The sequence below is a fragment of the Stenella coeruleoalba genome, assembly GCF_951394435.1.
Source record: "Stenella coeruleoalba genome assembly, chromosome: 12".
In the NCBI taxonomy this organism is placed as follows: domain Eukaryota; kingdom Metazoa; phylum Chordata; class Mammalia; order Artiodactyla; family Delphinidae; genus Stenella; species Stenella coeruleoalba.
The window spans coordinates 17,839,109-17,911,197 of NC_137158.1; positions in this window are offsets into that span (position 1 = coordinate 17,839,109).

Sequence of the window (72,089 nt, forward strand, 5' to 3'; positions counted from 1 at the left end):
AGCTAGCCAATATCTTTCCCCAAATAACTCTCTTCATCAAAATACCAACATTATAATTGCCAGTTTGGGGACTGGAAATGTCCAGAATAAAAAAGGAGAGGGTGCAGACACCGTAGCCAAGCTTCAGCTTCGGTGAGTGGTCAGGGTGTTCATGTGATCAATGTCTCTGAGCTTCATTTTCCTCAACTGTAATATAAAAATAGTAATATATGTAGAGTTTTGTTTGTTTTGGTTTGGTTTTGGTTTGGGGGCTGCTTTTTAGGATTGAAGTAAACAACACACAGAAAGAGATAAAGAGTTTAGTGTCCTATCTGGCTCAGAGTGAGATCACAACATGCAATGCTCATTCCTAGGTGCTGTTATGCTCATCATCTGTCATCTTGACTCCTAAAGAAAGTTTGTCCTCCTGGAAACTATGATTAGGTTGTAACTGTGCCTTGCCTCTGCTACAATTTCCAGGACTAGAAGCTCCCTGAGGTCAGGTATTCCCACTGCATTACGTTTATCAAGAATGCTGAATATAGGGCTCAGTAAATATTTATTGAATTTATTGCATCAAATGTCTTGCTTAATAACGCAGACCCATACGATGAGTCGTTGTCTTGAGGACAGAGGTGGGGCTACATTTGGGGATGGCACAAATCCCAGCCCTCTCGCAGTGGGGAGACAGCCGCCTTGGCGCGCTATTTGTCTAGGAAATTGCCCCTCCATCTGAGTTGCTGGAGTTGCCACCTACGATGTTAGTGATTATTCACAAATACTAAGCACACATCTGTATCAAGAGAATGATGGGTGTGTCTTCTGGACAATGAGATACCAAGTACCTTATCTGCAAGCTTCAGTTGAATGGAGAATTCGAAACACGTGTGAGTTGAACTCTCTGCTCCTGTTTTCACCTGGCGGCTGCACATTGCGCCCATGCAGCCACACACACAAAGTGCCGGAAAGTACTTGTTGAGCGCTACAGGAGAGCAACCCGTGCAGTGACTGACAAAAGACTATATTATAAAATGAGAAATTCTGTCACTCACTACAGAAAACCTCATGGAAACAATGAGCATTGACATTTGAGAATTTGGAAACCTGGCTCTAAGAGCATAATGTATTTTGTCTGCACTTCATGCTTTGATCAACGTTCAGCAGAGAATGGGAGCTCTAAAACAACCTATAGAAACACAAGAACCTGCAAAACAACCACAACCAGGAGGGAAAAAAAAGAAGAGAAAACTTCTCAGAATATTGGATGCGGTAAAATAAACCACACAGAAAAATTCATCAATAGCTTCCGATGAACTAGTACCAAAGAGAATTCATGATTCTTTTTCCCAGCCACATGGTTCAGATAAAGAGACCCCTAGGAGTAAGGTCACATGAATATCATGACAGTCAAGTGGGAAAGAGACACTTTGTCCTTTTTGATGTGATGCCTGACTTGTTCAAGTTTGCCCTCCGGATGCTATAATCATTGAGGGATCTCAAATGATCCCAGCAAGGGAAAACCAGAGGCCTTCATCCTACGCAGGAAAGATACGCCATTTGGCTGGACACTGGCCCCTCAGGCCACACGAGCACTTTCGGGCCGTGACCACCAACGACAGGGCTGTCGGCTCCATGGGATCTTCGTGTTTTGCCTCAATGTGCAAATGCACTAGTCTCCTTCCTACCTGATCACACACAGGTTCCAATGAAAGCAGCTGAAATGAAGACTTTGGATTTAATGGAAATGTTTTTATCAGCCAAAATAAATACATTCATACAGTAATTTTTGAGAGTACATTATTTTTGGTCTAGTTTGCATTTTCCTTATTTTGTCAGGCACAAGAAAAATTCTTTCTGGCCAAAAAAAGAAGTATTCAAAAAGAAAACGTGCAGGGAAAAGCAACAGTTACAAGAATATTTTGTTCAGACCTCTTCCTGAAACTCTATTTGGAAACTCATTTTAGAAAACATAGCCCATAATCTACTAAAAATTTTTAAAGTGACTGGGAATTTTTATTCTCAGTCCCAATGTTCTGACCAAAACTTTCTCTTCTGGCTCTAATGGCCAAGTTCTGCATTGACAAATGCTTTTCTATCCACAGCCTCTCTGGATTTCATGGCAGATAAAGTTATTCCAAGATTTTAGAAATTGGATGACTTTTTGGTTCATTATGATTCTGTGACTAATGATATTCTGTGAAGAGAGCAGTGAACTATCTAATTTCTCCAGTGACTTTTTTTTTTCTGGCCCAAACAATTAATTAAATTTTGTTGGCATAGACATGTGGGTTGCTTACTTGTACCGCTTAGTGTGTCAGAATGAACAAAGAAGAAAAAAAGCTGGACTTTGAAATTACACTGGGGATTGAGTTCTGAGTCAATGTCTCACCAGTTGCATGAAAGCTACATAACAACCCTGAAATCTAGTTTTCTTTCCTTTCCTTCCCTCCCCTCCCCTCCCCTACATTTTCCTCCTCTTTCCTTTCCTTCTTCCTTGTTTCCTTCCTTCCTTTCTTCTTTTCCCTTCTTTCCTTCCCTCCCTCTCTCTCTTTTTCTCCCTCCCTCTCTCTCTTCCTTCCTTTCTTCCTCTTTCTCTTTCCTTCCCTGTCTGTCTAGCTATTTATCTATTATCTAGCATCTATTTATCAAGAACTATCTAAATCAAAGGATCATAAGCATAAGAGAAGCACTTTGAACAGTGCCTGGGACACAGTAGGTCCTCCATAAACATTAATTTCTGTTCATTTCACCATTTTGCCCTCTGAGCAAACCCAGTGTGTTGACGTGCAGAGCATTCAAGTAGCCTGCTCACACTTTGGTATGTATCAGAATCACCTGGAAGTCTTGGTAAACCCGGATCCCTAGGTCCCACCCCTAGAAATTCTGATCCAGCAGGTCTCGGGGTAGCCCTGAGAATTTGTACTTCTAACAAATGCCCAGATGATATTGATGCTGCTGGTCTATGGACGTATTGTGAGTGTCATGGACAGTTCTAACAAATGGCAAACATGTTTCATCTTGAAACCGTGGGTTAAATCCATTTCACCTGCCTTGACTAATGAAGGTGGTTCTTAAAATTGCATGGGGACTTCCCTGGTGGAGCAGTGGTTAAGAATCCTCCTGCCAATGCAGGGGACACAGGTTCGAGTCCTGGTCTGGGAAGATCCCACATGCCGCGGAGCAACTAAGCCCATATGCCACAACTACTGAGCCTGCACTCTAGAGCCCATGAGCCACAACTACTGAGTCTGCGTGCCACAATTACTGAAGCCCGTGCTCCACAACAAGAGAAGCCACCACAGTGAAAAACCCACGCACTGCAACAAAGAGTAGCCCCTGCTTGCCACAACTAGAGAAAGCCCGCGTGCAGCAACGCAGACCCAACGCAGCCAAAACAAAACAAAACAAAAAAGACTTGCATGTCCTCCAAGAGGCGTGTAGCCTAAACAAGAAGATGGTTGCCCGAGTTGTTTTCTAGGAACTTGGAGTCAGCTGTGTCCAGTTTGAGCTGAGCTGGTTAAGATTGGATAGGACCACTGACCCCCGAACTGGGCATGCACCGAGTGTTCGGTGACCTTTTGACATCAAAGGGCCACAAACTCCACCCTCAGAGCAACGTGCAGAGGGCCAGTAGCCCTGCAAACCTCAGCATCTCAGCATTTTGGCTTGCTGTGCGTCGGGCAGAAGGAACCTGGCTGGTAAAAATCTCTTGGGCCGACTCCAATTGATCGGTGTGCTCCGTTAGAAGATTCCGAGGCCATGTCAAGCCTAGGTGAGATTGTGGTTTATTTATTTATTCGTTCATTTATTTAAGTATAGCTGATTTACAACATCATGTTAAGTGAGATTGTGTTTTTGGAGTGCAGAGTGTGTAACGTCCCCAGCTTTTAAATTGAATGCATATCCAATGCTTTGCTAGGCTTCAGTATTAGGTGTCCTTACTTTTTACTTGTAAGGTGGCAGGGTCATTTATTATTAAAGCTTTCTTGCTTCTTCATATTCATTATCAAATTAATTTATGTATATCCATGCAAGATCTACTCTTTAATTTTAAGAAACAGGCGTATTTTCAAGTGGGTCTGTTCATTGGTCAATTACACGTATGTGGGGAATCATTTAATATGGCTGCTTAATAAAGGAAGGACTGCTATGAAAATCATCCTCTGCAAGCTGTAGAGCAGAGGTCCCCAACTTTTTTGGCACCAGGGACCGGTTTCGTGGAAGATAATTTTTCCACAGACAGGGTGGGCATGGTTCAGGCGGTGATGGGAGCGCTGGGGAGCGACAGATGAAGCTTCACTCGCTCACCTGCCTCTCACCACCAGCTGTGCGGCCCGGTTCCTAACAGGCTGTGGACTGGTACCAGTCCACGGCCCAGGGGATTGGGGACCCCTGCTCTAGAGAATTTAGTTGATGGTAAAAGCAGGAGTTTCCCCCCCCCCCCACACCCAGGGTGTTGTTGTGTTTATGAAAATGGATAATCAAAGCCGTTTTGAAGTGTCATTCATTCTACTCCTTTTATGTGTGCGAAGTTTCCTCTTTGAAATAACATATTTGTTTGTGTTGATAGAAATTAATTTGGCACTTGCAAATGTTGCTTCAAGGATAGTACTATCAGTTGTTTTTAAGCTTTCTTATGCTCTTGGACCACTCGTATGGTCATGAGCACCACGGAGGGAAATCGCCTGGTATTTGTTTTGCTCTGCATCTTACAGTGCTGTCTTTGAGATCAAAGAGATTCCTGTGTGAGAAGGAGGTCCACGGAGTACAGGGTGAACAGGGAGCTGATGCCAAACAGGCAGGGGAGTCTGACTGCAGAGACCAGCTTCCAAGTCACCAAAAACATCATCAGCTGACTTACGGAAACAAGAATCACAGGATTATAGCGTTTTGAAGCCCAGTGGTACCTTAGAGGAAAGTCTAAGCTGACATTTTTATTTCACATCTAATTATACTGAGGGAGAGAGAGCGTACCAAGGCCACAAAGCCAATTGCAAAAAAAAAAAAAAAAAAGTTTATTAAAATAATCACAAGTAATGCTACCAGAAACCCTTAGAGTCCTGGTCCAAGCTAGAGTTTTCCAGAATAAAAATCACGTGCACCATTAAGCAGCCAGATATAAGTGGGGAAGGTTTGAGATGCTTCGTGAAGGAAAAAAACAAGAGTCAAGAGTCCTATGCAAAAAAAAAAAATGGAAACGAGATTTATCACCATACTCCTTTTATTTATGTCTACATGCATGTTAAGAATGAATTGGAGAAATAGTCACCGGAAAAGTCCTTTCTACTGGGACATCTTTTGTTCCTTTTAGGAACACCTTTCACCAAAGCGTGTCTGCTTTCTGTGGTGACTTCCAGGGCATTAGATTCAACAAAAGACCTCTGAGAAGATGACTCTGACCACCAGGATTAAAAAAGCATTAAGATAGGATCCTTTATAAAAAGACTGGGGAGAACATGAAGGAAAACTTTTGCTAACTTTAAACACTAGTGTATAGTGTGGTGTTCAGCACTAACTGTGGTCCATACCTGGCTTCACCACAAGACTTACGAAGTTGAGGTCACAGTTCTAAAATAGACCTTATCCAAGCAGATCTGTAGAATTTGGATCTACAAATTAGAATAAATACAGTAAAACTGTGTAAAGCTACAAGTTAATAGGCACACACTGGCAAATAAGGCCCCCAGAATTAAACCCTACAGAAGGAAACTCAAATTTCCATTTTTACCATACGGTGAGTAAACATTTGCCCCCATTGCCAGTTGCTGATGTAGGTACTTGAACAATGTAGGTACCTGTTTACTTATAAGGTTGACATTGATTCCCTGGTTGCTGTGAGAGGTGGTTAAAATTGATTTCACACTCTAACCAAAAGGCTCATATCTCTACTCTGGGAGGAGTAGGTGGCTTATATGACTGAAAGCCAGGGTGCTCTCTGTGTGATCAGGCCCTGCCAGTTGTTTGTTTGAATCATTCCTAACAAAGTTAGTGTTACTCTAGATAACCAGGAATTGTTTTTTTGGATAGCATACTGTTGCACTGACATATGTAACAGTATTCAAGAGGAGGAAACGATAATATAAAATTAACAAGTAGGTGCTTTGGCATATATCCTAGGTGAACTATTCGCTATTTCCTAAACAACCATGCTCTTTCACACCCATGTTAATTACTCCATCCTAGCTGCTTAGAAATACCCATTCTTTTCCCAACAATACACTCTTATTTGCCCCTGAATCCTGAGGTTCCTTTCGCTTTCCTTAAGTATTAGAGAATACTATATTTATAGCATTACAAGTTGCTTTTTTCATTTAACAAAATATTTAGGAGATCATTCCTATTCCATCACTCTATATCAGCATATAGTATTTTTAATCCACTATAGGTTTTCCAGCAGATAATCTATTTATCTTCTTATTGAAAGATATTACTTGTGTCCACTGTTTGTACAATTACACAAAAGGCTGGAAAGCTTGAGTTTGTGGGTATGTGTCTCTGAACACATGTGAAAGTACAGCTAGAAACTGCTGGGTTAAAGAACATATTTATGTTAAATTTTGGTAACAATTTCCAAATTGCTCTATCAAGTGCTCGCCTCAGTAGTAATAAGGATTTAAGTGTGCTCGTTTGCCCCGCACCAGAACCGACCACCCTCTATCAAACCGTTTATCTTTGTTCATCTGACCAAACTCTGTTTATCTTTGCGCACATGACAAGTGACAAATAGTATCTTTTTCTTACTTTAGTTTGCGTTTTTTGACTATGACTGAAGTTTAATTTCATTTTAAAGAATTTATAAAGCATTTTTATTCTTTTATTTTGAGTTGCTCCAAACCCATTTTTTTAAAGTTCATGTAGAGGTGGCGAGTATGAATATTTTTGAATAATAATCTTAAATACAATCAGAACTTTATTTTATTCGGTTCTATTTCCCTCCCTCTCCTTCTCCATGCCCCCACTACCCCCAGCTGCATCTTTTATATTTATCCCTGTTGATATTCATCTTGTTTGCTTCAACCATTTGTCCAGCCTTTTTCTTGATGCCAACATTCACTGCAGCCTCAGGCTTACCTCCTTCCGTAAGCACAGCAGCTGTCTTCTTCATTCAAGTTTCTGGTCACCATGTGCAAGGACCAGAGTCTGTCCACTCTAGACTCTGTGGCCCTGCCCATTCTGACAGAATGTCCCACGTGGCCTCTAAGACCTGGGCTTCCTACCTGTGAGCTCTGAAACGTACTTGGGAGAACTCTCCTGCACAGGAGCTATAAATGGGGATATTTCTGCCGTATTTAAATGAGTGCTATTCACCCCCATCTCTCACCACTCATCCTGCTTCTCATGGTTGTTTTTGTCAGCTGTATAATCAGCCCTGGTGAGTCATCTTTTAACTACGGAGGGAAAAGAGATGAAGGAAAAGCTGAGGGAAACAGGTTCCTGATTTAGTTTATAAAACCCACTGACTGAATGCACAGAAATTCCGGGTTTGTTTTTCCACCAACTGGTGTCTGAATGTTTTGGAGTCATCTGATTGATCAAATACATTCACAAAAAGTTTCTTTTTTGTGGTAACTTTATTTACTGAAAAAATAAAATGGACCAATTGAATGAACTGATCTCAATCCCCTTTGACCTTCTCTTCATTCCTTCTTATGGTCACATCTGATTTGCATCTGCAGATGGTTCAAATTTATTCCTTATGCAAATTTAATTCCTTAATATATCCTTTCAAACCTTTTCCCCAAATCTTTTTAATTGGGATGTGCTGCCTAGATATACCCACAGAGCTATGTCCCAGGGCACAAGAGATGTCCAAACCTCCCTCCAAAAGAAAAAAGGGTGGGGTAGTCAGGAAGGAATAGACTTCTTTAAAATCACAGCATGTCTAGACTTTATGCCCAAGTACATTGGTTCATGAGGAAGTAGTAAGTAGGACTTTTATGAAAAAATATATGGTAGAGAAAACAACACAGAAGCTTACATCCTTTGAAAATTGGACATGGCATAGGGTTCAGGAATTGTCTGGCCATGGGTTGTTTACATGTGGTCTGAGCATTTTCTTAATGTGATCCTGCACTTAAGTGTATATAGGTTCAGCCAGAAAAGAGAAAGATGAACATCAAAGTTGTTGCAATGCCAGAAGAAAATTATAGGGTGTTTCCATGTTTGAAAGATCACTAGCTTTCACTATTGGTTTGGGGCAATGAATTATCCATAAATAAAAACCTTAGAGTCCTCTGACCAAAAACATATACTGTGTTTACAAAAAGTACAAGTTCAGTAAGTAGCCGCTCCTTTCACAACAGATCTGTGTACTCAATTAGGGAAAAGAGTTTGAGGAACTAAAGGCATGAAGTAGCTTTGGAAACATTCTGCCAACACATTACAAAGTTTCCTTTCTAAAATGGATTTATTTCTGTTACAAAAACAAAAAACAAAAAAAACAGGAAAAAGCCTTTAAGGACTAATTTTATTTAGAAAGGCCTATAAATAATAATCACTTTCATTTATTGCTGAGCCCTACACTAAGAAGTTTACATGCATCATCTCATATGAAGCTCATAATCCTGTTTATTAGTCAGCACAGGCTCTGCAGCTGTGACAAATAGACCTGGACAACTCAGCACAATTAACAACACAAAATTTATTCTGATCCATCTTAGGTCAGGTAAATTTCCAGGGTGGTCATTCTCAGCTTCTAGGTCACTCTGACAGGACTACTAATGATGGCACAAATTCTCTGGACTGGAAGTGACACACATCACTTTTATTCTGGCCCACTGGCCAGAATTAGTCATGTGTCTCGGCATAACTGCAAAGGAGCTTGAAAATGTGAAGAAGTACATGAATAGTTAGAGAGCCTTAAATGTCTTTCCCACAATCTGTAGAGTAGACGTTACCTCCTATCTTAGTTTATATATAGCTTATCTATAGCTTCTAAGCTAAGGAGAAGTAAATCTGGAATTTAAACCCTAAATTCCAAATCTGGGAGCCATCTTTGTTTTGTGAATGGTGGTAATGGTGCCCTATTCATCTTTGTATCTTATATAATAAATTCTGCATAGTCAAATGAGTTGAATGTAGATATAATATGACTTTTTTCATGAATTAATTCATGTGATTATTTCTGAATTCCTCAATTAGATTTTAACTGACAGAGCCCCAAACTTATTCCTACAATCCCAAACACTGAGCATAGTAAATGCTCAATGAAAATGTGTTAGTTGATTGACTGAAATACTGATTTGTACTTTTACCTTCTGATAGCAGATGGAGAGAGAAAATATCTTAAATAAAGGCCTTTCTAGAAAAAGAAGACTTTTTATTTTTCTAGGCTGGTATGATGATTTTCAATTTGGGTCAAGAAAACAGCCTTTTAAAGATATTGAAGGCTGACACATACCAGCAGAAAAGGAAACATTGCCACCAGTCAATCATCATGACTTTATATGATTTGGCTATTGTGTTCTTTATAACGCATTATTATTTTCAATTTCCAAGATAGTTATAATTTTGCATGATTTTTTACCAGATTTCTTCCCTGCTTTTGCATATTTTTTTTCTATTATTTTTCATATTCTTCTATCCTCTTATTTTGCTTTTTTTATTTCTCCAACTCTCCTCTATTTTTTTTTAATATTTATTTATTTATTTGTCTGCATTGGGTCTTAGTTGTGGCATGCAGGATATTTTGTTGCAGGACGCAGGCTCTTCTTTGCGGCACGTGGGCTTCTCTCTAGTTGCAGCGCCAAGGCTCTCTAGTTGTGGTGCTCGGGCTCAGTAGTTGTGGTGCATGGGCTTAGTTGCCCCGCAGCATGTGGGATCTTAGCTCCCCAACCAGGGATCGAACACACATCCCCTGCATTGGAAAGCAGATTCTTAACCACTGGACCACCAGGGAAGTCCCTCCTCTTTTATATTATTTTTTATCTTTTAAAATCATGTTCAATTTAGTGTTTAAACAGTTTTGTTTTTTCATAATTGTTTCTTTTTTCTCAGTTGTCAAGAGGTTTTCACTTTACACCTTCAGCTGCACCTTTTAGTATCCCAACATCCCTAACGCTATTCTTAGTACCAACGTATACTTAAGTGATACTTACGGATTTTGAGGGTGGTGACATCAACTTTTTATAACCTCATTACCAATGATATTCATTTTCTTTATTTTTTTCAGTTTCTATGATAGTGTGGGTTTTTTCTGTCCTTTCCTTTCTTCTGTCCTTCCAAAGACATCACACATCTCCTCTAACATTCCATCTTTAATTATGTGATGCCTCTAATACCCTGTTTGTGATATGTCTTTACTACTCACTTTCTATAACTTTGATATAATTATGCGTTAGTGCACAAATGTTCTTTATTGTTTTTCCAATTATGCCTCTTTGTATAAATTCGTCTATTGATACTTAAGTACTTTGAATATTGAAGACATTAATAATGTCACGATCTCATGATAGTTTTTTTTTTATGGATGAAGAAATTTTTATAGAGAGTTTTTTCAGGTGGAGAGGATTTATTTTATTTTCTTTTATTATTTTTTGTTAAACTGAAGTATACTTGATCTACAATGTTGTGTTGGTTTCAGGTGTATAGCAAAGTGATTCAGTTATACATATATATCTATCCTTTTTCAGATTCTTTTACATTATGGGTTATTACAAGATATTGAATATAGTTCCCTGTACTATACAGTAGGTTCTTATTGTTTATCATGATACCTTGTTAACCAATGAGTTACTTCCTTTCAATTGTTAAGCTAATTAGCTGGAACCTCAACACTGGCATTATAATGGTTGCCATAAAAATGTCTTTAAAAAATTTTTTTACCAGATATTTATTGGGTGCCTACCGAGCCCCAGGCATTATGTTGGGTACTCGAGTCACATCAGAAAAAAACCTAGACAACATGCAGACTCTCATAGAGCTTACATTCTGGTCCAGGAGAAAGAAAATAAAAATAAAGCAAATAGGGCTTCCCTGGTGGCGCAGTGGTTGAGAGTCCGCCTGCCGATGCAGGGGACACAGGTTCGTTCCCTGGTCCGGGAAGATCCCACATGCCGCGGAGCGGCTAGGCCCGTGAGCCATGGCCGCTGGGCCTGTGCGTCCGGAGCCTGTGCTCCGCAACGGGAGAGGCCACAACAGTGAGAGGCCCGCGTACCGCAAAAAAATAAATAAATAAAATAAAAATTTTTTTTAAATAAAGCAAATAGAGTTATAAAAGATTATGAGCCACAAAGCTATGTGAGTTAGAAACAAGTAAAGAAACTTAAGGTATCTGTACTCTCAATAGTGGAGTCAGGAAAGCGTCCCCTGAGGCAGTCACATTCAAGCAGCTGTCTAGTAGAAAAGAAGGTTCTTGAAGTAGGAACAGCATGGGGTCCTGAGGAAGAGAAGAACTCAATGTGTCTGTACTGAGAGGAGTTTGAATTTTATGATAGAAATGGGAAGCGCTTGAGTTTTAAGCAGGGAAGCAGCATGATTCTATTGATATTTATGTTTGCATCAGTATGTATTCATTAAGCGCCTACTCTGTGTCAGTCTCTGTTCTAGGCATTGGAGATACAGCAGTAAACAAAATAGATATAAATATCTTGTGGTATAGAGATTTCATTCTAGTGTTTAAAAAATATCCCAGTGACTGCTGGGTAGAGAAGGAAGTGGGGCAGAGAAGGTTGTGAGAAGACCAACAGGAAATCTATCACAGGAGGCCAATGGAGAGATGCTGAATGCAGGAGGCCAGTTGAAAGACTCACTACCCTGGGATGATTTTATGAATAAGATAATTTGAATAGCTATCCCCTGTCCTTTAGAATTAAACCAGGGCAAAATTGAAAAGTATAAAGGTAAAAAGATTGTAATAGACAACAGAGTATGTACACTAATCATTAAATCAAGATACATTGTATGCAAATATCAGTTCCATATGGATTAAAGATCTTAACATAGATAAATAAAGCCATAAAATACAGTATAGAGGAATCTTTTCCCAATTCTGGGGTGAGGAAAGCCTTCATAAGCATAATGTGAAAACATAGAAACGGTAACTCAAAAGAATGAAAGGTTTGACTATGTAAAAATAAACATTAAAAAGCCTTTATAAAGCAAAACCACCACAAATATAGTTTAATAACAACAACAGCCCAGAGGTCGAGAGGAAAGATGGCAACACACAAAGGGTTAAAAGATAATACAGAAAGACTTTCCCCAATATCAATACAAAGCATTTTTCTAGAAACACATTTTAATTTCTGTCAGTGTTAGCAGGACATGGTCCATCTAACTTGAATGCCTGCTACTTTGCTCATTTCACAAAGTTCAGCAAATATTTATTTAATGCCTAACATGTGCTAAGTGCTGGAGAGATCAACGTGGACAAAACAGATGTGTATCACTCTCATGTAGTTTACAGTTTAGATTTGATACCAGTGTGATAAAAGCATTTAATAATAATCATCGATGCTATAGGATCATCTCTCTATATCCCCAGTAATAATAAATAATCCCAATGTCTTTGCTTTCCTTTCCTCACAGTCCTATAATTCTTTCCATTGTTCTTTGGAAATATAGTCTTCACACTATGAAGTTCCAAAATGGAGCAATGGGTATTTTCTGAAGGAATACTTCCTATTTCCTAATTAACCATCTTTTTAACAAATTTACTGAGCTCATACCCTGCACCGGGCTGTAATACACACAGGGACTAAAGGTAAATAGATATGGTTCTTGTGCTCGAGGAAATTACAGTTTTGGGGGAATACAGACTAATAAATCAACATGTATGGACTGGTAGGTACATGCTATGATAGAGAAACATATGGGACTGGATAGGAATATAGAGAAGGGACAGCCACATCAGGCTCAGGAGTAAGGGAGAAGTCCATGGGGCTTCTGCATTGATGGTAGTAAAGTTTAATCAAAATTTTGAAAGCCAAGTAGGTTTCAAGTGATGAGGCAGAGGGGACATTCTCAGCAGAGGGACAAGAATGTTCAGGGGCTCACAATAGTGAAACAATATGAGGTACTTGGGGAACTGCTAAAGAGTAAATTGTTCATATAATGAGGAGGAACCATTAGGAGAGAAGATTGCCACAAATGGATGTGGCGTTCAGAAATATTCCTTCAGATGCAGTGTGGCCAAATGTTTGCAGAACAGCAAGACTGGACAGGGGATGAGAAGTCGTGGAAGTTAAGGCCCCTGACTGAGGGAAAATATACGGTCGGATTAAGAATAAAAGAAGTGCGTGTCGGTAAGACTGAAATTTCAAATAGTGATGGTGGAGAGGCCATTATGGTGTCAACAAAGATGAACATGGATTTTGTTGTGCTCAGTTAGGGTCCAACTAATGTTAGGTAACCTGAATTCACAATGGACAAAGTTAACAAAAGTTATGAAACTTTATCCAGAAATGCCAAGTGACCTAGGAGGATTAAGACTTTAAGCCATGCTCTGGGGCTAAGCAGTAGTACAACAGTCAGAGTGGAAAGTAATGAATCCTCATAGATAAATAGTTACATTGGAACTGTCCATGTTTGGCATCCATCATTCAAAAATGGATTCTCTAATAGTTTTTACCTGGAATAAAGGTCAAATGCTGATTTAGGGGAGAGAAGAGACTCAGAGCAGTGGTGGTACACAGTAGGTTATAATAAGTATTAGCTGAATGAATGACTGAATTTATTGATAACACTTGACAGAACGTAACCAGGTAATGGAACAAATTTACTGGAAAAAAAAAAAAAAAACTCCAGAAGAAGGAAATATTTCTTTAGCTTTACTTTTGAAAGGTAATGTTATGGAACTTGCTTACAAATGAAGATCTAGTACAGAGAATGGGTCCAAGAAGAAAATACTGTTTTAAAAAAAAATTATTTATTTATTTATTTATTGGCTGCATTGGTTCTTCGTTGCTGCGTGCGGGCTTTCTCTAGTTGCGGCAAGTGGGGGCTACTCTTTGTTGCAGTGCGTGGGCTTCTCATTGCAGTGGCTTCTCTTGTTGTGGAGCGTGGGCTCTTTGGCACGTGGGCTCTAGAGCGCAGATTCAGCAGTTGTGGCGCACAGGCTTAGTTGCTCTGCGGCATGTGGGATCTTCCCGGACCAGGGTTCGAATCTGTATCCCCTGCATTGGCAGGCAGATTCTTAAACATTGCGCCATCAGGCAAACCCCAGGAAAAGACTTTTTGAAATAATAATGTACAGAATGTGAATACATCCCAAGAACCCACAGGTAATTGGCACATTTCCCCCGGTTTGTTATGTCAATGCACAATACTGAGTATATATTTAATCTGAAAGGCAGAAAACAAAGCAGAATATCTTCCTCTGCAGCATCATGTGTGTCAATAGACTTTGGCTTTAATTCTTAGCTGTGTATTTTAGCATACAAGACCTATTAGGAGACACATGACCACATACAGTCCAACAAAGGCTTAACTGTTTTGATACCATCTATGTATTAGGAATTATCAACATGAAGAGTAATCTACATATTTTTAACCCATCAGTTTACAGATACTCTTATGTTGCCTCATTTGCTGGTTGGAACAGCTCCCTATGTAAGCAAAACAGAGGTACCATATAGATAAGCGGCAAATGCTCGGGGAGCTTACAGGATTTATTCTGGACCACCTGATGGGAGGCTGAGCTGGGACTTAAATTTAGTGTGCCCAACCCAAACAAGCATTCTTTCCAATACCCCACACAGACAGATTTCTAACCACAGTTGAGTCACATTTGAAAGCCTGGCTATGGCCCATGGTGCACAAGCTTTCAGTCTGGTGGTTTAAATGCCAGTTGGCTTCAGTGCAGAGCTTCAGCACAGTGACCCAGTGCCGAGGCTCAGAGTACATGGTGGAAATCTGGGGATGAATCTTGAGGTAAACGTTGACCGTTTCCAGAACAGCAGGCACTGGAATCCCTACGTGTGCATTTTGTTCAGGGAAGGTAATTGCTCTGAGGTCAAGACAGAGCATTGAAGCCATAGACTTCTACGAGCTTTCTTTCAAAGCACTGATCCTGGGTAAGATCACTGGGCAATACCAAGCAATTCACCTTTAAATGAACAGTATAAAAGACTGCAAGTAGCCACTCCAAAATTACTTTATGAAGCACTTAAAAAATACTATGATACAAAAATAAACTCATTTTTCGATCCTTCTGTTACATATCCCAGAAAACAGATTCAATACGATTTTTATAAAGAAAAGCACATTTTATTCTAGACCAGGAGGTTTGGTTTTTCATTCTCCTTTGTCAGCTGTGAGACTCTGATCAGGCACTTGTGTTTCCTGAACCTCAGTTTCCTTGTAAGTTTAAAAAAAAAGATCTCTTCCATTTCTGTGATATCATCATTTGTGTATCTTAAATATTGGGATTTGATTGAGGTATATTTTAAAACCTTAACACTGAAAATACCTAGAACACAAAAATAAGTCATAGAAACATTGAATCATATTAATACCTGTCAAAACTGGGGGTTAACAGGAATATATTTGGAGGTACGACTTCTCGTATCTTTTTTTTTTTTTTTTTCCAATCTGAGGTTTCTTGAGTCCTTATTCATTTACCCAAGAAAGCTTAATTTAGAATTGGCCTCATTCAGAGTCTTTAGGATTGGTTAAGAACATCTTAAGTGCCACTTAAATGCCACCTTCCATTTCCTGGGCAAGAGTGCCTGGGCTGGCATAGCCTCACAGCCCAGCAGGGCAGTGATGGCTGTGGTAGGAGCTGCAGAGGGGTTGCTGTTTTAGCCCCTGAAATTAGTGCCTAGAGAGCTGGAAATTCCAGTATTCTCTGATCAGATGGTCCGGAACTGGAAATAACAGGAGTGAGAAGTTCATGAAAGACAAGGCTACAATCCCAAGGGAAATTTGCACAAGTGCTGCACCCTGCTTTCAGCAGAAAGGATTCCTACTCCAGTCCTCCCTGGCTTTTTCCCTCTAGATCGTCTGTCTTCTCCCAGCCACAGATATTTAATATGAAATCCCATGGCACCTGTGTCTAGACCCCGAGAGAACTCTGACCTCACCTCGCCCTCCACCCCTCTTTCATTGTCCTTCTTTCCCATCTTCTCTCCCTTTGTTTTTCACCTCCCTTCTCTCTGATTGTAATTCCGCTAACACATTATATACCCCAGCAATACTCATGTACTTTTTGAAATGTCGGGCATGGGATAAATACAAAACAAAATGGGCAAACTGAATCTTTAGTCTCTATGTTGCCAGGGGAAGGGATGTGATTTTGCTGAGCGATTGTCAGTGCCCCCTTTCCTATTAAGACCCTATGCCTTAGCAGGTAGAGCAGCCAGGTGGCCTCAAAGGCCACGTGAGGCTTCTCTCCCAGGCCCTGGCCTCTCATGGTCACTCCTTCAATGACTGGTTAGGTGACTTGTAAAAGTGTAGTCTTCAAGGAAACGGGGAAATATGTATGAACGGTCAGTTTTTGCTAAAAAGTACCTTTTCTTTTCGGAAGTAAAATAAATTATGAATCTCTAAATTGGTATTCAAAACGGACACACAACCAACTGTATCTGGAAACTAGCAGATAGTAATTCCTGACAGTGAGGCAAGGAGCTGATACAAATAGGGGAAATGCTGATAATCTGATTCCTCCGCCACTGAAGACAAGTCAGAGAAAGGCCCAGGGTTATCTACATCAGGATAAAAACCTCAAGGAGGAGATTAGCCAGAGTCCACATTTGAGAAGGGGAACCTTGGTTAACTGACATTCTTTTTTTTTTTTTTAACATCTTTATTGGAGTATAATTGCTTTACAATGTTGTGTTAGTTTCTGCTGTATAACAAAGTGAATCAGCTATATGTGTACATACATCCCCTTATCCCCCCGCTCTTGCATCTCCCTCCCACCCTCCCTATCCCACGCCTCTAGGTGGTCACAAAGCACCGAGCTGATCTCCCTGCGCAATGCTTCCCATTAGCTACCTATTTTACATTTGGTAGTGTATATATGTCCATGCCACTCTCTCACGTCGTCCCAGCTCACCACCCTTCCCCTTCTCTGTGTCCTCAAGTCCGTTCTCTACTTCTGCATCTAGAATAATGACCTTCTTAACTATTTTGAAATGGTTGGTACTGAGCAAAAGAGTGACAAGGACAAGAGGTGTATCCATTCTTACCAATCGCCAGGCTGTGCCTATACATTCAGTAAAGGAGAATAATCTATCATTATTTACATGACAGTGGGAAGCTAGTCATATTTTAGGCTCTGCAGTCATACAGCTTACCTTCCAACCATGTCAACTTTTTTTTAATTTTTATTATTCTTTTAACATTTATTTTACTGAAGTATAGGTGACTTACAGTGTTGTGTTAATTTCTGCTGGACAGCAAAGTGATTCAGTTATACATATACATACATTCTTTAGTCTTTTCCATTACGGTTTATCCCAGGATATTGAATATACTTCCCTGTGCTGTACAGTAGCACCTTGTTGTTCATCCCATATCAGTTTTCTTAGCTTCTTCAAACCGGCCTGGCCCCCTCACGGCCAATAAGCTTTTCAATGAATTGTCACCTTCCCCACCTGAAATGCCCCTCTCCTCTCCGGGTTGTGGTGAGCTGTTACCCATTCTTCGAAACCAACTCATGTGTCCTTCATGAAGCTTTTTGTCCAACAGATACCCCAAAGTGGAGTTAGAACTTTCATGGGGGTGTCCCACTAAATTGTTCTCTTTCCCTGTAGAGAATTAAGCACGTTATATTGTAACTAACTGTGCACGTGTGTCACCTCTCCCCACACCCTCCTTCCCCACATTACCCCAGAACCTGAGTTGAACTGGAGCAGAGCCATTTCTAGTTATCTTTTTGGCCCTAGGACAGGTCTGACACATAGTAAGGGCTCAATAGATCCTAAACAATGAGTTGAGAAGGCAACTGAAGTCAAGTTAGAGATGGGGTTAGAGACGCCAGGGGCCCAGCAAGTGAGTTCACAAAAGTTCAAGGAGCGGGGAGGCCTTGGGGAAGGTGTTCATCTCTCCATAGTATATTATTAGACAATACCTACCAGGTACTGTATGTTGTATTATTAGACAATACCTACCAGGTATTGTATGTTGTATGTTTGTGCTGAGAAATCTTGAAGACTATTGTATTCAGCACAATGGGATGAACTTCCTATAACTGTTTAGAAAAATAAAGGCAAGGAACAATTCTTGAACACCCTTCAATGATAAGAAAAAAAAAGTTCCCTCTCTGAAATCTCAGATAAGGATTAATCCCGATTACTGAATTCTGAGTTAACTCAAACTTCCAAGTTTCCAAAATTCAGGAATGGAATATTTAGAAGGAAAAAAAAAAAATCTGTAAACTGCAAGTGGAGCAGCACTGAGTGCCTCCCAAACATAAAAGAATTGTAATCTCTAGTTTTCTGTCCTTTAAAAGAAAGCTTGTAAATGATGCCTCCACCCTGCATAATTAATATAATGGTAGGAAAAGCTATCACTTCTAACTCCTACAGTTGACGAGATGGGGAGATGTCCAGGAAGGCTGGGCAAAGCTTGGTGTTACCTCACAGGTTCAGGGAACAGATCTCTCTAAGCTGTATGACTCACGCACGTTGGACTTGAGTCTGAAGCTCAAGACAATTTCACAAGAGATGAAATTTAGAATTTTTCAAAGAGAAAATAAAACATCCTTCATGTCTGGGCAAGAGCACTGTGCAGGCTCAACATGTGCTTGTGAACATGGATATGAGGACTTACGCATGTTTGGAAGATGCAGATATATATATATATATATATATATATATATATATAGCAATTATCTCTCTGTATTTTTTAAAATTTTTATTGGAGTATAGTTGATTTACAATGTTGTGCTAGTTTCTGCTGTACAGCAAAGTGAATCAGTTATACATATATCCACTCTCTTTAAGGATCTTTTTCCAAATAGGTCATTCCAGAGTATTGAGTAGAGTTCCCTGTGTTATACAGTAGATCCTTATTAGGTATCTATTTCGTATATAGTTGTGTGTATATGTCGATCCCAGTCTCCCAATTTATCCCTCCCCCTCTTTCCCCCCCGGGTAACCATAAGTTTGTTTTCTACCTCTGTGACTCTATCTCTGTTTTGTAGATAAGTTCATTTTTACCATTGTTTTAGGTTCCACATATAAGCAGTATCATATGATATTTGTCTTTTTGTGTCTGACTTACTTCAGTCAGTATGACTATCTCTAGGTCTCTATATTTTTGAGGTACAGGAATTTGTGAGCCCTGACATAAAAGCAAAAAAAAAAAAAAAAAAGACATCAGGAAGTCAGCAAAACGGCACCATAGTCATGGCTAAGGTGGAATATGTGAGAGCCTGAAGGTGACTTGACCAACGAGCTGAGTTATCCACCGAGGGGCGCAGGCCTGGCCCTCTGCTCAGCCCAGCCTTACTAACAAGCACCAAGACCAGACTTGAGGAGAGACGTCAGGCCTTACCTGCAGAAACATGCTGAGAAGACACAGCTGCAAAGGCTGCTGGTTCATCAGAGGACACGAGGAACAGCAGGTTTGACAGGAATGGCATTCATGCTGCTGACAGCTCTGTTCTGCTCTGGGCCCCTGCAAGGCTCTAAGGGAAGTGGGACAAAAGGGCATTGATGTTCTCTGGCGCTGCCTGAATGAGACAAAGTTGTGTAAGGGCCCAGCGGGCGGGGAGTGTGAATGGCATAATAGAGAGCAGAAGCCCAGGAGAAGGGATGGGGCAGGAACGTTTTCCTACATCCCATCACACAGTCCCTAGAATTGTTCCCCATATACTCGGGAACCCAGTCAATATTAATTAGGAAGAAGGAAAAAGCACACTTAGAAGCATGAAGCACCACTGAAAAAGACTGAACGTGGGGAGAGAGAGACAAAAATTAAAAAAAAAAAAATAGGGAAGCAGACTCATTTGGAAAGTTGAGGTCAAATATGTAAGCCTTCAGCCTAACTGCAAAGCAGAATCTGGACTTTTTGCATAAATTCTGTTTTAAGATCTTAAAGCAGACAGGATTGAGTCAGCAACTGCAGCAAATAAAACTTTTCCTTTGTGTTGCTTGTTTGTTTTCTCGTGGAAGGAAAGGGAAAAGATAAGGTCTGGAACGTCGGACGTTGCTGAAATTCTGTGTTATTAATGAACCGGGGGCCTGAAAAGCAAGAAGCTCATTAGTGGCTTCTGTGGAGAAGTCTGGGGCCCTGGATGCTAGAAGGAAATGGAAAAGCTGCCAGTTAACAGCAGGAACATCTAAATCATCACACTTAGGAGGAGAACTGGAAAAACAAGACAGCATTTTACCCTCCACAGAAAATTAATACTGAAAGAAAGCCTTCATTGAGTATATGCACGGACTGTCTTAAGTCAGACTGCTAGATAAATAGATGCTGTTGATGGAGGCAAGAAGATAAACAGGCATTCATGACAGTCAGAAGGGCAGGGAGCATGGAGCACTGAAGGTGAGGTAGAGAGCACCTTCAATTCTCGATCACGAATCTAGATCCCTGGGTAGGACTGAATCGGAAACAACCAGCTGTTTGCCCCTCCGTCTGTGGCAAATACTAGGTTCAGCCTATTCAACTAGGACACGGTGTGGTGGTCTGGGTCATATCACAAAACCAACCAACCAACATTTATTAAACATTTACCATGTGCCAGGTACCATGCTAGTTACTGGGGGGAGGGGGGCGATGCAGGAAACCATCCCTCTTCAACAGTGTTTCCCATGCATTTGGAGAATCAGGATCTAAAACATAAGAGGATACTCAGCAGTGCAGTTTCTAGCACAGCACTGAATGGTCAAATTATGATAAATATTCCAGGGGTTGAGAGGAGGGCAAGACTGCTGGGGTGCGAGGTACTTAAATGGACTGTTCAGAGACTAAAGCCCATCTGAGGTGAAAGGGAGTTTAGAAGGCAGTGCAGGCCAAAGCTTTTCAGAAATGAGAAAATGGAGAAGTAGTAGTTTGTCCATAGTATCACAGTACCTAGTAGTCTTAGAGAGGGATTTAGTATTTGAATCTCAGAGCCACCATGTATTTCTCCCAAGATATTTAACCTATCTGCACTCAGTTCATGAATAAAACAGGGATAATAATACCCAGCACAAAATAAAGGGAGAATTAAAATACAGTTAGTATTATGATTACAGCTGTTATTCAGCTACAGTATTCTTTCCCTCTGATCCAGACTCAGCCTCAGAATCCTTCTCAACACAGAGCACCAGGCAGTCAGCCATTCCTAGTTGAAGTTTCCAGTGATAGTAAACATATTTTTTTCAATATATCAATGAGGTTTTTACTGCTATTTGATGACAAAGCTCTATAGGCAGATTAAAAACCACTTTTTTTTCAAGTTTGCACTCTAACTCCTTTCTTAATCCTACATTATTTCTTGGTTTGATTTGCAGTTTCCAAGCCCCACTAGATTACCTCCATTAGTACAAGCCAATTACTCAGAGTTTTTGCAAAATATTCAATACCTGATTGTTCCCGTAAAGTCTGCTTCAAAATGCAATTTACTTTTTTGTTTTCATGGGTGACCAGCAGCAATGGGGTGGAAGCTGATTGTGTGGCATGTCATGAGGGGCGTTGGTTAGCTCTTTTGTACTGAGAAAAGCCGAGTTTCCCCACTTCCGCCTTTCAGGGGAGGAGTCTGAGGAGGGTTACGGTCACGCGCAGCTGTTTTAGATGCTTCCCTCCACCATCACTCAGCTACTTTGCACTGAATGGGCAGAGTCAACCTAGGAGTCACCAAGTGTTCCGCGTGGCAAGGGACCTCAGAAGGATTTAGGTCACTCTCCCAGCTAATGCACAGTTCCCTGTCACTGCAGATTGTCTTCGGAGGGAAGACGGAAGCTACTCACCCTGTTTATTCAGCAAGAATGAATTAAAGACACATTCATCCCATGAAGAAAAGTCTAACCAGCTGGAGCAGGGGCACCTGTGCAAGAGAGAGAACCCCCCCCCCCCACCTAATCAGCAGACTCTCCTAGAGCGGCCGTCGGCTGTCTGCCCAGTGCAGTGCACTATTACATGGGTCCAATACTGTGGTGCTCTGAGAAGCAGAACAAGAAGAAACTCTCATTCTGAATGACCAACAGTGTCCTAAGTAAAAGGAAGGAGAAATGTGAAAATAGCTGAGACTAAACATGCCTGCCCCACACGGTTCAAAGGGCATGTTTGCAACGCAGGAACGCCCAACTCCAGAAATGGGAGGACGCCAGGGTGGAAGCCGGCATGGATGATGGTTCCCTCCAGACTGTTTAATGGGAAGATTATGTGTTGTATCCAGCTTCATCACGCAGGGAATCTAAAGGGCTTGCCGGTGAGATGCTGATGGAAGTGCTAGGCTGCAGCCCATTATTTACCTCCTTTGATTCACTGAAGTATACATAATCAAAATGATACATAAATTTAATTGCTGGTGTCATGTAGTTATTTTTGAGGAATAGCCACAAATCTGAGATCTGGTATTTAACAAACAACTCAGGCTACCTACTCAGACTAAACACATAGTGTGTTTTCCAGGCTGTAATTTTATAAAAACAAAATGTCTTTAGGGAGAGAACAAGCTAGTACTATTGCTTTAAAAATCACTTTAGGAAAAGCTTCCTTACTAAAAGTAAAACGTAGACAATCTCATCCATTTTGCTGGCTGGCCCTGATCCGCCCTGTTGTGCCATGTTATTACCTTCATTTCATTGATATCCCACACGGATGTCTTCCCTCTAACAGTCTCTGGGGGCAGATAAACTCCTCTGTCTTGTGGGGCTTTGTTTCCCCAAGAGCAGAGGTTTGCAGATGTTTGATCCTGGACTCCTTTACACCCTCGCAATTTAAGGAGACCCTAAAGATCTTTTGTTATGTGCATTATATTTATTGATATTTAATGTATCAATCGGAAATTAAACATTTTTATTAAAATAACTGCTTCAAAACAAAAAATTTAGTAAGAAGAGTGGCGCTGTTTCACATTTTTGCAAATCTCTAACATCTGGATTCACAGAAGAAAACTGGATTCTCATATTTACATCTATGTTCACTCTCCTGGAATGTTATTTGAGCTGATACTTCATAAGTATAAGAAAATCCAGCCTCATACAGATATGTAGATTTAAAAGGGAAAAGTATCCTAATAGCCTTTTCAAAGAATTATGGATATTCTCCTACTATTCTACTCAAACTCAGCTAGTAGTAATTTTTTAAAGATTACTTGCAATGTAGAATCTGAAACATTATCAATAAACTTTTCATATTCTGTTGCACTAAAATCCATTGATCTATCTTGTATTTTGAATGGCTTTTACTCATGTATGATTTCATAAAATCATGCATTGGTCATTTACAGTCATTATTATACAATATCTAAAAATCAGATGCATCAATGAGATCACAGTTTGATAGAAAAGTCTTAAAGTCTTAGGAAGATTTCAGTTCACTGTGGTGGATATGTTTTCCAAAATTCTGGGTTTTGCTTTAAAACTTGCATTTCATCATTGATGACAAGTAATGTCGGTGATTTTCCTTGTTCATTTTTGAGAAAATGTGTAACCAAGTCTGAATAACCATGATTTGTCTACCAAGCATTCTTTCATATAAAAATAGTATTCCATGGAAAAGTAGCTAGGTCAGCCCACAACCTAAATAATTGCACAAGTACTGTCCCTGGAAATAACCACCGTACTTTGATATGTAACAGACCTGATTTACATGTACTTCCCATAGAATATTAAAAACGTGTACTCAAGGGCCAAGCCAATAGGTTTACTAATTTCTGCTGCTTCAGCAAAGACAATTTAAGTGAAGCTACTTTTTAAAACTTTATTTATTTATTGTGACTATTTGGTAATGATGAACACAATGACCACTAGTACCCTTTGGAGCCACTGCTTTGATTTGCGCTAAGGGACCAACAGTTTTACTCACCATTGTGTTTGCCCTATCAGTGCAAATGTAACACAGTGAAAATTGCAAATAATAATCTTAGTATTGTTATGGAAAGAATTTTGACCCGGCAGACACCGTAAAAGGATCTCAAGCACCCTCAGGGGACCAAGGAACAAAGTTTGAAAATTCCTGTCCTAGAGGACTTCAGCAAACTTTGCAAGCCAACCTCATTAACTTGAAAAGGAAGAATATCCAAATGGATAGCAATCATTTAAAAAATTTCTTCACACGTGCTTTCTAATAAAGCCAATGGAGCATCTCAAGATACAAGAATGCTGTGATCTCAGAACAAAACCTGTTCTTCTTACCCCACAATTTTTTTTTTTTTTTTGCGGTACGTGGGCTTCTCACTGTTGTGGCCTCTCCCGTTGCGGGGCACAGGCTCCGGACGCGCAGGCTCAGCGGCCATGGCTCACGGGCCCAGCCTCTCCGTGGCATGTGGGATCTTCCCGGACCAGGTCACAAACCCGTGTCCCCTGCATCGGCAGGTGGACTCCCAACCACCGCGCCACCAGGGAAGCCCTACCCCACAATTTTTTTTTCCATAACTGTTGATTACTTAAATTTATCTGTGCCTCAGAGCTCGCAACTGTAAACTGGAAATAATAATGGCACTTATCTCAGAGGATTGTTAGGAAGATGAGATATTTTCAAGTCAGAAGAGTACTAACACAGGGCCTGGCATGTAGTCAGTGCAAAATAAGTGTTATTGGCTGTAATTTTTTCTATAATCCTTCATTAGCCTACTTTCTCTCACTGTTGTTCAAAATGGATATCTTTGTGGGCATTACAGACATTTCATACTTCCACAACTGCAAGCTCTTCATTGAGGACATCTCTGACTCATGAGTGTGAAGTTATTTACAATACTTTTCTGTGATAAAAATATAACTGTGCTTCTCCTTCTTATACTGCCCTCACATCACAATGCTGTTTGATAGTTTCTTCCTGAAATATGGTTAAAAATAAACTGAATACTGCCAAGGCAAAATTTGAAACAAAATGTTAAGAGCCGATACAATAAATACTCTATTTTATCTGTAAGTAAAAGACAAAGGGTAGCTCTCAGCGCTTGTACAGTATGATGGTTAATCCAGAATAATGCAAGTTATGGTGAAGGAGTTTGGGAGTTTTATTATACAACTCAAGAGTTTAATGGCTCAACGGCATAAAATGTTACTCGACATGACTTGACATTTTCCTTTATTAGAAAATATATTTTCAATAGCTAAGGAACAACACCATTAGCCAAAATATTTAATTTTGCAGAATATTACTCTGGGCACTGGCTGGCAAAGGATGAGACATACATCTGCTCAGGACAAATTCCTCAGGCTGAATGAAGGTTTTGAATTTGAATGAATGTTCACATACTTCACAAAAATGCTGCCTCGCATCTGGCAGACTTTGAGAAATACCTCTGTCAGTGTTTACACAGTTTTAGGACGGCTCCATAGTTTATGATCAGATTAGCCTATTTTCCTCCTAGTGCAGGGCTCCTGAGTCCACACGTGGAAGTGTTTCTCCGAGAGCAGTAACAAGTTAAGCCTGTGCTTCAGGAGTTCCTGCTGTCATAAATCATCAGTCTAGTAAAGGCAATCAGTATGAGAAGTACTAGATTTCAAACGGAGTCTTATTATAGCTAGATGATAAAAGAAAGTCCTTGGTTCTTATACTTCAACAATATTTGAAAATAAATCCTCCCTACCCAGCTCCCCTGAAAATCAGTAAAACATCTCTATGACTTTTAGGCAGCAACTACCATGTTAAAAATGAAAGGTAAAGAGACCTTCAAAATGGAGGAGGAGTAAGACACGGAGATCACCTTTCTCCCCACAGATACACCAGAAATACATCTACACGTGGAACAACTCCTACAGGACACCTACTGAACGCTGGCAGAAGACCTCAGACCTCCCAAAAGGCAAGAACCCCCCCGCCCCACACGTATCTGGGTAGGGCAAAAGAAAAAAGAATAAACAGAGGCAAAAGAATAGGGATGGGACCCGCACCAGTGGGAGGGAGCTGTGAAGGAGGAAAGGTTTCCACACACTAGGAAGCCCCTTCGCGGGCGGAGACTGTGGATGGCGGAAAGGGGAAGTTGGGGCCGCGTAGGAGAGCACAGCCACAGGGGTGCAGAGGGCAAAGCGGGGAGATTCCCGCACAGAGGATCGGTGCCGACCTGCACTCACCAGCCCGAGAGGCTTGTCTGCTCACCCGCCGGGGTGGGCGGGGCTGGGAGCTGAGGCTTGGGCTTCGGTTGGAGCGCAGGGAGAGGACTGGGGTTGGCGGCGTGAACACAGCCTGCAGGGAGTTAGTGCGCCACGGCTAGCCGGGAGGAAGTCAGGGGGAAAGTCTGGACCTGCCGAAGAGGCAAGAGACTTTTTCTTACCTCTTTGTTTCCTGGTGTGCGAGGGGAGGGGATGAAGAGCACTGCTTAAAGGAGCTCCAGAGAAGGGCGCGAGCCGAAGCTAAAAGCGCGAACCCCACAAACAGGCATGAGACGCTAAGGCTGCTGCTGCCGCCACCAAGAAGCCTGTGTGCGAGCACAGGTCACTATCCACACCGACCCTCCCAGGAGCCTGTGCAGCCCGCCACTGCCAGGGTCCCGGGATCCAGGGGCAACTTCCCACTGAGAACTCACAGCACGCCTCAGGCTGGTGCAACGTCATGCCGGCCTCTGCCGCCGCAGGCTCGCCCTGCATCCGTGCCCCTCCCTCCCCCCGGCCTGAGTGAGCCAGAGCCCCCGAATCAGCGGCTCCTTTAACCCTGTCCTGTCTGAGCGAAGAACAGATGCCCTCAGGCGGCCTACACGCAGAGGCGGGGCCAAATCCAAAGCTGAACTCCGGGAGCTGTGCAAACAAAGAAGAGAAAGGGAAATCTCTCCCAGCAGCCTCAGGAGCAGCGGATTAAAGCTCCACAATCAATTTGATGTACCTTGCATCTGTGGAATACGTGAATAGACAGCGAATCATCCCAAATTGAGGAGGTGGACTTTGGGAGCAACGATATTTTCTTTTTTTCCCCCCTTTTTCTCCTTTTGTGAGTGTGCATGTGTATGTGTCTATGTGTGATTTTTCTCTGTATAGCTTTTCTTTTACCATTTATCAGGGTTCTGTCTATCCGTTTTTTAAATTTTTCTTTTTTTTACTATAGTTTTTAGTGCTTGTTATCATTGGTAGATTTGTTTTTTGGTTCGGTTGGTCTCTTCTTTCTTTCTTTTTTTTTTTAATTTGTTTAAAAATTTGTTTAAAATTATTTTAATAACTTTATTTTATTTATTTATTTATTTTTCTTTCTTTCTTTCTTTCTTTCTCCCTTATATCCTGAGCCATGTGGATGACAGGATCTTGGTGCTCTGGCCAGGCATCAGGCCTGTGCCTCTGAGGTGAGAGAGCCACGTTCAGGACATTGGTCCACCAGAGACCTCCCAGATCCAGGTAATACCTAATGGTGAAAGTCTCCCAGAGATCTCCATCTCAACGCCAAGACCCAGCTCCACTCAATGAGCAGCAAAACACAGTGCTGGACACCCTATGCCAAACAACTAGCAAGAGAGGAGCACAACCCCACCCATTAGCAGAGAGCCTGCCTAAATTAATACTAAGTTCACAGACACCTTGAAACACACCACCAGATGTGGACCTGCACACCAGAAACACAAGATCCAGCCTCATCCACCAGAACACAGGCACTAGTCCCCTCCACCAGGAAGCCTAAACAACCCACTGAACGAACTTTAGCCACTGGGGGCAGACACCAAAAACAATGAGAACTACGAACCTGCAGCCTGCAAGAAGGAGACCCCAAACACAGTAAGATAAGCAAAATGAGAAGACAGAGAAACACACAGCAGATGAAGGAGTAAGGTAAAAACCCACCAGACCAAACAAATGAAGAGGAAATAGGCAGTCTACCTGAAAAAGACTTCAGAGTAATGATAGTAAAGATGATCCAAAATCTTGGAAATAGAATGGAGAAAATAAAAGAAACGTTTGACAAGGACCTAGAAGAACTAAAGAGCAAACAAACAATGATGACCAACACAATAAATGAAGTTAAAAATTCTCTAGAAGGAATCAATAGCAGATTAACTGAGGCAGAAGAACACATAAGTGACCTGGAAGATAAAATAGTGGAAATAACTACTGCAGAGCAGAATAAAAAAGAATGAAAAGAATTGAGGACAGTCTCAGAGACCTCTGGGACAACATTAAATGCACCAACATTAGAATTATAGCTGTCCCAGAAGAAGAAGAGAGAAAGAAAGGGACTGAGAAAATATTTGAATAGATTAGAGTTGAAAACTTCCCTAATATGGGAAAGGAAATAGTTAATCAAGTCCAGGAAGCACAGAGAGTCCCATACAGGATAATCCAAGGAGAAACACGCCAAGACACATATTAATCAAACTATATAAAATTAAATAGAAACAAAACATATTAAAAGCCTCAAGGGAAAAACAACAAATGACATATAAGGGAATCCCCATAAGGTTAATATCTGATCTTTCAGCAGAAACTCTGCAAGCCAGAAGGGAGTGGCAGGACATATTGAAAGTGATGAAAGGGAAAAACCTACAACCAAGGTTACTTTACCCAGCAAGGATCTCCTTCAGATCCAACTGAGAAATTAAAACCTTTACAGACAAGCAAAAGTAAGAGAATTCAGCACCACCAAAATAGCTTTACAACAAATGCTAAAGGAACTTCTGTAGGCAGGAAACACAAAAGAAGGAAAAGACCTACAATAACAAACCTCAGACAATTAAGAAGATGGTAATAGGAACATACGTATTGATAATTACCTTAAATGTAAATGGATTAAATGCTCCAGCCAAAACCCATAGACTGCCTGAATGGATACAGAAACAAGATCCGTATACATGCTGTCTACAAGAGACATACTTCAGACCTAGGGACGCATACAGACAAAGTGAGGGTATGGGAAAAGATATTCCATGCAAATGCAAATCAAAAGAAAGCTGGAGTAGCAATTCTCATACCAGATAAAATAGACATTAAAATAAAGAATGTTACAAGAGACAAAGACGGACACTACATAATGATCAAGGGATCAATCCAAAAAGAAGATATAACAATTTTAAATATCTATGCACACAGCATAGGAGCACCTCAATACATAAGGCAAATACTAACAGCCATAAAAGGGGAAATCAACAGTAACACAGTCATAGTAGGGGACTTTAACACCCCACTTTCACCAATGGACAGATCATCCAAAATGAAAATAAGGAAACAGGAGGTTTAAATGACACATTAAACAAGATGCACTTAATTGATATTTATAGGACATTCCATCCAAGAACAACAGAATACACTCACTTCTCAAGTCCTCATGGAACATTCTGCAGGATAGATCATATCTTGGGTCACAAATCAAGCCTTGGTAAATTTAAGAAAATTGAAATCATATAAAGTATCTTTTCCGACTGCAACGCTATGAGACTAGATATCAATTACAGGGAAAAATCCGTAAAAAATACAAACATATGGAGGCTAAACAATAGATTACTAAACAACCAAGAGGTCACTGAAGAAATCAAAGAGGAAATCAAAAAATGCCTAGAAACAAATGACAATGAAAACAGGACGGAGCTTCCCTGGTGGCGCAGTGGTTGAGAGTCTGCCTGCCAGTGCAGAGGACATGGGTTCGTGCCCTAGTCTGGGAAGACCCTACATGCCGCGGAGTGGCTAGGCCCGTGAGCCGTGGCCGCTGAGCCTGCACGTCTGGAGCCTGTGCTCCGCAACGGGAGAGGCCACAGCAGTGAGAGGCCTGTGTACCGCAAAAAAAAAAAAAAAGAAAAAGAAAAGAAAAAGAAAGCAGGATGACCCAAAACCTATGGGATGCAGCAAAAGTAGTTGTAAGAGGGAAATTTATAACAATACAATCCTACATTAAAAAACAAGAAACAGGGCTTCCCTGGTGGCGCAGTGGTTGAGAGTCGACCTGCCAATGCAGGGGACATGGGTTCGTGCACTGGTCCGGGAAAATCCCACATGCCGTGGAGCGGCTGGGCCCGTGAGCCATGACCGCTGAGCCTGCACGTCCGGAGCCTGGGCTCCGCAATGGGAGAGGCCACAACAGTGAGAGGCCCGCGTACCACAAAAAAAAACAAAACAAGAAACATCTCGAATAAACAACCTAACCTCATACCTAAAGCAATTATAGAAAGAAGAACAAAAAAATACAAAGTTAGCAGAAGGAAAGAAATAATAAAGGTCAGATCAGAAATAAATGAAAAAGAAATAAAGGAAACAATAGAAAGATCCATAAAACTAAAAGCTGATTCTTTGAGAAGATAAAGAGAATTGATAAACCATTAGCCAGACTCATCAAGAAAAAAGGTAGAAGTCTCAAATCAATAGAATTACAAATGATAAAGCAGAAGTAACAACTGACACTGCAGAAATACAAAGGATCATGAGAGATTACTACGAGCAACTATATGCCAATAAAATGGACAACCTCAAAGAAATGGACACATTTTTAGAAAAGCACAACCTGCTGAGACTGAACCAGGAAGAAATAGAAAATATAAACAGACCAATCACAAGCACTGAAATTGAAACTTTGATTAAAATTTTTCCAACAAACAAAAGCCCAGGACCAGATGGCTTCACTGGCAAATTCTATCAAACATTTAGAGACGAGCTAACACCTATCCTTCTCAAACTCTTCCAAAATATAGCAGAGGGAGGAACACTCCCAAACTCATTCTACGAGGCCACCATCACCCTGATACCAAAACCAGAGAAAGATGTCACAAAGAAAGAAAACTACAGGCCAATATCACTGATGAACATAGATGCAAAATGCTCAACAAAATACTAGCAAACAGAATCCAAGAGCACTTGAAAGGATCATACACCATGATCAAGTGGGGTTTATCCCAGGAATGCAAGGATTCTTCAATATACGCAAATCAATCAATGTGATACACCATATTGACAAATTGAAGGAGAAAAACCATATGATCATCGCAATAGATGCAGAAGAATATTTTGACAAAATTCAACACCCATTTATGATAAAAACCCTCCAGAAAGTAGACATAGAGGGAATTTACCTCAACATAATAAAGGCCATATATGACAAATGCACAGCCAACATCGTCCTCAATCGTGAAAAAGTGACACCATTTCCATGAAGATCTGGAATAAGACAAGGTTGCCCACTTTCACCACTGTTATTCAACATTGTTTTGGAAGTTTTAGCCACAGCAATCAGAGAAGAAAAAGAAATAAAATAAATCCAATTCGAAAAAGAAGAAGTAAAGCTGTCACTGTTTGCAGATGACATGATACTATACGTAGAGAACCCTAAGGATGCTACCCAAAAAGTACTAGAGCTAATCAATGAATTTGGTAAAGTAGCAGGATACAAAGTTAATGCATAGAAATCTCCATTCCTATACACTAATGATGAAAAATCTGAAGAGAAATTAAGGAAACACTCCCATTTATCATTGCAACAAAAAGAATAAAATACCTAAGAATAAACCTACCTAAGGAGACAAAGACCTGTATGCAAAAAACTATAAGACTCTGATGAAAGAAATTAAAGATGATACAAACAGATGGAGAGATATACCATGTTCTTGGATTGGAAGGATCAACATTGTGAAAATGACTATACCAAAGCAATCTACAGATTCAATTCAACCCCTACGAAACTATCACTGGCATTTTTCACAGAACTAGAACGAAACATTTCATGATTTGTATGGAAACACAAAAGATCCTGAATAGTCAAAGCAATCTTGAGAAAGATAAATGGAGCTGGAGGAATTAGGCTCCTGACTTCAGACTATACTACAAGTTACAGTAATCAAGACAGTATGGTACTGGCACAGAAACAGAAATATAGATCAATGGAACAGGATAGAAAGCCCAGAGATAAACCCACGCACATATGGTCACCTTCTTTTTGATAAAGGAGGCTAGCATATACAATGGAGAAAAGGCAGACTCTTCAATAAGTGGTGCTGGGAGAACTGGACAGCTACATGTAAAAGAATGAAATTAGAACACTCCCTAACACCATACACAAAAATAAACTCAAAATGGATTAAAGACCTAAATGTAAGGCCAGACATTGTAAAACTCTTAGAGAGAAACATAGGCAGAACCCTCTATGACATAAATCACAGCAACATCCTTTTTGACCCACCCCCTAGAGAAATGGAGATAAAAACAAAAATAAACAAGTGGGACCTAATGAAACTTAAAAGCTTTTGCACAGCAAAGGAAACCATAAATAAGACTAAAAGACAACCCTCAGAATGGGAGAAAATATTTGCAAAGGAAGCAACTGACAAAGGATTAATCTCCAAAATTTACAATCAGCTCATGCAGCCCAATATCAAAAAAACAAACAACCCAATCCAAAAATGGGCAGAAAACCTAAATAGACATTTCTCCAAAGAAGATATACAGATTGCCAACAAACACCTGAAAGAATGCTCAACATCATTAATCATTAGAGAAATGCAAATCAAAACTACAATGAGATATCATCTCACACCGGTCAGAATGGCCATCATCAAAAATTCTACAAACAATAACTGCTGCAGAAGGTGTGGAGAAAAGGGAACTCTCTTGCACTGTTGGTGGGAATGTAAACTGATACAGCCACTATGGAGAACAGTATGGAGGTTTCTTAAAATACTAAAAATAGAATTACCATACAACCCAGCAATCCCTCTACTGGGCATATACCCTGAGAAAACCATAATTCAAAAAGAGTCATGTACCACAATGTTCACTGCAGCTATTTACAGTAGCCAGGACATGGAAGCAACCTATGTGTCCATCGACAGATGAATGGATAAAGAAGATGTGGCACATATATACAATGGAATATTGCTCAGCCTTAAAAAAGAAACGAAATTGAGTTATTTGTAGTGAGGTGGATGGACCTAGAGTCTGTCATACAGAGTGAAGTAAGTCAGAAAGAGAAAAACAAATACTGTATGCTAACACATGTATATGGAATCAAAAAGAAAAATGGTCATGAAGAACCTAGGGGCAGGATGGGAATAAAGATGCAGACCTACTAGAGAATGGACTTGAGGACACGGGGAAGGGGAAGGGGAAGCTGGGACAAGGTGAGAGAGTGGCATGGACATACATACACTACCAAATGTAAAATAGATAGCTAGTGGGAAGCAGCCGCATAGCACAGGGAGATCAGCTCGGTGCTTTGTGACCACCTAGAGGGGTGGGAGGGAGGGAGACATAAGAAGGAAGAGTTATGGGGATATATGTACATGTATAGCTGATTCACTTTGTTATAAAGCAGAAACTAACACACCATTGTAAAGCAATTATACTCCAATAAAGATGTTAAAAAAAAGGTGAAAGGTAAATATAGGATTGGGACAGGGCAAAAGGGGGCTATGGCACCTTCTATGTATCTGCTACATACTTCTGAGCCACTGCTAGCCTCAGGGGCAAAACTAAGCCAGTGGAAGCCAAAAGTAAACCCAGAGGCTGAGGGGTCGTGGTCATGTATGAGCATGGACATATTGTCTTATCACTTCTTGGCTGTTGAGCCAATGAGGAAGACCTTTGATAGGGCAATAGGAAAAAGAGCTATACATTATGGAGATCAATGCCTGGAAAACAATGATGAGAACACATCCAAGCTCAGCCTATCAATCAAAAAGCCTTAAGAGGCATTTGGCTGTGTTCAATGCACTTATCCCCCGATCACTGGATGATGATGTTCATTTCAACATCAATGCTTTGTGCAGACCGTGAGGCTAAGAGCAAGCCACCACAAGAGGGAAGATGTACTACAAGACAAATGACCAATGGGCAGGATGCTTTTGGATACAGGAAAAAAGAATATGAAGCTTTGCCATCCATCTTAGCAGCAACAACATGACTTCCTATATATACATGAAGACAAGTGAGTGAGTGAGTGAGGAGATAAGTAGACAAAGAGATCACAAGTAATCCATCAGTAGAAAAAAAAAAAAAAAACCCAGGCATCTTCTGCAACTTGAATAGGTACTGTAATGAATAATTCACTTTCTTTATTTAGTTTCTGCAGTCCCTTGAGCTCAACTTAATCCTTGCATAAAGTGACAGCTGGAAGTAGTATTTCAGTTTTATAACTTGCAGAACATTTCTTGCAGTCAAGTGTTTGGTTTTGTGCCCATGTTTGTTTCTGCGCCTCCTTGTGCAACACAGCAACCCTGCCTTCTCCAAGCCAAGGCCAGACAGAGTCTGGGAGGCAGGTTCCAAGTGGCTGACAGTGCTGTGTTTCAGATATAAGAAGGCATTTCTCCACTGTCTCTCTCTTTTCTTTCTTGGTGACAGGGAAAGTGATTTCTCTGCAATATGACATTTGAAATGATGCCTAGCTTTTGCTAAAGATGAGCAAGCCGCCAGCCCTGAAAGAATTGGGAGGACACAGGATTCTAGAGCCCAAGGAGTGTTGGAAGGCTTATTTGTCACCACTTGTGTGGTTCTAGTAGGAGCTGACCATCTCAATCACCATTGCTCCATCTCCAGGACCTATGGACATTCCAGTGAGGGGGGAAAAAAAGGCAGAAGTAAAGTAAAATAGCCAAGGGTTGTTGATAGAATAAGAGAATAAGTTAGACTTCCTAGTAAAGAGTGTAAGAAAGAAAACCATAGAAAGACATATAAGATATAGGCTAAGTATCTTAGATCATTTCATGGATGTCAAAATTAAGACATTATTGTTAAAACTGTGGAAGACTTTGTGAAGATTAAAATTTAAGGCTTCAGTGTTTACCTTTTCAAAGGAGTTGGTTTCCCTTCTGTTGAATTTACAAAGTAGTTAATAATTCTGCCTTCAACACTTTATAGCAACATTAACCATAGCAGGCATGAGCTACAGTGATACTGTAAAAAATGAAATTCTGGGGAATCGAAAGTCATAGGCCTACAACTTCTCATTTCCTCCCCATTCTTACCATCAACACTTCACAGCATCTCTGAAAGATTTCAAATGCCTACTCCCTTCTACTCTAACCCTCTGCAAGTATCATTTGGGTATTATCTCCTACTTAAATGTCTGTAATATCTCCCCCAAATTCTTCAGTTAAAAGCAAAGCTCACAATCATGGCCTTCCAGATCCATCAGCTATTCATTCATCAAACATTTATTGCATATCTAATGGACATCAGGCATTTAAGAGGTGTGGGGAATAGAGAGATGAAGTGTGGGTTTATAGTGTTGAGCAACACACAGTTTTGGAGGAGAAACTGGTACACTCACGGCCTTCCACCAGTCAGTGTATGAGTGTGATGGAACATGGAGACAAGACCTCTAAAACCCAAAGCTGGAAAGTATGGGAGGCTTTCCAGGAGAGACGATGAGTAGGTGGCTTTTAAAATAAAAAATAGACATTATCCAGGTGAATAAAGTCCACGTCCAGGGGACAGCATGTACAAGGGCACAGAGGTAGGAAAAACATGGTCCAGAGGACTGAAAGAGAAACAGCATGGCAGGAGGGGAAAACATATGCATAAAGCCAGTGATAAAGTGATAAAGCCAGCCTGCTAGGTAGGGCCCACTAAGAGCCCTGCAAAGAATTTGGATTTCAACTCCAATGTAATGAGGTGACATCAAACATTTCAAGTAAGAGGACATAAACATGATAATTTTTGTATTTTAGAAAGATGTCTCCAAAAGGTCCATGGAGAATGGATTGATGTAGGAAGACCAATCCAGAAGCTATTAAAGAAGGTAGTAGATAAATAATGAGTTGGATTATAGCCTTGATGATAGAGAAGAGGGTATAGAAAGAAAATATGGGGAGATAAAATTTAGAAACAGAGCTGATAATATCTGGTCACAAATGATATTGGGAAGCTACCTTTAAAGGAGAGGGAGAAATCCAGGAGCATCCCCAGTTAACCAATTTGTGACTTTGAAGAATGACCAGATCTGGGAGCAGAGACAGACTCAGCTGTAGGCATGTTGTTTTTGAATGACCTTTGTATGTACAAGTCTATGCTGTAGGGTACATACTAGAGCAGGATGTACATATCTGTTATCAGCATATTAGTTACATACATATTAGTTAAAAACTGGGCGAGCAGATGAGATTCATTTAGGTATTCCTAAAACACATAATCAATGATCTAAAAGTTGAGTTGAAAGAGTTATATCATGGAAGCCAAGGGAAAAAAGAATTTTAAGAAAGAAGTAGTCCACAGTATTAAATACAGCAAAGGTGTTCTATAAGATAAAGCCCCAAATTACCGTATATGGCAACTCTGTGAACTTTCCACAACAGTTTCATTCAAATGTTAGAGAAATCAGAGTGTAGAGAGCTGAGGAGTGAAAGAAAGGCCAGACATAGCGAAAATGTAAGTACAACTGAATCATCTAGCAAGGACTAGGTTATGCTGCAGCAGCGAGCAATTCTCAAATCTCAGCGGCTTAACACAACAGAGGTTTATTTATTTATTGTGCTATGTGTCCAATGCAGGTCATCAGGGGCCGCTGTTCAACACAGGAGGCTCTCCCAACACAGGCATTTATAATTGTTGCCCCAAGAAAAAGAGAACAGCTGTGTCCCATAATGGCAACTAAGTGCTTTCTCCTGGAAGCAATACCTGACACTTCATTCTTATTTTACGGGCCAAGGCAAATCAACATGGCCACACAAGGCAGAGAAGTACAACGCTACTACACATGCAGAGAGAGAACTAGGATATCTGTGCAGAGTCTTCATGAGGGGATATGGGCACCAGTAGCTACAAAGGGCCGTTAAGTTAGAGGAGAGATTTTTGTCTGGTTAAGATGGGACAGGCAATGGCACTGGTGAAATGTGTGTCCACAGCTCACACTCTGTGCTCTCGTGTGCAACCCACCCAGTAAACCCCATTCATGTCTAATATCTCTGCAGGAATATCCTTCCTTTGTTGCTGTGTTGGGCACATCTTCAAAACGCTGCTCAAGAATCACCTCATTCAAGAACCTGTCCATTGATAAGCTTGATACTTACTTAACATTGATAAACTTGGTTACTCGTGTTCAAGTTCATTTAGGTAAGTATATTTTCTTATGTTTCTATTGTTGACTTCTTTGTATCTTTTTCACATGTTTTGAAGTCCTTTCGCCGAACCCTTTTTTGCGGTACGTGGGCCTCTCACTGCTGTGGCCTCTCCCGTTGCGGAGCACAGGCTCCGGAAGCGCAGGCTCAGCGGCCATGGCTCACGGGCCCAGGCGCTCCGCGGCATGTGGGATCCTCCCGGACTGGGGCACGAACCCGCGTCCCCTGCATCGGCAGGTGGACTCTCAACCACTGCGCCACCAGGGAAGCCCCTGGTTCCTTTCTTTCGATGGGGTAACTGGCCACAAGATATGTACTCAGTCCATGATGTTGGCTAAACAACTGGTTTTTCATTGGCCAGAGAAAACCTTTCTGCAAATTTCTTTGCACCTGGTCACCCTTGAGCACATAGAGTCATTTATACAATGGTTTATGAAGAAAACTGCAGCTGGTTTTGTCCATGGCTGAAGAGGCAGGAAATTGAGCAGCAGTGTCCTAACTCTTATGGAAACTCCACCCCATGTACTGGCACCATCGTAATTTTGCTTAGTCTGCTTCCTGGGACTAGCCCACACCTGTCAAGTTCTCACTTTAAAAACTCACAGGTGCATTTACCACATATTTATACCCTCAAAGTCATATGCAAAGGCATTGCTACCGAGCTGAGACACCTCCTCAAGAAGGCTCACAAAGGAGTTGTTTTTATGATGACCGATTTATTCAGATTTGCCTTCAGTCTCTGCTCTGGCCCTACAGGACCACGGCCATACGTGTGCAGAGCACCTCTCTGGGTCCCGAGTATAGGCTGATCTGTGGGACGGGTGCTAACTGTCCCCTACGCATCAAAACCATACCGTGGCCTCATCAGCAGTATCCGAGCTACTGAGCTCAACAGCCACAGATAAGCAAACTCCGGAGGGCTTTGGAAGTGAAACAGGTGCATATGCTTTGGGGTAAGGATTTCCATGATGCTCAGAGCTGAAAATGTAGATTCAGTCATCACGTTTTTAAGCCAGGGGGAGTCACAGAAACAACGCACACACAAAATAAATAGTTCAATGCCTAACCCAACAGACCAGGAGAGGCTTTTAAAAGAAAAGGGAAAATCTGTCAAGAAGTGAGTTTAATGGGAGGATGAGTGAGGCTTCAAAGACACTGTATGATTAGGGAAAAGCTAAGCAACAGCTATTTGGATGTATGCTGAGGACAAGTAACGATTGTGATCCAACGAAGCTACTAAGTGTCTTTTCCACAGAAGTGAGAAAATGCAGTTTGGGGGTCTTGCTAATTTCAGCTCTTGATTCAGGGTAGCAGAAATACTCACGAAGCCTTGCAGCCAAATTATAATCATAAATAATTTTCCTCTCAAGTGGGTTGACTCCAGTTGGCACTTATCGGCTTACAGATCAGCACAAATATTTTTATAATGAGCCATAAAAGGGGGAAAGTATAGTCTAGACTGGCAGTCAGAAATCCCGCTGTTTTCTCTCAGCAACTCGACTGAATCTGATCTGGATGACTGGCCCAAACTGATAATATCAGCTCCCTGACTTTTTACATGAGAACAGGATCTTACCTTTCAAGCGGCATAAAGTGTTACAAGAATGGGCAGCATGTACTTCAGGGCTGGGTGGTTGGACCATTGAGTGATTCCCAACACAATCCCTGGTGCCTCCCTCCCTACCCCTACCTCTATTCACTAAATCACACATTTCTTTTTATTCTTTTTTCCCCTCCACTCCCACCTCCTCCTATCTATCTATCTATCTATCTATATATATATAAATTTATTTATTTATTTATTTATTGGCTGCATTAGGTCTTTGTTGCTGCGTGTGGGCTCTCTCTCGTTGCGGCGAGCGGGGGCTACTCTTTGTCGCGGTGTGCAGGCTTCTCATTGCAGTGGCTTCTCATTGTTGCAGAGCATACGCTCTAGGCACACGGGCTGCAGTAGTTGTGGCATGCGGGCTCAGGAGTTGTGGTTCGCGGGCTTAGTTACTCCGCGGCATGTGGGATCTTCCCAGACCAGGGCTCGAACCCGTGTCCCCTGCATTGGCAGGCAGATTCTTAACCACTGCACCACCAGGGAAGTCCTATATTATTCTTATTTTCTCAGTGTTTCTCCATTTTGATACTGATGTCCTGATACAGCCTGATGTTTCAGTCCTGCTAGTGATACCCACTACCAAGCTTCATGGAAGGAATGGTTGAAGAGGCAACCGTCCCTTTATTTACAGTGAAGAGGTTGCTAAAATAGAAGTTCCATGAGCGCAAACATAGTGTCTGTCTTGTACAGAGTAGGCACTTAATAAATATAAACATGTAGTGTTTAATATTTTTTTAGTAATTAAAACACATTTCTCTTGATTTTTCTGATAAAATTACACATGAACATTGTCAAGGTACTGTATCCCATCGCCATTCCCCAAACATTCTAAAGCACAAGGAGCAGAAAGCTGCTTGTTTTGGATTGAATGTGTCCCCCCAAAATTCATATGTTGAAATTTAATCTCCAACGTGGTGGTTTTAGAAGTGGAGCTTTGGGGAGGTGATGGCGTCATGAGAGTGGAGCCCTCATGCATGGGATTGGTGTCCTTATAAGAAGAGGTCAGAGAACGAGCTGGCTCTCTTTGTACCACAGGAGGCTATGAGAAGTTAGCAGTCTGCATCCTGGAATAGGGCCCTTGCCAAAACTAGTCAATGGCGCACTCTGATCTCAGACTTCAGCCTCTAGAACTGAGATAAATAAATTTCTGTTGTTTATAAGCCAGCCAGTCTATGGGACTTCATTATAACAGCCTGAACAGACTGAGACACTGTTTATGGAGTATCCAGTCTCTGAATATTTCCAGCCAGCCTCTCAATCAGTGGTTCTATTTCAGTAAAAGCAAGAGAATAGAAACGGAAATAGAACCAGGAAATAGCTTGGATGTCCCAAACTCATTTGTTCACTTAGGACCAGACTTTCATTAGGATTTTGGAAACTCCTGTTGACACTGTTGTCTTCTAACATTTTCCCTTGCAGCTAAGAATCTCAGGCCATTAAAAAGAAACAAAACAAAAAAAACACTGTGGGGTAACTATAATATGAAGTCTGTAGGAAACTCTGAGAAACATGAGTGTTTTATCAGAGAGGTGCTGGGTTACAGCTCAGCAGACTTGTTGAAAGAGGGTAGGTCCAAAATGTAATAATAGAAGGAAGCAAGCAATGTTCAACATTTCTGGTCTAATAAATCAGGGGAGATGTTTTTTGATTTTACTCTTCCAGGACTGAATGTCCTGACCTAGCCTCCAAATTCCATTGACTGGTAACCAGCACAGGCCAGTTAACAACTACTTACTAAGTACTACTGTGGCCAGCGAAGCCCTCCAAGTCATTATGCAACTTGTTTATTCCATGACATGTTTTGAATTTAGAGACTAAAATCACATTCTATAAACTCAGACTGCTATTTTAAATTTAAGGCAATTTTTGCCAAGGCAAATGGAAATTTAGAATAAAATATCATCATTAGGACAGTCAGCATCCTACCTTCCAAATCATATTTAGGAAAACCAGAATTCTACAACTATGCTGTTCTTTGAAAACTGAAACACAAACTACTTTTATCCAAGAGGGTCTTTGCAGATATGCACCATCCCCACAGTTTTACTCTAGATAGAAGGAAATGACTTAGGAAATACAAAGATATGTAATGTCTTATAGTCCAACCAGGTGAAACCAAGTCACTCCATTTACCAGTGGGATGACAGAATATTTTAGCTTAATGTCACAATTTGATTTTGTGACATATACTTTGACTACTTCATATTAACACTGGTGGTCCAGTGGTGCATTTCCCAGTTCCTGTGTTAACCCAGAAATGCCCATCAGACCCCGTCCCTCAGGAAGGGAAGCTAATATTTTCCAAGGAAATAAAGCCTAACAGAATGATGTTGTGATAATATTACCAAACCAAACTTGGGTCTGCTAACCCAAGCAAAGCCAACCTACTGACACCAGGTTTTGGTGAAGGGAAGTACAGTGTTTATTGCAGGGCCAAGCAAGGAGAACAGGCCGCTCAGGCTCAAAAGACCCAAACTCCCAAACACTTTCAGGGAAGGTTTTTTTTTTAACATCTTTATTGGAGTATAATTGCTTTACAGTGTTGTGTTAGTTTTTGCGGTATAACAAAGTAAATCAGCTATATGCATACATATATCCCCATATCCACTCCCTCTTGCATCTGCCTCCCACCCTCCTTATCCCATCCCTCTAAGTGGTTGTAAAGCACTGAGCTGATCTCCCTGTGGCATGCAGCTGCTTCCCACTAGCTAACTATTTTACATTTGGTAGTGTATATATGTCAATGCTACTCTCTAACTTCATCCCAGCTTACCCTTCCCCCTCCCCATGTCCTCAAGTCCATTCTCTATATCTGTGTCTTTATTCCTGTCCTGCCTTTAGGTTCTTCACAAACATTTTTTTTTTGTTTGGATTCCATATATATGTGTTAGCATACAGTATTTGTTTTTCTCTTTCTGACTTACAGACTTATTTCATTCTGTATGACAGACTCTACATCAATCCACCTCACTACAAATAACTCAATTTCGTTTCTTTTTATGGCTGAGTAATATTCCATTGTATAAATGTGCCACATCTCCTTTATCCATTCACCTGTTGATGGACACGTAGGTTGCTTCCATGTCCTGGCTACTGTAAATAAAGCTGCAATGAACATTGTGGTATATGACTCTTTGATTTATGGTTTTCTCAGGGTATATGCTTAGTAGTGGGATTGCTGGGTCACATGGTAGTTCTATTTTCAGTTTTTTAAAGAACCTCCATACTGTTCTCCATAGTGGGTGTATCAGTTTACATTCCCACCAACAGTGCAAGAGGGTTCCCTTTTCTCCACACCCTCTGCAGCATTTATTGTTTGTAGATTTTTTGATGATGGCCATTCTGACCAGAGTGAAGTGATATCTCACTGTAGTTTTGATTTTCATTTCTCTAAAGATTAGTGATGTTGAGCATCTTTTTATGTGTTTGTTGGCAATCTGTATATCCTCTTTGGAGAAATGTCTATTTAGGTTTTCTGCCCATTTTTGGATTGGGTTGTTTGTTTCTTTGATATTGAGCTGCATGAGCTGCTTGTATATATTGGAGATTAGTCCTTTGTCAGTTGCTTCCTTTGCAAATATTTTCTTCCATTCTGAGGGTTGTCTTTTTGTCTTGTTTATGGTTTCCTTTGCTGTGCAAAAGCTTTGTAGTTTCATTAGGTCCTATTTGTTTATTTTTGTTTTTATTTCCATTTCTCTAGGAGGAGAGTCAAAAAGGATCTTGCTGTGATTTATTTATTTATTTATTTTTTTTGCGGTACGCGGGCCTCTCACTGTTGTGGCCTCTCCCATTGCGGAGCACAGTCTCCGGACGCGCAGGCTCAGCGGCCATGGCTCACAAGCCCAGCCGCTCCGCGGCATGTGGGATCTTCCCAGACCGGGGCACGAACCCGAGTCCCCTGCATTGGCAGGCGGACTCCCAACCACTGTGCCACCAGGGAGGACTTTGCTGTGATTTATGTCATAGAGTATTCTATCTGTTTTCCTCGAAGAGTTTTATAGTGTCTGGCCTTACATTTAGGTCTTTAATCCATTTTGAGTTTATTTTTGTGTATGGTGTTAGGCAGTGTTCTAACTTCATTCTTTTACATGTAGCTGTACAGTTTTCTGAGCACCACTTAGTGAAGAGGCTGTCTTTTCTCCATTGTATATACTTGTCTCCTTTGTCAAAGATAAGGTGACACTATGTGTGTGGGATTATCTCTGGGCTTTCTATCCTGTTCCATAGATCTATATTTCTGTTTTTGTGCCAGTACCATACTGTCTTGATTACTGTAGCTTTGTAGTATAGTCTGAAGTCCAGGAGCCTGATTTCTTCAGCTCCGTTTTCTTTCTCAAGATTGTTTAGGCTATTTGGGGTCTTTGTGTTTCCATACAAATTGTGAAATTTTTTGTTCTAGATCTGTGAAAAAATTGGTAGTTTAATAGGGATTGCATTGAATCTGTAGATTGCTTTGGGTAGTATACTCATTTTCACAATGTTGATCCTTCCAATCCAAGAACATAGTATATCTCTCCATCTTTTTGTATCATCTTTAATTTCTTTCATCAGTGTCTTATAGTTTTCTGCATACAAGTCTTTTGTCTCCTTAGGTAGGTATATTCCTAGGTATTTTATTCTTTTTATTGCACTGGTAAATGGGAGTGTTTCCTTAATTTCTCTTTCAGACTTTTCATCATTAGCGTATAGGAATGCAAGAGATTTCTGTGCATTCATTTTGTATCCTGCAACTTTACCAAATTCATTGATTAGCTCTAGTAGTTTTCTGGTGGCATCTTTAGGATTCTCTATGTATAGTATCATGTCATCTGCAAACAGTGACAGTTTTAATTCTTCTTTTCCAATTTGTATTCCTTTTATTTCTTTTTCTTCTCTGATTGCTGTGGCTAAAACTTCCAAAGCTATGTTGAATAATAGTGGTTAGAGTGGGCAACCTTGTCTTGTTCCTGATCTTATGGAAATGGTTTCAGTTTTTCACCACTGAGGACGATGTTGGCTGTGCGTTTGTCATATATGGCCTTTATTATGTTGAGGTAAGTTCCCTCTATGCCTACTTTCTGAAGGGTTTTTATCACAAATGGGTGTCAAATTTTGTCAAAAGCTTTCTCTGCATCTATTGAGATGATCATATGGTTTTTCTCTTTCAGTTTGTTAATAATGGTGTATCATATTGATTTATTTGCATATATTGAAGAATCCTTGCATTCCTGGGATAAACCCCACTTGATCATGGTGTATGATCATTTAAATGTTCTTTGGATACTGTTCGCTAGTATTTTGTTGAAGATTTTTGAATCTTTATTCATCAGTGATATTGGCCTCTAGTTTTCTTTCTTTGTGACATCTTTATCTGGTTTTGGTATCAGGGTGATGGTGGCCTCATAGAATGAGTTTGGGAGTGTTCCTCCTTCAGCTATATTTTGGAAGAGTTTGAGAAGGATAGGTGTTAGCTCGTCTCTAAATGTTTGATAGAATTTGCCAGTGAAGCCATCTGGTCCTGGGCTTTTGTTTGTTGGAAGATTTTGAATCACAGTTTCAATTTCAGTGCTTGTGATTAGTCTGTTTATATTTTCTATTTCTTGCTGGTTCAGTCTCAGAAGGTTGTGCTTTTCTAAGAATGTGTACATTTCTTTGAGGTTGTCCATTTTATTGGCATATAGTTGCTTGTAGTAATCTCTCATGACCCTTTGTATTTCTGTAGTGTCAGTTTTTCCTTCTGCTTTTTCATTTCTAATCCTATTGATTTGAGTCTTCTCCCTTTTTTTCTTGATGAGTCTGGCTAGTGGTTTATCAATTTTGTTTATCTTCTCAAAGAACAAGCTTTTAATTTTATGGATCAGTAGGGTCAGTTTTTCCTTCTGCTTTTTCATTTCTAATTCTATTGATTTGAGTCTTCTCCCTTTTTTTCTTGATGAGTCTGGCTAATGGTTTATCAATATTGTTTATCTTCTCAAAGAGCAAGCTTTTAATTTTATGGATCTTTCTATTGTTTCCTTCATTTCTTTTTCATTTATTTGTGATCTGATCTTTATTATTTCTTTCCTTCTGCTAACTTTGGGGTTTTTTTGTTCTTCTTTCTCTAATTGACTTAGGTGTAAGGTTAGGTTTTTTAGTTGAGATTTTTCTTGTGTCTTGAGGCAGGATTGTATTGCTATAAACTTCCCTCTTAGAACTGCTTTTGCTGCATCCCATAGGTTTCCTTTTCTTTTAAGTTTATTTTTTTTACAGCAGGTTATTAGTTATCTATTTTATACATATTACTGTATATATGTCAATCCCAATCTCCCAATTCATCCCACCACCAACCCACCCCCCGCTACTTTCCCCCCTTGGTGTCCATATGTTTGTTCTCTACGTCTGTGTCTCTGTTTCTGCCCTGCAAACCAGTTGATCCATACCATTTTTCTAGGTTCCACATATATGCGTTAATAAACGATATCTGTTTTTCTCTTTCTGACTTACTTCACTCTGTGTGACAGTTTACAGATCCGTCCACGTCTCTACCAATGACCCAATTTCATTCCTTTTCATGGCTGAGTAATATTCCATTGTATATGTGTACCACATCTTCTTTATCCATTTGTCTGCCGATGGGCATTTTTGTTGCTTCCATGGCCTGGCTATTGTAAATAGTGCTGTAATGAACATTGGGGTGCATGTGTCTTTTTGAATTATGGTTTTCTCTGGGTATATGCCCAATAGTGGGATTGCTGGGTCACATGGCAATTCTATTTTTAATTTTCTAAGGAACCTCCATACTGTTCTCCATAGTGGCTGTATCAATTTACATTCCCACCAACAGTGCAAGAGGATTCCCTTTTCTCCACACTCTCTCCAGCATTTGTTGTTTGTAGATTTTCTGATGATGCCCGTTCTGGTGTGAGGTGATTCCTCATTGTAGTTTTGACTTGCATTTCTCTAATAATTAGTGATGTTGAGCAGCTCTTCATGTGCTTCTTGGCCATCTGTATGTCTTCTTTGGAAAAATGTCTATTTAGGTGTTCTGCCCATTTTTTGATTGGATCATTTGTTTTTTTAGTATTAAGCTGCATGAGCTGTTTATATATTTTGGAGATCCCATAGATTTTGGGTTGTCCTGTTTTCATTGTCATTTGCTTCTAGGTATTTTTTGATTTCCTCTTTGATTCCTTCAGTGGCCTCTTGGTTATTTAGTAGTCTATTGTTTAGCCTCCATGTGTGTTTGTATTATTATAGATATTTTCCTGTAATTGATATCTAGTCTCATAGCGTTGTGGTCAGAAAAGATACTTCATATGATTTCAATTTTCTTAAATTTACCAAGGCTTGATTTGTGACCCAAGATATGGTCTGTCCTGGAAAATGTTCCATGAGGACTTGAGAAGAAAGTGTATTCTGTTGTTTTTGGATGGAATGTCCCATAAATATCAATTAAGTCCATCTTGTTTAATGTATCATTTAAAGCTTCTGTTTCCTTATTTATTTTCATTTTGGATGATGTGCTCATTGGTGAAAGTGGGGTGTTAAAGTCCCCTACTATGATTGTGTTACTGTCAGTTTCCTCTTTTATGACTTTCAGCATTTGCCTTATGTATTGAGGTGCTCCTATGTTCAGTGCATAAATATTTACAATTGTTATAGCCTCTTCTTGGATTAATCCCTTGATCATTATGTAGTGTCCTTCTTTACCTCTTTTAATAGTCTTTATTGTAAAGTCTATTTTGTCTTTTATGAGAATTGCTACTGCAGCTTTCTTTTGATTTCCATTTGCATGGAATATCTTTTTCCTTCCCCTCACGTTCAGTCTCTAAGTGTCCCTAGGTCTGAAGTGGGTCTCTTGTAGACAGCATATGTATGGGTCTTGTTTTTTTATCCATTCAACCAGTGTATATCTTTTGGTTGGAGCATTTAATCCTTTTACATTTAAGGTAGTTATCTATATGTATGTTCCTGTTACCATTTTCTTAATTGTTTTGTGTTTGTATTTGTAGGTCTTTTCCTTCTCTTGTGTTTCCTGCCTAGAGAAGTTCCTTTAAGATTTGTTGTAAAGCTGGTTTGGTAGTGCTGAATTCTCTTAACTTTTGCTTATCTGTAAAGCTTTTAATTTCTCCATCAAATCTGAATTAGATCCTTACTGGGTAGAGTAATACTGGCTGTAGTTTGTTCCCTTTCATCACTTTAAATGTGTCCTGCCACCCCCTTCTGGCTTGCAGAGTTTCTGCTGAAAAATCAGCTGTTAACCTTATGGGGATTCCTTTGTGTGTTATTTGTTGTTTTTCCCTTGCTGCTTTTAATATGTTTTCTTTGTATTTAATTTTTGATAGTTTGATTAATATGTGTCTCGGTGTGTTTCTCTTTGGGTTTATCCTGTATGGTGCTCTCTGTGCTTCCTGGACTTGATTGGCTATTTCCTTTCCCATGTTAGGGAAGTTTTCAACTATGATCTCTTCAAATATTCTCTCAGACCCTTCCTTTTTCTCTTCTTCTTCTGGGACAGCTATAATTCTAATGTTGGTGCATTTAATGTTGTCCCAGAGGTCTCTGAGACTGTCCTCAGTTCTTTTCATTCTTTTTTCTTTTTTCTGCTCCCTGGCAGTTATTTCCCCCATTTTATCTTCCAGCTCACTTATCCATTCTTCTGCATCAGTTAATCTGGTATTGATTCCTTCTAGAGTATTTTTAATTTCAGTAATTGTGTTGTTCATCACTGTTTGTTTGCTCTTTAGTTCTTCTAGATCCTTGTTGAATTTTTCTTGTATTTTCTCCATTCTGTTTCCGAGATTTTGGATCATCTTTACTATCATTACTCTGAATTCTTTTTAAGGTAGATTGCCTATTTTGTCTTCCTTTATTTGGTCTTGTATGTTTTTACCTTTCTTCTTCAGCTGTTTCAAATTATTTTGTCATTTAATTTTTTTTTTTTGATGGGTGGTGCTTTATTGCTGTCTTACTGGTGGTTTGGCCTGAGACTTTCAGCACTGAAGTTTACAGGCAGTTGGGTAGAGCTCGGTCTTGGTGCTGAGATGAGGACCCCTGGGAGGCCTCACTCCAATTGATATTCCCTGGGGTCTGTGGTTCTTTGTTAGTCCAGCAGTTTGGACTCAGAGCTCCCACCACAGAAACTCAGGCCTGGGAACCAAGATCCCTCAAGCTTCATGGCACATTAAAAAAAAAGGAAGAAAGAAAGAAGAAAAGGAGCAGTACAATATCAAAGAATAAAAAGCAAAATAAAATTAGAAAGCTAAAAAATATATTAGGAAAAATAAAACTATAATTAAAACAACTGCAACAATGTAAATTAAAACCACAAGAGACAAAAGAAAAAAAAAGGGGGGGGGAATCAACCCAAAAGTGGAGATTACTAACGAAGTATAAAGAATAAAATTAAATTAGAAAAATAAAAGGTTTATTAGGAAAAATAAAAATATAAAAGAATCAACAACAATGAATCAAGAAGGTTAAATAGCACCCCAATCTAAAAGAGGAAAAAAGAAAAGAAAAGAAAAAAAAAGCCTTGGCTGTGGTGGGTAGTTTGTGGGGGGTGGAACTTAGGCAGGGTCAGAGTTTAGGGTGGGGTGGGACCTTGTCGTGTGGGCGGACGATGTTTGAGCGTTGGGTGGGGTGTAGGCGGGGTGACGTTCAAGCGTGGGGCGGAGCCTCTGCTTAGGACCTGCATGGAAGGGGAGAGGAAACATGTCCATAGGAGGGCCCCTGGAGTGTGGAGTTCTGGAGTTTGGAGGTAAGGCCCTGAGTGAGGGTTTTAAGCCCAGCCCGTTGGAGGGGGTCTCGAGTGTAGAGGTGGGGCCCTGGGTGGGAGTGCAGAGGTGGGGCTTGGGCTGTGCGCCGCAGGAGGGAGGCTCCGAGGGCAGAGGATTTGGCCCCAGAGGCCAATAGGCTTCCTGCTGCCTAAGTAGACAGGGAAAGTGCTGGCCACGTTCTCTTCCGTTCCTTCGTGCCCCTCCCCCACTGTCTCCCCTGTCGCTGCTGGACCCCTAACCGTGGGTGGGTCCCACTGGGTGTAGGATCTCCTCCCTTCCCCCAGCTGCCCCTCAGGGGTGCCCATCCCGGAGGTCTGGCCTTTACTTCTGCTCCCCTTTCCGTCCCTCCCACTTCCTCAGGACCTGCGCGGCTGGAGGGGGCCTCGGTGGGCAGAGGATCAGTCCTGGGATCTCAACAGGTTCCTGGGGGTCCGAGTGGGCAGGGGAAACCTGGCCACACTCCCTTTTTTTTTTTTTTTTTTTTTGCGGTACAGGGGCCTCTCACTGTTGTGGCCTCTCCCGTTGGGAGCACAGGCTCCGGACGCGCAGGCCCAGCGGCCATGGTTCACGGGCCCAACTGCTCTGCGGCATGTGGGATCCTCCTGGACCGGGGCACGAACCCATGTCCCCTGCATCGGCAGGTGGACTCTCAACCACTGCGCCACCAGGGAAGCCCCCACACTCCCTTTTGATCCTCTGCCCTCCCAGTGGTTACCCAATTTCCCCCTTCCGGCGTGGGATCCCTTTCCCTCCCCCAGCCCCCCCTCAGGGGTGCCAGTCCCGTCCTGCCTCCACTTCTCCTCTCCCCACGCCCCACGTCCTACTCCGTCACTGGGGGTTCCTCTCATCCCCTTAGCTGTCTGTGGCCCCCTACCAGTGCCTGGTAGGTGCCCGCGTTTTGAGATGTGAATTCTGCGTCCTCCTAGTATGCCATCTTGACTCCGCCCACCCCCTCTCCCCAGGGAAGGGTTTTTAAAGACAGTGTGAGGGAGAGGGTCACGGGTTGTGTGATCAACTTGTGCACAGTTCTCTGATTGGTTAATGGTGAAGTAACAAGGTGATGTTTCAGAATCCCAATCATCTACCTTGTGGTTTCAACAAGTCTGGGGTCTATATCCTGTTGGTCAGCTTTCAGTTTACTTCTTCCACCTGGTGGGGGTTTTAGTATCTGCAAAACTACTCAAGGATATGGCTTAGGATATTATCTGTAGCCCTTGAGGAAAAACTAAAGGTCCTGGACTTTGTTCTGTGACTAAACTATTACTGTTTTTTCTTGCTTGACTGCTTTCCTTTGTTTCTACATTTTCTCACTTCTCTGATTACATTTACTCTTTGGAACTCGGGGAAGGCCTAGGAGGCTTAAGTTTTTCTACACACAAGAAGCAGAGAACATGGGGGAGTCTGGTCCTGGGAAACCCCCACAGGGTCCTGCTTGATTTCAATAACTTCACCCAATCACATCATACCCCCCTATTCAACATTAGATAAACCTTTTAAATCTAGAAATGTAATGAACACTTTGTACCTTAGCATATTCAGGAATCCCTAAATCCCAAGAGCTAAAATTACAAGGCTAAAAGTAATCTTGAGTAACAATAACTTGAAACCAAATTTTATCTCCTTTGAGGCACTATAATTTGAAAAGGAAAAAACTTGAAGAGTAATGAAATACTCTAATCCACAGATAAAGCATCCCCTAAATCATTAGACCTTTTTACAAGTAGGCATAACATACCCTGAACAATATAACTAAAAAAAAATTCTTTTTAGAAAACAGATATACTGACTATTCTTTTTTGGTATCTAAACTATTCACTCAGAGAAAATATGGAAATGCCACTTTCTGTTTTTAAAAAATGAGTTCTCTGATTTGCATAACCTGGAAAATCCCAGCTCTCATTCCTAAAAATCCTTTGTTTATTTTCTTGAAGATTAAAAAATTATAATTTTCATTATTAAAACACTTTTTATTATCATTGGTAGATGGAATAAAGTACATGTAAATTTGTTTTTTGAAAAATTTCAGAAAAAATAAATTGTATCTAAGCGGTATACTTTTCAACACAAGGGAGAACCGTTTTAAAAAATGTAGGCTTCCATTTGCTTATTAAAGATATTCCCGCTGAAATTTTGAAATTCTAAAAAATCATGACACCCAGTTATTAATTCAGGCTTATTAACAGCCACGTGTGGTTCATAGCAACATCCTGGTCTACTCTAGACAACCTTGTGGTTTCAAATAATAAACAGTAAGGAATGAAGGAGACAGTAATTGCCATTCACCACAGTGAAGCCTGCAGAACTTTCATCCATGTTCAGGCAAGCCACGTGATGGTGGCTGAAAAGCAAGAAGGAAATGAACAATCGTGGAAGGCTTAATATGAATTAGGAACACTCTTGAAAAGTATCTCACTTAATCTTCACAACAAACTTTAAACATGGATTATTATTCCCATGCAAAATGGGAGGAAACCAAAGCTCAAAGACGTAAGTAATTCGCCCAGAGTGTGTGAGTGAGTGATCAGAGGGGCCTTCAGGTATGTGCGCTTGAACTGCACTGGACAGCCTCACCATGACAGGTCTCTGTGTTTTAAGATCCCACTGTATTTCTGAGCCCTCCCTGGAGACACTGATGGCTCTGTTAGCAGGCCTGGCCTGCAGCAGGAGAGCTCAGTTGAGTTTGCATCCAGATGAGGCTCAGCTTTGCATATGTGAGTAATAAAGCCGGTCAGAGTCAAAACTGTGAAGTTGGCAGCCATGGTCTTTACCGCCTCCACCCTACTTTCCTCTGAGATACCCTCATGCCTTGCAGATGTGTGGCCCCTCCAGCCTTGCCTTCCCCTACAGACCACAGACGGTCTGGAGTTAACAACCACCTGAGCGCCTGCCTCACCCCACTCTCCACCAAACGGTCAATTCCTGAAGGACACAGAGCGTCTCATTTCCCTATTCTCTAGGGTACTTAACCCAGAGTGGGTGCTCGGTGAATATTTGTAGAAAAAAAATATGAATTAGGAAGTGGACCTCCCTCCCAACACTAATCAAAATATTGTAGGCTGGTATTTCCCCCCTACAATTTTTGTTTGTTAGGTTAAGAAACAACTAATAATATGTGCTTTTAACTTATTAAGGATTGACTCACTGCTTGACCCTCTCAGGTCCTCTCTATCAGTATTGTGTGTGTGTGTGAAGACTAAATACCTGCTCCTTGTAGTATATCCACTGGCTGCTTTAAACATGGGCATTTTGGCACAGGTTCTTAGAGAGGGCAGTACCTCCGTGAAATGGAATTTGGAACAATCACAATGTCTGTGGGCAAGGCCAGTGCACTAGTGCCTAGCGTGGTCTGGTTAACAAGAACAGCAGGCAGAAAGTGGAGTGAATTCTCATACTACACACTTGCCATACATGTTATTTCATTGAATCCTCATAACATTCTTTGAGACCAGTACTATTCCAATTTTATCTAAGAAAAAAATCAGGGCTAGAGAAGTTATCAGTTTTGCCAAGACTAGAGATGGAATAACTGGTAGAGATAGGATTCAGATCTGGCCTGGTGGTAGCTCTCTTCCTCTCTTTTCTTTTTCTTTTTCTTTTTTTTTTTTTTACTATGCCTGAATCCCCTGCTCCTCAAAGTTATTATCCAAGCAGCAGCCAGAGGACCAAAGAGTTAGTCTAATGCAAGGAAGCATAGTATGAGGACTAGAGTGGTCAGCCCTCTATTCATACGACCAGAGAGAGAAATTTTGGGGTAGAGGAGAAACAAAATTTGGGGCACAACTGCCAACGCCTTGGCAAGGACCCCACCTGATACCCCACCAAGAGCATCCCTCCCCTTGCCATAGAAGCTCTTGCCCATGGTGACCACAAGACTATCTGGGAATCTGCACCAGCCAGGTATCCCCAAGACACCCTCCCCAATGAGGACCTGGGGGGTTTCTACAACAAAATCTCAGTAAAGATTCCATTTAATAAGAAGTTCATTTCATATGCCCTCAAGATATTTCAATTCTATCTAAACGTCACAACATAAAAATAAAAATTCAAAACAATAGTGTGGCTGATTAAGTGGATAGTGGAAAGAATGGAAGCCTGAAAGACAGGAGAAAGACCTGTCTTGTCTCTAAAACACCAACTCTGAAGTCTTGGGTCAACCCTAATCGTTCTGAACCTCAGTTTTCTCAGCAATAAGATTGTCATGATGATACCTAGTTTTTAAGATACTTGTGAATATTAGATGAGGTAATGTATATAAAACATATAGTAGAGGTTCAATGAATTATGGCTCTTATTATAATAGAGACCCCTATATATTAAAAAGAGGTTGTTGTTATTTTAAAAGAAAGTCGTGAATACTGACAACCAGCCTGAGACTCACTAAGAGGAATTCATAATAAAATACCCTCAATTACCTTCTGGGTGATCAAAATGTAGTTGGATACTGTGAGGAATTTTACAGTCTGTAAAATTGTCCTGTGGGCACGAAGACAATAGGGCTTGTACAGTTAGGTGGACTCACGGCTGTTCAAATACCATACTGAAGATTATTATATATCAGTCTTATGGTAAATATCTAGTGCTTTGCTTCATTTTTAGAAATGTATTTTTTAATGATTGCAAATAATATATGTTCATTCTAAGAATTTAAAAATCTTAAACATTATGAAGAAATGAAAATCACCCCAAACCCCAATATTATCATTGATTTTAGATCCTTCCAGTCTCTTTATATTTTCGGTCTCCAAATGCACGTTTGCATATATATGTACAACCACAAGTTAGTTATGCATTATACACAAATTTTTATAACTTGCTGTACACACAAAATATTTTATGACTATTAAACATTTTTCTAAAATGGTTTCTAGTGGCTGCCTCATGTTGTATCTTATGAATTTATTATATTTTATTTAACCAATTCTTAACTGGAATTTTACTCTTGTTTTTAATATTTTATCATTTTAAATATCAGTGATGAATATAATTGTAGACAGCCTTTGTGCATGTTTATTATTTATAAAATAATTTTTATTTTCTATGACACATTTGTAAATTTGCTGAGGTAAACAAAGTGCACATTTTCGTAGCTTTTGATATTTATCTCAATATTGTCCCTCACTGTTTCAATTTTGCTTATTAAACTACCCATTTTACTCAAATCCACAAACTCTGGGTATTAGGATATAAAATGCTACTAAATTATTACTTTAATTTATACTTTCTCAAACTTGGGCATTTGAGCACTTTCCGTATATTTATTGAACATTTGTTTTTCCTTTTTAAAGAATTGTCTATTCATAAACTTTTCCCATAATTCAGTTGGTCTTTATCATAATTTCAGATGATTTGGAAGAGCTCTTGAAAGACTAAGGGTATAAATCTTTGGGAGCTACCATCTATTGTAAATATTTTTCTTAGTTCATCACTTGTGTTTTATTTTTGCTTAAGGTGTTTTGATTTTCAACATCTGTGTTGAGACATTTTTCATTATCAAATGTACAAATCCTCAAAAGAAAAGAGAGAACAAGACTCATATAAAACAGATAACCCAAAAATGTGGCAGAAATAAATGTTCTTTGGTTATGACAAAAAATGTAAAATTGTTTAAATTTCTTATTAAAAAATAATCTCAAAGTGAGTCAAAAAATCTAAATCCAAAGTTATAGGAGGCAGTCATCAAAAGTGCTATCTGTTTAAGGTAAAAGGATAGTAAAAAATGCATCAGTTAGGGGCTGATAACAAACAAATAATGCTTGCAATATTGTCGTAAGAAAAATTAGAATTCAAGGCAAAAAAAAAAAAAAGGAAGAACCATTAAGAGAACAGAGAAGCACATTTTCTACCAATAAGGGAACAATCTATTAGAAATACATGGTAGTAACAAAACTCTATGAGTTGAATAGTTAAGAATCAAAATATATAAATCAAAAACTATTAGAAATTCAAATCAACAGAAACATAATTTTATTGTAATAACAGAACTTACCACTCAGTCTTTGACAGTTCAAGTAGGTGAGTGACAATAGCAATTAAAAAAAAAAGATAAAAATGATCTGGTTGATCTTATTAATAAAAATTAGCAAGTAGACATATATCAAACTCTGTGGCCAAAATAAAGCCCAGATGGTCCCCAACTTATGGTGGTTCAATTTAACAATTTTTCAACTTTATGATGGTGTGAAAGCGATATGCATTCAGTAGAAACTGTAATTTAAATTTTGATCTTTTCTCAGGCTGGTGATATGCTGTATAGCCAGCCAGGAGATCATGAGAGTAAGCAACTGATAAACTCACAACCATTCTGTAACCATATAGTCATTCTGTTTTTCATGTTGGTACAGTGTTCAATAAATTAAAGGATATATTTAACACTTCATTATAAATAAGCTTTCTGTTAAATGATTCAGATCAACTGTAGGCTAATGTAATTGTTCTGAGCATGTTTAAGGTAGACTGGGCTAAGCTATGATGTTCTATACTGTAAGTGTATCAAATACATTTTCAACTTATGATATTTTCAATTTATGATGGACTTATCAGGGCATAATCCCATGTAAGTCAAGGAAGCTCTCTACCTCTTTTTTTTAAGCACCCACTTAAAACTTATGAAAATTACATTGTACTCACAAAGGCAACATAACTTCAATAAAGTAGTTATACTGTGTACAATGTGATCACAAAGCAATGACACTAGACATTACTAACAAAGAATAAACAAATAGAATAAAATGAGCTAGAGGATTTTTTTTTACATAAACACTTCTCAACAACTTGTGTCAAATAATAAATTTAAACTTTGTTTACTAATTAGATCCAAATTATTGACAGAGTCAAATACAAGACTTTAAATGATTTAATTACTAGCAAGCTATAATGAGTAAAAAGATAAATTTGAATCCTGAATGTGTGCTTCAAATGGTAATTGCACAAGCATAGAAAGGGGGATATTTCACGAGCACAAGCTTAGTAAGAACCTGCACTGTCTCATGGAGGATGAAGAAACCAACGCAATCTTGGACTATGTTAATAGGCATTAATTGACTGGATAAATGCCAGAGATGATCCCCATTCTACTATGTATGGTGTCAGCCTCTACTTCTCTCCCATATCCCACCTCAGGTGTAGAAAACATCATATAGCTAAGTGGAAGGAGAAATAAAGAGGAAATACTAAAAATATTGGAAAGAGTAAAGCAATCTCTCATTTTCCTTTTTCTGCCCCACTTCCAGGGTCAAGACAGCGTAAAATATGGTGGGATGAAGCAAAGATGATGGCTATCTTGTCAAAAGAGATAAAGAGATGAGGAATGCTTTTGCCATCTCTTACTTTCATTTCTCCCAGGGATGGTGATTTTGCAAAAGTATGCATTTGGGGCTGGAGGATTCCTTTTCATTAGGAAGCTTTTTTTTTTTTTAACTTTAAGTATTTCATTTATTTTTCTTTGAATTTTTATTGAAGTATAGTTGATTTACAATGTTGTGTTAGTTTCACTTGTGCAGCAAAGTGAATCAGTTACACATATACATACATCCACTCTTATTTTTTTTTTAAAGATTCTTTTCCCATGTAGGCCATTACAGAGTATTGAGTAGAGTTCCTTGTGCTATACAGCAGGTTATTATTAGTTATCTATTTTATATATAGTTGTTTAGGCAGAGAAGACCAGCAGGGTAGAGACCCAGGAGAGAGTGCAAGGAGGAGCTGGCTATGTGTGAAACCTCTTAGACCTGTTTTGTGTTGTTGTTGTTGTTTTATTTATTTTTTGTTTATTTATTTTTGGCTGCATTGGGTCTTCATTGCTGCGCGTGGGCTTTCTCTAGTTGCAGCGAGCGGGGGCTGCTCTTTGTTGCGGTGCACGGGCTTCTCATTGCGGTGGCTTCTCTTGTTGCAGAGCACGGGCTCTAGGCGCGCAGGCTCAGTAGTTGTGGCACACGGGCTCAGTAGTTGTGGCACACGGGCTTAGTTGCTCCGCGGCATGTGGGATCTTCCCGGACCAGGCCTCAAACCCGTGTCCCCTGCATTGGCAGGTGGTTTCTTAACCACTGTGCCACCAGGGAAGCCCTAGACCTGTTTTTAAGAGTGACAAGAAAAGGGCATGCTCAAGTTTCCTCCTAACTAGCTTATCATAGTGGGAAAGTTAAGAAGGGATTCAGGACAGAAGCGTGATCACAGAAGGAAGAAAGTGCATGTGGCCGAGATGACCTCCATCTGCATTTTATGGGTATCTTGAGCTCAGCAGGCAGCAGGACAGCAGACAGATGCAGAAAATGAGAATGCCAAAGTCACTGATCAGGCTAGGTCAAAGGAATGTATTCAGGGTTAAGTGCCACATTTTAAGTAGAGAAGGTGCTAAATCAGAGAAATTCTAGAAAAAGAGAACTGGGGCTGAGAAAGGGTCTGAACACCTCATTCTATGAGGAAACGTTAATGATTAGCCTGCAAAAAGGTGAATTGTGTCAGGTGACTTCATTAGCATATGAGAGGCTTCCATGTCTCCATTGTTTCAAAAGAGTAAAACAAGGTGGGAAATGGTCCAGATTATAAGGCGGCCAAATATGCCTCCAAATTAGGAATGTTATAATAATTCTAAGATGAAAGGGTTGCCTTATGGAGCTAATGGCCATGTCTAAAATAAAAGGTTATCTTACAGTTCATAAAAGGAATTTATGGCATCCCTGTTCTCATTCATTCATTCATGCATTCATTTTATTAAACATCTAGCGTGAGCCAGGCCTATGATAGGTGCTGGGGAGACCAAGAAGAATAAAACATGGTCTGGCAAACGAGTTCTCATCCTCTGGAGGATACTGATACCATACAAAAAGGGTGATGGGAAGGAAACCAACAGAAGGGGAACCCACCCAGACTGGCAGGACTTGACTTAGGTAATTCTAGGAGAAGAGGTGTTGGAAAAGATGCGCCAGACCTCAGAACCTCCCTCTGCAATGTGTTAGCAGCCACACAGGTGAAGACTGAGGGGCCAAGGCCCTCCGGAGGAAGGGCTCCCCAGGTCCAGGAGGGTGAGCTTGTAGGCCTGGAACCTTAATCGAGATCTCCCTCTGAGCCCTCAGGATTATCAACATACAAATAACCAACTTAGTCATGTCAGGGCTGATGGCCTTGTGAAAAGTTGAAAATAATATATACTGCCGTAAATATAATCTCTACTAGATGCTCATACAGTTTACACTCGCCAAAGTGCCTGGCTGCCATGCCAATAAGAGCGTCTGCATGAGGACAAAAGGGAAAACAAAGCCCTAATTTTTTTTGACCTTTGACTAGCATAAGGAGGGTAGGCTTTGCCAGCGTCAGCCTCATAAAAATAACTGTGGGCATGGGAAGAGGAAAAGGAAAAAAGTGGGCAGAATGATAAAGGAAGATAAAGTTAAGCACTGTACATGTAACCAACATCTACTTCAAGTCAGTACAATGTATCACAATTGTTTTTCACTACATACCATTTTCCGGCAGTACCCACAGGGGAAGATGGTAAGGTCACCAATGTGGGTAGATGGCATTAAGGCCCACTGAGTGAGGATACTCCAGCACCCTGGGTTCTCTCTCTCTCTCTCTCTCTCTCTCTCTGTCTCTCTCTTTCTCTCTCTCTCTCTCCTTCTCTCTACATAAATAGATGATAGATAGATATATAAATAGATAGATAGGTGAGACATTACTCAGTAAGAGTTTGTGGCCTCACACCTTTACTCCACTTCTTTGGTCACCGTTCAAATGCACATTCTTTGGAAAAATAACATATTATTCTAGTAGACGTTGATACTCTCTAGGGCTGGGGTACTATGGGGTATCACAGCACTTCAAAGCTTGACTTGAGAGGGGTTGAGGAGATGAAATGAGAATCTGTGTAAACCGATGAGCACGGTGTTGCCCATATAGGGGGTGAAGGCTGGTTTCCACCTTCCACAGCTCTGCCTCCTGTGTCTTGCTGCTCCCCTCAAAAGCGTAAAAGAATCATGTTGCTGGAGTCATGCTAATTCTCTAACTAAGTGGTCCAGGCTTGGGGTGATGACAAGAATAAATTCCTGGTCTGCCTCTCTTTTTTACCGTAACATGTTATCCTGACAACTATGTACCGCTCCCTTCCTCTTGGCAAAGGATAATCCCCCCTAAAGTGCTGATTCCCCAGAGAAAATGAGCTTTCAAGCCTTGGTTTCTCTTCCATTTCACTCAACTACATTAAATTCAACTCAACACCTCTTCAGTGTCTTTTAAATAGTATATGCTACACTGGGCTCAGCTACCTAAAGTTACAAAGCGCGCAACCGTGGCATTCCTGGACACCTAATAAATTCTGAGAGACTCAGGCCAGGCTAAGTGTGGTTGGAGGGCTTCTCGTAGATCGGTCTCACTTCACTCCTCGCTTTTAACCCAAGGTCCAGAGGGAATGCTGTAAGTCAGCCTTCACTCGTAGGCCTTACAGAGCTCTGCACATGCTCAATTCTTTTTTGGTTTTATCACAATTCTAGATTCGAATGAAACAGCCACACTGCTGCCTTTGAAGCCCAGATTAACTCAGTTTGCTGTGAGGCCATGATGAAGTTTATCCGATATCAAGGATTTGGCAATGGAGGCATTAAAAGGTAGGCACATCTTTTCCTGTGACCGTAGGGTGTGGCTAAAGCAATAAACCTACTTTATTTCCAGACACAACTAGCATTTTGGAAAATTGGCTCATGCTTACAAAATTACCAGCTCAAGGAAAATTCTTGCCATCCAGGCATCTTTTCCACTGGCCCCCCAATGTGTTTTGATTAATGCTCAGTACACATCTCTTGTTTTGAAATGGCTTAAAACGATGACGGTGTGATCAGAAAAGAGATGCAAGACATATTATCTGTGGAAGTTCCAGAGTTTTCAAAGGTATCAAGGGTGTGTGTATTCTAGTCCAACCTATAGAGAACTTAAGAGGTAACAGGTACACAGGCAGGTGGACTTGGCCCTCATGTGACCACAGCCTTCTGTGACATCACCTAAGTTTCCTAGCCTCTCATTCTTGCAGAGAATTTTTCAGGAAGACAGTACAACACTGATGCCGAGTCCTCAGGGTGACACATCTGTGCCTGTTAAGGGGAGGCTACCTTATTAATTCAAAGATTTTAACTCCTAATACCTAACCCTCACTGAGCCTGTACCATGTGGAACTACGTATGCAATGCACTTTACATGAATTGTCTTATGCAAGATAGATAATATTATTATATCTAAGTTATGAGATCAGAAAACTTGGGTTTAGAAGTCATTGAAACAATACCCCCAGTAAAAGGCAGTGACCAGGCCTCACTGAACTCAGAGCCACACTCTTAATGGCTGTGCTGGGCTTCCACAGGGAGAAGAAACACTTTAGAGTCAGGACAGCCTGGCCACTATGATCCCCTACAAGACCAATCTCTCTCTTCTTGTGCCATAAGCCAGATTGTTTTGATCAAGCAGAATATAATGTACTCACACCCCTACACGTATACTTTTCACATAGAAAGTCCTCATGGATGTATACAGAAACTAAGGACATTTACGAACCGTCACATCTGTGGGAAAAATGTACTTCGCTATAGGGCTTGTCTCAATGTAAAGTGATAACGGGATTACCAATTTCTTGCAATTTGGAGAATTCTGGTAAGTCTTTTCTCCCTTCTCAGAAAATATGACATACTGATGTTGGAAAGCATATTGTATACAGTCCACTCTTTTGCTGAGGACTGCCATTTCTGTGGTATCCCTCTTCTAAAATGCAAACATTACTGAAGAGTAACATATGAAGTCATGGACAACTTCGTGTAAATAGTTTTATTAAAACCTTCATTGACTATGAGCCAGAGAAAGTGTTTGCAGTGTTTGAATACACAGTGGGTCTCAGCAAAAACCAGACTGAAAAAATCCAGTAGGTATCTAGGATTCATCTCAAAACCAGTGAACAAGTTTGCAGACTGACCAGCATACAAGAGGTGATGGTACATCTTCCGTTTTAAGGGGGAGCTAGATGTTTCTGTTTTCTAACATATAAGTAACTTTCTTAATGCAATTTTGATATCTGGATTATTTCCAGATGTTGTCTGTGGCCTCTAGGCATTTTCAACATTCTCACAGTCTATGCCTAGTAAATAATTTGCTTACAATAAAATACACTGGGATATTTTCTAAACTTTCCTACTGAATAAAAAGATAGACCTGGACATCCATTTCTGGGAAGATGGAGTAGACACGTCTTTCTCCATTCCGCCTACTAAGTACAACTGAAAACAATGGACGTTATATATAAAACAAACAGAAGAAGACTCTGAAAGGCGGAGAGAAGATGGCAGATTGGCTATGGAAATCAGGACCCAAGAAACAACACAGCAGTGAGTTCTCTGGATTTTCTTTTTGCTTCCTATATCCCAAACCGAAAGCTGGAAAAGTCGAAAACAACGAAATACCAATGGGTTCAGATTAAAAAGCCCCCCAAAAGTTTGCTCTCTCCCTAGCCAAAGGGTCATAAAAGGGAGGAAAGAAAGGAAGGAAAGAAGGAAGGAAGGAGGGTGGGAGGGAACACATTTATACACGTGCTCTATCCAAGCCAAACATCAGAGAAAACCTGTAGCATCACCTACGCACGCCAGCAAAGGCTCAGTGGGAGCCTAGACTTCCACCCTCATGAAGCTGGCACCCTCACCAGGATGTTGTCAGAGAAGGCTAAATATGGAATGGAGTTTTCATCCCCACCTGGTGGTAATAAGCCATTCGGCCCATACAGTGTCCATGGAGACCATGTGGGAAGTGTGGACTGCCGCCCTCAGCTAGAGGAATGAAGGGCTCCCTCCCCGTTGGGGTGGTGTCAGAGGACACATCATGGAGAGTTGGGTCTTTCCAGGGGTAACAAAGCCCCAAAACACAGCCACAAAAACTCAAACAGTCCTAGTAGAAAGTAGGCAAAGGATGTGAAGAGACATTTTATCAAGAATATAGAGATGGGGCTTCCCTGGTGGCGCAGTGGTTGAGAGTCCGCCTGCCGATGCAGGGGACACGGGTTCGTGCCCCGGTCCGGGAGGATCCCACATACCGCGGAGCGGCTGGGCCCGTGAGCCATGGCCGCTGAGCCTGTGCGTCCGGAGCCTGTGCTCCTCAACGGGAGAGGCCACAACAGTGAGAGGCCCGCGTACCACAAAAAATAAATTAATTAATTAATTAAAAAATACCCAGAAGGCTCCAAATAAAATAAACACAGGTTATTTGAAATATATATATATATTTTTTTTAACATCTTTATTGGAGTATAATTGCTTTACAATGGTGTGTTAGTTGCTGCTGTATAACAAAGTGAATCAGCTATTCGTATACATATATCCCCATATCCCCTCCCTCCTGCATCTCCCTCCCTCCCACCCTCCCTATCCCACCCCTCTAGGTGGTCACAGAGCACCGAGCTGATCTCCCTGTGGGATGCGGCTGCTTCCCACTAGCTATCTATTTTACATCTGGTAGTGTATAGAAAGATATATATTTTTTGAGTTGTATGCTACTTGACATCTTCTAGCAGATGTTTGGAAACGGTGAGAAATTTGATCATGGAAATGAAAAGACCTGGAAGAGGGATGGCAAATAGAATGGAACTCGGAGGCATTCTTGACAGGACGCGTGATGGTGAAAAAGCATGGTCTGTCATCATGGGCCTTGGGACTGGGGGAGGTACAGCCAATGTGCCACATAATTGCCATTTAGGGTTTATCAGTAGGGTCTCCGACAGCTTGGGAGCTCCAGAGACTGGAACTTCCCAAAACAGTACCCATTTTACTTTCACTCAAACCCCCGAGTTTAAAAACAAGTGTCTAAATCCCCCGGGCTGTCTCTCTAGCTGTGCCCAGTGAAATCCTGGGCTACAGAGTTGGCTGTAGAGTTTGACTGATGTTCCGTTCCGATCATTTGCTGGCCCACAAATACATTATGCAATTCATTGCTCAGGAAAATTTTCTGTTTGAGTTACAGGGATTAAAAGCATTACAGCTTAATCCCTTTGATGCATCCAGGCCATTTTGAAATTAGATGTTTTTCTATTAACTCTCCTACTGGGAACCAATTCACTGCCACTGTAGCAGCAGAGCCAGGCAATGCTGATTAATTACAGAATTTCTGCCCCTCTGCCTCTCTGAGTCTTTTAAAAATATGTAATAACAAAAGCACTTAGCTAAATCTATGGGGTTAATCAATGTTTCATGTAATTTGGAATAAGAAACTTCAGAGCCTTTCTCAATAAAAAGAGTAGAGGAAAGAGATAAGAACTGGTAGATTAAAGAAACCAGTGTTTAAGAATTCATATGCGTTAGAGACGCAAGCCACATCAACTCTCAAACTTACCAAAAAGCAAATCCACATTAGAAAAGCAGCACACACTCGGTTTATTACAGTTCTTGAAATGGAGAACATGAGTTTATAAATTAAATTATACATTCAATTCAGAGGCTGGAATGCTGCTGTCAGATTTATAGCCTCCAATTTATAGACCAATAATAACCTGTCAAGGAAGGAGGCTGACTGCTCATCTGATGGGCTTTGGGTAGATGGTTTACACTGAACGTCCTCCATATGGGAGCCACGAGATAAATAAAGACCTAGACTTTGCTTCGCTTTGTCAGTGGTGCCTAGGGAGAGAGGTCTATCAGAAGGACGTCTTCTGTAGTAAAAATGAATATCATACTTCATTTTCTGCACTACAGAAAATGGAAGAAGGCAGTGTCGGGGAAATTTGAAGCAATTCAAATGTAGGCTAGTGCATGTTGAGAAATAGCTCTGCCCACTGAATAATAAAAGAAAAAGTGGTGACCTCAGAAGAATTAGCATCACGGGAAGACCACAGGATGGGACGTGTGCTTTTATACTTAAAAACCAGAATTTGTACAAACTTAAAATTCACAACCATTTCAACATATTATTTTTCACTGGCAACCTTGCTACTATTTGGCAAAATATTTATTTCATACATCAACAAGGATCAGCTCTACGCATGACTGTTTTTTTACTGTATTATCTTATTTTCTTACACTCGAAGATGTGATTTATTTCTTGAGGCCGACTTTATAGATTTATGCTAAAGAAGGACAGCAATGCCGGGGAATTTGCTCGTAGTTGCTTAAGGACAAAGCAGTATGCTAAATAAATTGTGAAATTAGTACATGATGCCTACGCATACACAGTCCTTAGAAATGAATTTAGTCATTTTCACGTGTGCAGTGAAATACGCCTCTTTGAAATTTGGAAGATGAAATTCCTTTAAGAGGTGTCACTTGTCAGTCTCATAAGAAAATCATCATCTCTGCTTTTCCCTAAATATTTTCTTAGGTGTTGTATTATTTCCTTAAGATCATCTGTGCATTCAAACATTGTAAAATCATTTCTTTTACTTAGCAAAGTTGATTCACTTGGGATATCATAGACTATTCACAGGTTTTCCACTTTTATTTTCTGATAAATATTTTCTTCCCCTTTTCCTTCTGTATTTGCAGTTTACTTTTTGTAATTTGAGTTTAATCATTGTTACCAGTATACTTGGGCTTCTATATTTGCACAGGCATTATGTTAGATGCTAGGAGAGATACATAGTTATGAGTCCTAGTTTCTGCCCTCCAGGTCGCTTGCGTTCTGGTGGGAGAAAAAAAACACATAAACCCAGTAGGAGCATGACTGAGGGCCTCACTGCTCAGAGGGTTCTCAGACAGGAATTCCCATCTGGGAGTTGGTTAGAGATGCAGAGTCTGAGGCCCTCCCCAGTCCTGCTGAAGCAGAAGCTGCATTTTAGCAAAATTCCCAGCTGATTAGAATTCTCAGTACAGTATGAGGATGGAGCAATGGGGCTGGTGTGGAAGGTGGATTGAGTGTGCTAAAAAAACAGTTCCACACAGTAGAATTGGCGAAACAGTTTCAGAAGAGCTGCTTCTCCATCACTTTCTAGTATTATCTTTAGATTTTGAACTTACCTGGGTCCGAGGATAGTTGAACAGAGTAAATGGATGCGGATCCACTTAAAACAAATACTTTAAAGGCTTTTAAAATCTCTCAAGTCAAAAGATGCCCCAGTTCTGCTTGTAATTTTATGTATCAGATTTTTTTAATGTAATTCAGAGTTCTCCTGACATCACTAGCTTAGTAAGTGAAAATAAGGTCAGATTTGCTTAAATACTCAAATTGCATAGATTTCTGGCTCCCTGGCGATCAGAGGAACCAAAAAATGCAGTCATTCACCAACCCAACCTCTAACACCTTACTCTTTAAAATTTATTTTTATTGTTGTAAAATATAGTCAACATTAAGTTGACCATTTTAGCCATTTTTAAGTATGTGATACAGTGGCATTAAGTATTAATACATTCCCATTGTTGTGAAACCATGACCACTATCCATTTCCAGAATTTTCATCACCTCAGACAGAACCTCTATATCCATTAAATAATAATTTCCTCTTGCCCCTTCCTCCAACCCCTGGTAACCATCATTCTACTTTCTGTCACTGTGAATTTGACTAAGTACCTCATATAAATGGAATCATACAATATTTATCCTTTCATGACTGGATCATTTCACTTAGTATAATATCTTCAAGGTTCATCCATGTCGTAGCATGTTTCAGAATTTCATTCATTTTTTAGGGCTGAATAATACTCTGTTGTCTGTATATAACACATTTTGTTTATCCACTTCTCTGTTAGTGGACATTTAGGCTGTTTCCACCTTTTGGCTATTGTGAATAATGCTGCTCTAGCAGCTTACTATTTTATGTTACTGAGTGGAAAGCTATTGAAAGCTACCCTTGCCTCGCTATTAAGCTGGACAATCTGGGCACCTTTCATGGAAGCTGTCGGCACATGTGGATTGGAGTCACTGGGGGGAAGTGTACCCCATCCCACTCTATCATTGCTGAAGTGCAGCATCACTGCCAAAACCAAGGCACTCCACTGAAATTTCTCACCACCGTTGCTGTGGATACTTTTCACCAATACACAGAATTCCTAGGGGGAAGGAGAACACATCCTCCCCCAATGATAAGCTTACACTCAAAATTGACCTGGCTGTCACATGTACAGTACTGTCAGCTGTATCCCATCGTTCAGAGGCAGCCACTTCCCCCAAAGCACCTGATAGCACTCCTAGGTGGGTTAGAGGTGATCCTAGTACCAGTCAAACATTCCAGAACCAGTTCTCCCTGCCAACAGTCCATGCCCTGGGGTGCCATCTAAGGAGCCAGTTTGGATCTCTTTCTTCCAACGTCTCTCGACTACCTCTCGATGACTTTAATTTCAGAGCAGCTCATTAGTCTTTTCTTGCCATCTCACCTCTGTGAAGGTTACTACCTGTCCCTTGGAGGTGTTTTTAAAACTTTGAATCACAGAGTGAAAGGACTGAGATCTTGTATGTCAACTTGAATGCATACTTAATTATAAAAATTTTTATTTACAATGTCGGAAATTCAGAAGTAAACGTTTTTTTGTAAGCACTAACGAAGTATGATAGGAACTTATCCGAGCAAGACTTTACAAGGTAGGGTCGAATTCTAATGGAATTGAGGCAGTTTCGTATCCTAAATGTTTCCTCCCTTTTTACCATCTCTGTCCGGCAACTCTGGGTTAAATAACGTATGTTCTGAGACATGAAATTAAAACAGACCTAAGAAATAAATTATTTTAAAAGCAGAAAAAATAAGTGTTTCCATCCCATGAGCCTCTGTGTAGCAAGCACTTTCTTAGAATGTGGACCCCATAACCTCCAAGATCTATAGAGCCCTAGGTTTCGTGCAGGGGCTTGAGGACTCCATCCACCTACAGAACCAGAGACAGGCCCTCCTAATCAAGAAGTCCCATTATATTCTCTTCCAGAATAGGGGTGAGTACGTGCTTCACACCTCCATGTAACAAAAAGATGCCATTCAAGTGGTTCTTCCCAGACCAAGGAGTCCACCCAAAGGAGAATAGACAGCTCTTATTCAAGACATGGGGAAGGAGAACTTATTTTAAATGATTTTCCATCCCACAAAAGAATTTAAATCTGATTTTTTCTGGACACTCTGTTTATACTCATGTGCCCTTATCTTTGGACGTCTGCTGGGATGGACCCACAAGATCTCCAATTAAATCAAGGAGTAGCCCTCTGAAAGAAGAGCTCATCCTGGAGGGAAAGAGAATCACGCAAATGAGCTTTGACCCAATAGCGAAGCTTCAGGTGTCCGAGGGTCATGGCAGCTCAGAATCCCGTATGGCATCCATCTTTTAGGTCCAACCCCACACACAAACCGCTGAGTGCTAGAGAGCAGGGGTATTCTGAGAAAAGCTGGAAGGGCTCTCTTCACTCAGGATTCTGTAAGGTACTGAAGCTAGTGACGCCCTAGTGACAGCATATGACACAAAAGAGTGGCTGGTGGGGAGTGATGGCTCCAGTTCTGCAGGGAACATGATGGAGCTTGGGTGCCTGCACGATGGGAGTGCCGTGGTGGCCCAGCTCAGGCTGCAGTCGAGGAAGCGTGCGGGTGGAGGCCGTGTGCCTGGCATGAGATAGCAGCACTAGGGTGATTGGAGTGGCCTCGATGCCTGCACACGTGTTGGTGCCCACAGAGATGCTGGCGCCAGTTGGCGTCATCATGTTTAGAAAAGGCTGTGGGGAGACCCTGGGGAGGCAATTCCATGCAGCTTTGCTAGCCAGGGGCTTTTGCTTAAGGGGACTGGGGCAGGAGAGTAGGAATGGCAAAAGCTGTGGTGCGTCTGGTAGGTTCTGTGCCTGAGCATGTGGGATTCACTCCTGGGGACTCCCAGCAGCACCCGGATGGACACCCTCAATATGGGTGAGATGAAACTCTGACTCGGGCTGTCAGAGGGCTCCCATTACTTTTACCCTGGATTTCCTTGAACTTCCCACAGTGCCTTCAACTAGGTACATATATGCACATTTGAGAATGTTTCTTTAGGATAATCAGAGAATCAGAGTTTCACTTCTTACCTATTTCCAAACAGGATTTTTTTCCCCACTATGCTGTTTGTTTCTGTGTCTTTGATGTTTTTAAGAGTGAGGAACATTTCACCAATCTCTGTTTTCTGTCTTCTTATAATGGATAGCAGGGATCACAGCTTCAAGGACAATGAGGTGATCAAAAAGTAAGCACGTGTGAATGTGTGACATGAGGGCTATAAAACAATAGGGAGTGGATGGAGGAGGTGTGGTCCCCGTCTAGAGGCACACTAGTTCACCAAAACCAAAAACAAAACCAAATTCCCTGCTGGGCCAGACAAAACCTATCTTTGGGCCATATTAAGCCCAGAGGTCACCGGATTATCACTTTACCCATTCTTCTAATCCTTACCACGTGGCGAGTTATCTTGCTCCCACAGAGCTGGGATAAACCATCTGAAGATGGTTAACATGGATGGAAATCAAGAGAAGCATATTATACTATCCCTCCAGTTATCCCAGGAGCGGGGCAAAAGCAAGGACCATACTGCTTTATCTTCATATTCTGTGTATCAAGTCCTTTTGCAAATACTAAGCATCGTGATCTCATGGGGAAATCACATCAGACGAATGGGAATGTTAATATTTAACGATCACTGGGGCTCATGCCTTGCTAGGCACTATCCTGAGAGTGTTCTGTCCACTGCTTTCGTTTGCTTTTCCCAACTCACCTGTGACGTAAGTACTATCATTTTCTCAATTTTACAGGTGAGGGAATGGAGGCTAGAGTCACACAAGTGGCGAAGGGGGGCATTCCATGGCTCCAAAGTCCATGATTGTAACCCAAATGCAAATACTTCAGATAAAGCAAGAGTGAGTCAGTGGTTCCAAGATTGTGCAAGAGGGTGGAGGGAAGAAACTGACCGTAGGTAATATTTAACAGGGGATTACTGCTGGCAGAGACAGGCCCTGGGAGAGGGCCTTATTCTTATTCTTATTCTTATCTTATTTCTTATTCTAGAGAGGATAAGAGCAGCGGGTCCAGGGGAGCTTGGACAGGAGCTTGGTGGTGGGAGAGGGCAGGTGGGTAGGGGTGGAGTGTGGTCTGACGGGGCAAATGGAGGCAGTGTTGAGACCACATTTTCTCCCTCTCCCCCACCTCCTCCACCCCCATCTGTCCACTGACACAAGTCCCAACGAGAAGAACTAAATGTAAACTTAGAAAAAGTACTGTATTTCATATATTGGGAGCACATTTGATTTTCTCTCCATCTCCCGCACCACCCCCGGGGGTCTGGCCTCTATCAAGTCAGGAAAACAGAAATGTAAACATTAGTAATGTGGAGAAAAGGACAGAGCCTCTTCCATTCACAGCTCACCAGAGGTGTGCTCTACGGGGTGGGTCAGAAAGGGTAAACCGCAACCCACAAAAAAGCCTAGAGAGGTGGAGCCAAGCGCTGCTCTGCCTGTGTCTGCACGCTGTGACAGGGTGAGTTCTAGTGCTAAGGTTTCCCACAATGAACAGAATCTTCCCACGCTTCCTAATGTCCCTCTGCCATGGTCAGTTTTATGTGCCATCTTGGCTAGGCTACAGGGCCCATATATTAGCCTAGATGTTTCTGTGAAGGTAATTTTTAGATGAAATTAACATTGAATTCAGTAGACTTCGAGTAAAGCAGATTGCTCTTCATAATGTGGGTGGTGGTGGGCCTCATTCAATCAGTTGAAGGCTGACCTTTTTCCAGTTAAGAAAAAGACTGACCTCCCTGGAAGGAGAGGGGATTCTGCCAGAAGACCACCCTTGAACTTGGACTGTAACTCTTGTAACTCTTCCCTGGGTCTGCAGTCTGCCATCCTACTCAGATTTTGGACTTTCTAAGCCTCTACAATTGTATGAGCCAATTTAAAACCTCTCAATAGATGATAGATAGATAGATAAATAGATATTGATATAGATACATGACGTATACATATCCTGTTGGATTTTCTGTTTCTCTGGGAACCCTGACTAATACGTACCCTATTTTATCAGTTCTAAGATGTACATATTTTCACATTTTAACATCCCTGAAATCATAAGATATCTTAAGTTAATTTTGTTTTAAATGAAATATGATTGTTCTTAGTATTTGACAGAGTATTGAACATTCCCCCAGCTAGAACTAAATTTAGAACATGAAGGTCAATAGTTTGCTGTGTTGAGTCACCTGTTTGTGGCATAATCACCATCCATGATTTGGGTCACCGTGCAGTGACCTCTCTCCAAAGATCCAGGAACTCTGTGCAGCTTTAACAAATCATTTCTCTGTAACCCTTCATTCAGATGCCATCTTTAAGCTCTGAGAAATATATATATATATATATTTTAGGGGATGCAAAATATGAACCTTATGAGGGAGATAGAGCCTAAAAGGAATGTTTTGAAAGAGGGAAAGAGGAAAAGAAAATGGTCAGTAGTTCTCCTCAAATAAGCCTCATTGCATTACTTAAGCCCCACTTTTCTTTCAGCCCAAGTTTATAGCATTTTAATCAATAACTGTGCCTTCTGTATTCTGTTGCATGTGGCATTTTGTTTTCCTACCTGGTACATTTTCAAAAGAACTGGAAAACTAGCCAATATTATAACACTTTTCTGACATGTCAACTCTTACACAAAACTAGGAGCTCCTTGAAGGCAGGACTAGATCTGAGGTATGTGTGTTTCTCTAGTACTTAGCATGTGCACTCAGAGTACATGGACAGTTGTCAGTACATGCATGTCATTGAATGTGTAGACGACAGTGTGAAGTGCTGACAGATGTCCAGGCATCCAAGAGAGCCCTCAGGATCTAGGTACTCAAAAGTGAGTATTTGTCTCTCTTTTAGATATTTATATATATCACATTCTCTCTCTTATATTAGACGAGTGTGTGTGTGTGAGAGAGAGAGAGAGAGAAAGAAGTTGAGCAAATGAGAGAGAAAATCTCCTCTAGGTTGTGAATACCTTGAAGGTGGCTTATTCAAAATAGCATGGGTGTGGCACCATCAAAACATTAGTTTAAATACCGGTTCTGCCACGTATAGGCTGTTTGATTTTGGAATATTAGTGAACTTTTCTAATCTTCAGTTTTTGTACTTGGAAGGAGAGTGAACATTATAATTATGTTGAAGAGTTTCGTGAGACTTAAACATAACTTCTGAAAGAAACAAGCACGTTACATGCTCATAGAAATGGTAGCTCTCATTGTTCTGCCACCATCTCCTGCTGTTTCTGCTGTAGCACTAGATACAGGGCCTTGCACTTGGAAGAGAGTCATGTTTGTTGAATGAGTCACAAAGAGGTGTCTGAAGAAAACACACACACTATTTTTGGCTCTCTATACAACATGTAATAAATTTTACAGCCTGACTCATATAGGTACAAAGAAAGATCATTCATGATGTGATTCTTTTTTCACCCCCAATTTTCAATATTTTCAACTGAGGAATCATCAGCTTCATTGTATTATTCATGTTCTAATCTCTCTCTCATTTAGAAATATCATCTTCACTTAAATGAAAGCAACAACCAACCAACCAGCCAACAGAACTCCTGATACTTTAGTTAAACCACAGAAATTACCCCAAGTTCATGGTTTTACTAGCTTGAATTTTCACATGGTGAACCAAAATGCTTATTTCTAGTTTTTAAGAGATAATCACAATACAGACATCCTAGTGTGAAAATTATTTCCTCTCTCATTTCTTCCTTCCCCCTTTTGCTCCTGTCTTCTCCCCTACCCACCATCTGTTTGTTCGGGAGATCAATGAATGAATCACCCAACAGGCAAATGAAATCTGATGACGTGTTACTTTAAGCCACATCTGAAATGAATTGAAAGTTGAAAAGGCCACATAACATCAATCAGGGTGCGTGCTATTCTTGCTAAAAGATGGTCAGACGCCAGAAGGGCCTTTTGTAACGCACTGTCCCAGGAACCATCAATTCCAGCGTTCACACGTGTATTCCTCGTGTCAAATGTTGGCAGCCACCTTGTACTTACTGGTGTACCTCCATCCTTCTTCAGAGTAATGATTCACCACACTATGGCAGCATTAAGTCAGAGAATCACAACTAATAGCTGGAAGAAAGGGTCGAAACCGAGTTTCAGGTGGCTATGGGAAGAGCAAAGCCTAGACAGACCAGAAGCTGATAGCTGATGGATGGAAGGAAGGTAAGAAGGAAGGAAGTGTGGGTTGGTGGTTGGATTTAGGGCCAGATTAGTTCAAAAGCCTGAGTCAAATTTCAACTCTAAGCTGTGGAAATGGAGTGGAAGCTGGAGTCCAAACAGAAACTTCACTTACCCAGTGGAATCATTTCACAAATGCTCTGTGTTAGAGATGTTTTAGACACTGAGGACGTATCACTGAATAAAATAGAAATCTGTGAACTCAGAGATTTTATTCTGGTGGGGAAAGATACAAAAAACAATTAATGTAACCATAAATCAATTATAAAGTATATCAAAGGGGAGAAAGAAGGGCTATAGAGGAAGGAAAAAATCAGAGCAAAGAGAAGTCTAAATGCCAGTGTGCCAAAGTGGAAGTTTCCATTTAAATGATGTAGTTTTAACATGAGGATTACTAAAATAGCAATTATTCACCAGAAAATGGCAGAATCACAAAAGTAAAAAGAATCCATTTTGTGGGCTTCCCTGGTGGCGCAGTGGTTGAAAGTTCGCCTGCCGATGCAGGGGACGCGGGTTCGTGCCCCGGTCCAGGAAGATCCCACATGCCGCGGAGCGGCTGGGCCCGTGAGCCATGGCCGCTGAGCCTGCACGTCCAGAGCCTGTGCTCCGCAGCGGGAGAGGCCACAACAGTGAGAGGCCTGCGTACCACAAAA